The following is a 61,814-nucleotide window of genomic DNA, read 5'->3' as shown; positions in this document are numbered from 1 at the left end:
GGAAATAACAGCAGGAGTGTAGGTACCCTTAATGAGAATTCCAAGTCAGATGTACAAAAGGACCTAATTTTAGTGTAGGGAGAGAGGGTGTTTACAACCCTAAAGAGACTCCTAAGCCCCCAAGAGATTGCTCTTTGGAATATGGTCCTTCCTGCAGCCCTTAATTCTTTTTAGATTCTAGATCAGAGATGCAAAAGCAGCTGGCAGGACTTTTGAAAACCAGCATGACAAACCGTCATCCCCAACTGTAAGCCCAACTAGCCTGGAGCCAGGCAATAACAAGGTCACAGCTAAAAATCACACCTAAATTTTGTCCATTTTCCCCAACTAAGTGCATTGACAGAGTTGGCAGGAGTGCATCCCCAGCTGGCAGGAGAACTCTATGCCCTTCCTGTGAAGGATGCCATTCAGGTAACCCTTATAAGTCCTTGGAGGAGGTATTAGGCCAGTTAGGCCCTAGGGCTGCTGGGGAGGGGTAGGGGGTAGAGGCAGGTAGGACCAAATTTTCCTAGCCAAACCCATCCTCCTACCGAGCTGGCGGGTCAATAAGAAAGAGCAGAAGCAATAGCCTTTGACACCAAAAAAGGTAGCACAACTCCAAAGGTGTGAAAGGTATGAAAGGAGCAAAGAACATCCATTTTAATGAAAGGCACCTGGGGAGATGGAGAGCGGGGAGTGGGGATTGAGCAAGGGCATTATTTCTTACTTTATTCAACTCTTAAAAAGCTGAAATCATCATAACACTTTAGTCCCTACCTTCACACTACTTCACAATTCTTTCATCATTAGGAACAAGGGTCTTTCTTCCTCCACCCAAACCCTGTCCTCTCTGAGTTCCAGCAAATGCCAAGGCCCCGCAAGGGAAGCTATGTCAGCATGTGGCAGCCGGCCACTAGAGGGTGGTGTTTCTGTAATTAAGGGGATTGTGAGAGCCTACAAATTTGGATGGGAGTGGCAGTCAACAGGTTACCTGTATAGGAGAAGAGTCGAAAAGAAAGGTGGGAAAGATAAGTAGTAAGTCTTAGGGTAATGGTCCTGAATGAGTGAGGGGTAAGGAATAGGAACAAGGTAGGAGGAAAGAGTTAACCCTGATTCTCTACCAAAGGCCATAGTCATCACTCCTTAGAAAAGGAGATATTGGCCCTGAGCCCTCCCCAGATACAGAGAAGTCAACTACAAAAAGATTAATCAGTTTATTTGCATATATACATTGTCACTCCAGGGAGCCAGCTCCACTTCAGGAGTCCGCAGCTCCCCTCACCCAGCCAACACCCAAAACCTGCATAGGAGACTGGGTCCTGAATAAACAATGCCCAGGACTCATATCCCAACTCCATAGGTTATAACAATTCATTTATTTAGCAAAAACAGAGCTAGAGGACAGTGCCCATGAGACGTCCTTGCCTCTTTGTAAACATCGACAACCAGGCCACTGGAGCCCAGGTAAGTGTGCAAACATGAGGGTACCACACTGTGTGCCCAGAGGGCCAGGGACACAGCTGGCAACCAAACAAACCCGTGAAGTCCTGAGGGCCTGCCCCCCCAAGCCCTCACTGGAGCCTGGCAAGTGCCAGGGGCAGAATCAAGGCAGCTACCCCAAGCTCAAGGGCTCACATGAGATGGCAGCGGCGCTCTTGCCCATATGAATTCTCTACCCGAGCAATCTCCTGGATGACTTTGGTGAAGATGCCTTGAGTCAGCTGCAAGGGATAAGGATTCAGGGCAAAAAAAATTGTTTAGTTCACTGCCAATACCACCCAACTCTGAGGTGAATACCCCATTCCTCCACCATCCCCACCACCAAGCAGTGCCGTAACACTGCTACCGCCACCACCTTCCTAATCTTCAGGCCCAGCACCTGCTTATCTCGAGCAGATGACTCCATAAATGTCGCTCCCCAGGACTCTGCCAGCTTTTTCCCCTCAACAGCCTGGACCTCCCTAGAAGCAAATTTGGGACATGAAAATGAAGGACAGCAATGGCCCCATGTTCTCTGCAAAATCTACAGGAGCCTAGGACTGAGGCTTGAAATATGAAATGATAGTTTTTGAAATAGAAGGGTTGTTTTGTCTTACCCTTCAAGTTAGAAATTAAGAGGTAAAATGATTGGTTCAAATCAGTGGCAGAGCCACGACAAGAGCCTGGCTCATTCCTAGTCCAGCTCACTTTCCTTCGCCTTAAGCTACAGAGATTTCCATACCTGTCTGGAGAGAGATCTGCCTTGTTCCCCACCAGCACCACTGGCAGCCTGGGAGGAAACAGCAGTTACTACAGGATCCCCTCTGTTCCCCATGGACCCCAACGTCCTTCACGTCAGAGCTGGACAACTCCCCATGAAACCAGACAGGATCTATGTCCTGACTTTCTCCTTAATTTGGATCAATACGCCCCTCTGTCCTCCCTCTCCCCTAGGGTCCACACTATGTCTTTATCCCCCAGAGCCACATACCGGGTTTTCCCGTGGCCTTCATGTAGCTTTTGGTACAGACTCTCAATGACTTGGAAACTTTAAACACAAGAAATGAATCTATAACTTTATTCTGGGACAGCCCTCAGATCCTCCCAAGTCCCCCACTCACAACCTTGGTCACTTACCTATGCATAGAGGTGACAGAATACACAAGCACATAACCATGGACCCCAATGATGAATGAATAGGGCAGAATGCTGTACTCATCCTGACAAGAAATAGAAACATCAATACCTAGATCCACAGCACTCAGATAGCCAAGGTTGGTGGGCTGTATCCTGGGGACCCTCCCTGTGGCACTCCCTACTCCAGTCACTTCTGTTCAACAAGTATTAATAGAGTAGCTCCAATCAGCGCTGCACACTGAAATGCTGCTAAAATGTTTTTCTTTTAATCCTACTTTACAGATGAGCCTCAGAGGCTACCGGACTTCATCTCCCAGGACTGAACTGCCACATTTAGATACCCTACCCCAAACTGGTACCTGCCCTGCTGTGTCCACCAGGTGTAGGTGAAACTCATCTTTGCCAAGAGTCACTATCTTGCTGTAGGCTGAAAAGAAAAGAAAACTTGACTGTGAGGTGCCTTGTAGGACTAGCAATCTGTGCCCCTGTATATTGACATAGATGGGCCAGGTCTAGAGAGCTCTCCAGGAAACTGGAGAGACAATGTTAGGCTTCTTATTGTCTACATACACACCATCCTGGACTCAGTATCTTGGAAAATCCACACTCTAGCTCCACTCAGAACAGGATTGCTAGAGGAGATTAGATTTAATGTCTAATTAAATCATCCCTCTGGCACCAGGAAAATCCCAAACTATGGACTTGGATGGGGCACCCAAGCCTTCCCTACCCAATCCCTAGGGGAGAAGTCTACTCACTATTCTCCACAGTAGGATCATAGCCTTCCAGGAACTCGCCCTCCACAAATTGATGTGCTAAAGATGTCTTCCCTGTGGGAAGCAGAGGTAATTTTATCCAAATCACCCATCCATATTCACATCCTCTGTCCTTTCGGGCTGTGGCCCTGGACTAAAGGGGACTCCAAATTAGCATGCCCCATGCAATGCTTTCCCTTAGGCTACCTTCATCCTCTTTTCGCCCTGGGTCGCTGCACCTTGGCCACCGGATGCATACAGTAGCGCCGCAGGAAGCCTTTCCCGCCGCCTTTCCCCACCCCACCCCACCCCTGGGAAGATCCGGGATTCCTTAGGACCCAGGCAGTCCTGCACCGGACACCTGAGACTTGCCCCACCCAGACCGCGCCCCCGCCATCAAATCCTGACCCCACCTCCACCCCCCCAGAGAAACGCTGAGGACCACCGCGGTGATCCAGCAGTAAAGCCCACGTTAACTCTTACATGCTCCAGCTTCCTGCAGCCTTCCACACTACCACCACCCCAGCCTTTCCAACTCCAACCTTCCAATCCTCGCTCTACAAGCTGATTCTAAGGATGCCACCATTCCTCCCTGGGTCGCCTACCCGCGGCAGTGCGCCTCCTCTGGCCAAAAAGCCGCGGTGCATCCGTGCTCTCCCCAAGACCGAGACTCACCTACGGAGCGGTATCCGAGGATGACCACCTTCCTGTAGCGAACTAACGGCATGGCAGGAGCCGGCCCCGAGGGGCTTGCAGAACTTGGGGCTGAGAGAGCCCCAAGAAGAGAAAGTCGAGTGCAGGCAGATGTAGCAACCGGCACAGGAAAGCCGCTCACCCTGAAGCTGCCAGGGGCAAGATAGAGGGAAACCAAAACAAGCGCCGCGCCCGGAGCTGCCCACGTGATCACAACACAGCAAGACTAAGGCGAGGGAGCCGGGCGACCGGGGAACCACACTGCCGCGCCGCTCAGGGCTCCGCCCACCAGGCCGCTCGCCATTGGTCCACTAGACAGGATAGGGGCGGGGCCGTTGGCAGAAGCAAAGGGCGGGCCTCACGTGGAGCGGGAGAACCAGGAGCTGCGCGTGCGCACACTAGACCCGGTTCATTCATAAAGAAACAGAAAGGAACCCGGGGTCCTAGAGGTGTTTGCGCTTTTGCAACCTAGTAAAAGCAGCTGCAAAGAATCATGGATGGATAATATCCGTTGTAGCTGGGCTGGAATTTCTGGTCAAAAGATTCTAGGTCTTCCTTTTGCAAGGTCTCCGGCGTCCTTGGGTAGGGAAAAAAAGGCCAAAGTTGCAATATATTCCCTCCGATTCCCCCAGACTTCAGCCCCAGATATTTTATTGTCGGGTTTCCACAGTCTTCCAGGATTTAACTTCGGAACTGCAAATCTTATTCCTGGGAAAATTGTTAGAATTTGTGGCCAAGTCCTCTGAGGTTTAGCTGTCATCATTATCAGTGTTTTATTTATTCAACAAATATTTATTAAGCGAATACTATATGTTTTAGGCATTTCTCTATCTTTGAAGATAGAGCAAAGAACATGAGAAGATAGAGCGAAGAACATGACAAATGAGGTCTCTGAACTCACAAAGCTTAAAACCTAGTTGGGAAGAAACAAACTTAAACAAGTAAGCATTAGATAGTATTAAGTGCTATATAGAGCAATGTGATAAGAAATAACCAGTTTAGATCAGTGACACTTCCTTTCAAAAGAAGCCCCATTTAAGCTGAAGTCTGAATGACAGTAAGCAGCCAGCTAGCAAAAGATTCAGACAGAAGAATCCATCAGTGCTATGGTGCTAGGGTGGAAATAAATTTGTTAAAATCTAGAAAAGAGAGAGAGAGAGAAAGCCAGTTAGCCTAAAATGAAATCTAAGAGGATGGCAGGGGCCAGACCATGTAGAGTAGTTTGGACTAATTCTAAGTACCTAGAAAGCTGTTGATTATGTTACTAAGTAAGTTGGGTCATGACATGATCTGAATTGTGTTTCTAAAAGATCTCCCTGGCTGTAGAGAATGGATTGGGGTTTGAGAGAAACAGGAGCAAGTGGAGCAAGCAGGAAGATCAGCTAGGAGACTGTTACTTGTAGTCCAGGTGAGAGGTGAGGGTGGCTTGACTAGAGTGGTAGAGATGAATGAAGCTGAGAATTCAGCCTCAAAACTGAGGCTGAGGTTAAGCTGGCTTGCTTGCTGAAGGATTGGATACAGGAGGTGAGGGAGGATAAAGAGGAAAGAAACCTAGATTTAGAGTGCTACTTTGTGCCAGGTGCATTTCATTGTCATCTCATTTAATATTCTCCACGGCCTGAGGTGTTAATTGGCATTATTAATTCATTCACCAACAAATATTTATCACACAACCACCATGTCCCAGGCACCCTTCCAGGTGCTTAAAATAGAGCCATGAACAACAGGGACAAGGTCTTTGCTTACAAGGAGCAAGTATTTTGGGGGAGAAGACCAACAATCTACAAGCAAACAATAAATGAGTTACAGTTAAAAAGTAATAACTGCATGGGCTTCCCTGGTGGCGCAGTGGTTGAGAGTCTGCCTGCCGATGCAGGGGACACGGGTTCGTGCCCCGGTCCGGGAGGATCCCACATGCCGCAGAGCGGCTGGGCCCGTGAGCCATGGCCGCTGAGCCTGTGCGTCCGGAGCCTGTGCTCCGCAATGGGAGAGGCCACAACAGTTACAGGCCTGCGTACCGCAAAAAAAAAAAAAAAAAAGTAATAACTGCAGGGACCTCCCTGGTGGTTCAGTGGTTAAGACTCCATGCTCCCAATGCAGGGGGCCCCAGTTTGATCCCTGGTCAGGGAACTAGATCCTGCATGCCACAACTAAAAAAGACCCCGTGTGCCGCAATGAAGATCCTGCGTGCTGCAACTAAGACCCAGTGCAGCGAAAGAGAGAGGGAAAGAAAGAAAAAAGTAATAACTGCAATGAGAAAAAATAAACAAGACATTAGTGGGCTAACCCACTGAGAGTAACCTGGGGTGTTACACCTCTTTTTTTATATAATATCCTAGGAAGCTGACGAGGTAACATTTGTGCCTGAGACTTGGGTAATGGGTAGCTATTATCACTGTTCTCTTTCAGTTGTGGAAACTGAGAGTCATACAGGTAGCACACAGAAGTTGTTTCTTTTGGAAGGCCCTGATGAGGTGGGTGTGTAGGAGTTAGACTGGATTAGAGGACAGGCTTTATAAAACTATAGAACCAACTCATGCTTTAAAATGTCCACATTGGGGCTTCCCTGGTGGTGCAGTGGTTGAGAATCCGCCTGCCAATGCAGGGGCACAGGTTGGAGCCTTGGTCCGGGAAGATCCCACATGCCGTAGAGCAACTAAGCCTGGCGCCACAACTACTGAGCCTGCGCTCTAGAGCCCATGAGCCACAACTACTGAGCCCACGTGCCACAACTACTGAAGCCCGCGCGCTTAGAGCCCATGCTGCACAACAAGAGAATCCACCGCAATGAGAAGCCTGAGTACGACAACGAAGAGTAGCCCCTGCTCGTCACAACTAGAGAAAGCCCACACACAGCAATGAAGACCCAACACAGCCAAAATAAAATTATTAATTTTTAAACAATGTCCAGATCTACAAAAGTTGTTTCAAAGAGCCACCTTTTTAAAATTATTTATTTATTTATTTATTTTTGGCTGCACTGGGTCTTCATTGCTGCGCGCAGGCTTTCTCTAGTTGCGGCAAGCTGGGGCTACTCTTCCTTGGTGCGCAGGCTTCTTATTGCGGAGGTTTCTCTTGCTGCGAAGCCAGGCTCTAGGCACACGGGCTTCAGTAGTTGTGGCTCACAGGCTCAGTAGTTGTGGAACGTGGGCTCTAGAGTGCAGGCTCAGTAGTTGTGGCTCACAGGCTTATTTGCTCCGCGGCATGTGGGATCTTTCCAGACCAGGTCTCGAACCCATGTCCCCTGTATTGGCAGGTGGATTCTTAACCACTGCACCACCAGTGAAGTCCCCAAAGAGCCACTTCTTTTTTTTTTTTTTTTAATGTTGGGGGTAGGAGTTTATTTATTTATTTATTTATTTTTGCTGTGTTGGGTCTTCGTTTCCGTGTGAGGGCTTTCTCTAGTTGTGGCAATCAGGGGCTACTCTTCATTGCGGTGCGTGGGCCTCTCACTATCGCAGCCTCTCTTGTTGCGGAGCACAGGCTCCAGATGCGCAGGCTCAGTAGTTGTGACTCACGGGCCTAGTTGCTCCGCGGCATGTGGGATCCTCCCAGACCAGGGCTCAAACCCGTGTCCCCTGCATTAGCAGGCAGATTCTCAACCACTGCGCCACCAGGGAAGCCCTAAAGAGCCACTTCTTAATCTGGCCTCAGAAAGGAACCCAAATACCTTTTCTACTGGGTAAAGGAAGTTCCCTGCAGACCAGCAATTTTATGCTGGATTATTGGGCTTGAATGATGTTGGTGGTAGTTCCAGGTTAGGTTTTAAGCACTGTAGGATAAAACAAAGAACTGGATTCAATTCAATAAAAGTTTATTCATCTCCTACTTTGTACCAGGCAGTCTGACCATGTTTTGCACACTAGGGATATAAAGATAAATAATATTGATAGATGATTTTTATGCTGTTTGTCTTTCCACATTAACTCTCTACTCTTTTCTACCCAGATCTGTGTCCAGAGGTAGACCTTGCCCCTTGGATTCCAGTGGGGTTCAGCCAAAGAGGAGTACTCACAGAAGATCAAATGGAAGGAAGAGAAGGTCTGTTCCCACACTGAAGGTCACAGCACCTCTCAAAGCACTCCCCCAACCCTAACACAGACAGCTCTCAGTGTTCTGTTTCCAGTAATTCCCTCCCCTTACCCTTCAGTCCTACAGTAATAACAGCCTCTCTGATACTCACCCGGAGGTGTTATTCTATCCCTTTTGCTTCCCTACACCTTGCCCACACCTTTGTAAATAATCTCTTTATTAAATCATCCTCAAACTCTCTTGTTTTCAATCAAGAAGAAGGCAAAAGGACTAAGGCAAAGGGCTTTCTCTTGTAGTTTTTTCTGGATGAGAAGATCTCACAGAAGGTTTTCACCTATGTCTTCTTGAACAGAACTGTATCATATGGCCATCTCTACCTGCAAAAGAGCCTGGAAATTTTAGCATTTTCTTTACCACCCTCTATAGTATAGGAAGGTAAAAGAGAATAGGAACAAATGTTTACTGAGCCATTCTACAAGACCTGCATATCTTGGGACCAAGATATTTGTTTGTTAAATATGTCACCGTAAAAGGTAGGGCATAAACGGTTACTTTGTAAAGATCAGAGGTAGGGACTTCCCTGGTGGTGCAGTGGTTAAGAATCCCCCTGCCAATGCGGGGACACGGATTGGAGCCCTGGCCTGGGAAGATCCCACATGCCACAGAGCAACTAAGCCCGTGCACCACAACTACTGAGCCTGAGTTCTACAGCCCGTGAGCCACAACTACTGAGCCTGTGTGCCACAACTAATGAAGCCTGTGAGCCTAGAGGCCATGCTCCACAGCAAGAGAAGCCACCGCAATGAGAAGCCTGTGCACCGCAATGAAGAGTAGCCCCCGTTAGCCACAACTAGAGAAAGCCTGCCTGTAGCAACGAAGACCCAACGCAGCCAAAAATAAATAAATAAATAATAAATTAATTTTTAAAAATCACAGATATGCAAAGATCACCAATATAGGATAAAATAAAGGAAGCAAACTATCCTAATGTTAGGTAGATATGCTTAGAATAAAATTTCTAGTGACAGCAGCATACATTGCTCTGTCTCAAACCACTGAGACAAAGTAAAGATGAGCTGCTCCCAGAAAACCGTTTTAAGTATCTCTATGAAAAGTGAAAACATCTTTACTCTGTTCCATTGAAATGATGGGTTCCACTTTACAGCTCTTCAGAGAGTCTTGATTTTCCACAGTTTTGGTAGAGAAAGGCTTCACCTCCCTGCTGATGTATGTTATCGACTGTTGCATAACAAACTATATCAAAACTTGGTGGTTTAAAACAATAACAATGTATTATTTCTCATGATTTTGTGGATTAAATTGGCAGTTCTTCTGTCGTCTCTCCTGGACTCACTCATGGGGCTACCAGAGGCCACAGACCCTGTTGGGTAGCCCTCTCTTTCAACTAGACACAGTTGCAGCTCTCTTGAGTTCTTGTAATCCTTCCTTCCCTTGTCCCTTCAGGCCTAGGGGTGAGCACCTCTGAGGACTCCCCACTGATGCCAGACTGAATGCTTCACCACGCTTGTAGATACTTCATTACTCTGTCCACACCTTTATGAATATCCCTTTCATTATATGATCTTCAGTTTCCCATTTGAGTATGCAATCTGTTTCCTCCAAGGATTCTGGATGATACACCTCTGAATGTTATAGTAGGGAAAATTATCAGGCAAAAGATTAGAAGGCAAAATTATATCATCTCACATTACAGTATAAGTAGCTAGAAGCATGGAAGAAATTTTTCTTCAAAAAAAGAAGAGAGAGAGAGAGAGGAAGGAAGAAAGGAATTAAGGAAGAAAGAAAAGAAAAGTTGATTGATTCTGTCTGGAAGGATCAGAGATTCCACATGATAACTGAGCTGAGCCTTAAAGCTCAAGAAGGCCCTAAGCAAAAATGCAAAATGCTGGGATGGTGAGGAATAAATTAGGAGTTTGGGATTAACATATACACACTACTATATATAAAATAGATAACCAACAAGGACCTACAGTATAGCACAGGGAACTATACTCAATAACTTGTGTATTTCTTTTTATAAATTTTTTTTTGGCGGTGTTGGGTCTTTATTGTTGCCTGCGGGCTTTCTCTATTTGTGGCGAGTGGGGGCTACTCTTCCTTGTGGTGTGCGGGCTTCTCATTGTGGTGGCTTCTCTTTTGGTGGAGCACAGGCTCTAGGCGCATGGGTTTCAGTAGTTGTCTCTCGTGGGCTCTAGAGCGCAGGCTCAGTAGTTGTGGCGCATGGGCTTAGTTGCTCTGCAGCATGTGGGATCTTCCCGGACCAGAGCTCGAGCCCGTGTCTCCTGCATTGGCAGGGGGATTCTTAACCACTGAGCCACCAGGGAAGTCCCTATACTCAATATCTTGTAGTAACCTATAATGGAAAAGAATCTGAAAAAGTGAATCAGTATATATATGTATATATATATATATATATATATATATATATATATGGATGTATATATATATATATGGATGTATATACACACACAACTGAATCACTTTGCTGTGATTTCCTGAAACTAACACAACATTGTAAATCAACTATACTTCAATAAAAAATTTTTTTTAAGGCAAAATGCTCAGAGAAGAGTGAAAGCACAGTGTGTCTGGAAATACAGAGTGGACCCTGTACCTGGAGCATTCTGTGGAGGGGAGCTATGTGTGGAAATTCAGGCTGGAAATTTGACTGGGATCACATCAGGGAGGGCTATGAATGCCAGCTTTAAGAATTTGGTCTTGGGACTTCCTTGGTGGCGAAGTGCTTAAGAATCCACCTGCCAGTGCAGGGAACATAGGTTCGAGCCCTGGTCCAGGAAGATCCCACATGCCGAGGAGCGGCTAAGCCCGTGTGCCACAACTACTGAGCCCGCGTGCCACAACTACTGAAGCCCACGTGCCTAGAGCCCGTGCTCCGCAACAAGAGAAGCCACCACAGTGAGAAGCCCACGCACTGCAACGAAGAGTAGCCCCCGCTCGCCGCGACTAGAGAAAGCCCGCGCGCAGCCATGAAGACCCGAAGAAGCCAAAAATAAATAAATAAATAATTTAAAATTTAAGGGCTTCCCTGGTGGCGCAGTGGTTGAAAGTCCGCCTGCCGATTCAGGGCACACGGGTTCGTGCCCCGGTCAGGGAAGATCTCACATGCCGCGGAGCGGCTGGGCCCGTGAGCCATGGCCGCTGAGGCTGCGTGTTCGGAGCCTGTGCTCCTCAACGGGAGAGGTCACAACAGTGAGAGAACCACGTACCGCAAAAAAAAAAAAAATTAGAAAAAAAGAATTTGGTCTTTATTCTGTACCCCAGGGTTTTCAAAATATACAACTAGTGCTATGTAAGATGACTTAGGTAATACACAAAAGAAATTTTTTTTGCTATGTAATTTTTAATGTGTGGTAGGAAAAGCAAGAGCTATAATGCCCAAACGCTGACTTCACAGATATTGTTGCTTAGAAGAGGTTGAAATTGGTAGAAAGAGAAGACAGTGAAATTAGAGAAAAATATTAAACAATTATATGGGTGGAATGGGTCTATATGGACATAGTCATGAAAATAGTACAAGGTTTGGGAAGCACTGCAATAAGCAAAGGGACCTTTGATGTTTCCTTGGTGGGAGTGTTATGGGGAGGGCAGTACCATGAAGACAGCTGTGCTTTGTAAGGATCATGCTGGCGACCCTGTGGAGGAGAATGCACCGAGAGAGACTGGGGCTGGAGGCAGGAGCACTGTTAGGAAGCTGATACCCAGGAGGAGAAAGATGAGGCCCTGGACCACAGTAGCAACAGAGAGGATGGTGAGGACTCACACAAAGTGCACTCCAGATTCAAGTTAAAAAGTTGATGACCTGATTAATAGAGACAAAATTCCATTTATAGATTTGGAGGACAGGGGAAGAACGGGAATTGCTTAGTGGGGGCATGGGGAGAGTACTGAATTAATGCACTGGTTTTTTTGTGTGTTTCTTTTTTGCGGTACGTGGGCCTCTCACTGTCGTGGCCTCTCCTGTTGCAGAGCACAGGCTCCGGACACGCAGGCTCAGCGGCCATGGCTCATGGGCCCAGCCGCTCCGCGGCACGTGGGATCTTCCGGGACCGGGGCATGAACCCGTGTCCCCTGCATCGGCAGGTGGACTCTCAACCACTGCGCCACCAGGGAAGCCCAGTGCACTTATTTTTGACATGTGGATTTTGGGGCGCCTCCCAGATGTTCACATGTCGATGGGCCACTTAAGGATATGTGTCTCTAGGCACTGCCCAGAAAAATAGCCAGGATACACGTGCAGGCATGTTCCCTACATGTTCCATATGTCTGGTTCTTTCCTCACTCTTACACCTATTCTTGAATTCTGTTATCATGGAGTTTGATAAACACCAACCCATTTCAGGAAAATGAGAAATACTTAGCTCCTCTCAGGGGACCTTGCTCGATCCAGGGATCACAACCAGCAACTTCCAAAATAAGTGAATTATAACATATTAGAGCTGGAGGACCTTAGTGATCATCTGGTACAGTTATTCTAAAGGGTGAGGACACATAAGAGTCACCTGGAGGGTTTGTTAATGCACAGATTGCTGGGACCTACACCAGAAGTTTTTGATTCAGTAGGTCTGGGTAGGGCCCAAGAATCTGCATTTTGAGCAATTTCCAGGTTATACTGAGGTTGCTGGTCTGGGGACTACACTTTGAGAGCCACTGATGTAGCACAACTTCTCCAGACTGCAGGCTGAGAAACTGCAGCCTGGAGAGGTAAAGTGCATCATAGCAGCAAAACATATTGGAAAGAACATGGACTTTGCAGTCAATCAGACCTGGTTTCAAATCCTGGCTGGCTCACTATGTGATCTCAGGCAGGTACTTAACTGCTCTGAGCCTCAGTTTCTCTTCTATGAAATGGTTAGAACAATAAGATAGTAGATGTTTGTCATTCTTTCTGGCTGCCACAGAAAGATCGAGTTCCAGGGTGGATAGTGGCCGTGGGGTCAGCAGCGCCCTCCAGCATCCAGTCAGGGCATTGGTCTGCAAACTGCACTGTCTAGTGTTTAGTGGCAGTTGCCACAGTGCCCCTGTTGGCTTGGTTCTATGATTTGAGGCATTGTTTCTGTCTGTACAACCTTGGAACCCAGACCCCCAGCCCTCCTGTGACCTGCTTAAATCTTTCTGGAATCAAATACTTATTTTGCACAACTGTTGTGAGAAGTAAATGAGATAATGTATGTGATATCCCTATCACTCTGTTAAAAAATAGTTGGTACTCATTACATTGAAGCCATCATAGTAATTATCGTTATTAGTTTGAAAATGAATTCGCAGTTTGGCCAGAGAGGTATGCCCAGAGGCAGATGGTCTGGATCCCTCCCTGGACATCACTGAGAAAGATGATGCTGGGAAGAGCACTCAGTCTAGCCAACTTGGGAACTGGACTTGCTCAGGACCTCCAAAGGCTCATGTGCTAGGGAAGCCTCACAATAATTCATGAACGCCTGATTTGGGTTCCCACCACGCCAACGTGTGTATCTGTTGCTTTCCCTTTCCACTACTGAGGAAGTCTGTGCATCCTCTATCTAGGGCACTCCCTTTTCAGCGAGGTACCAATTTGTTGCCTGATGAGCAAAACATTAGGATAAAAGAAGAGGACTAACTCTGTGAAGGTATTTTGGCCAGGACACGTGGAGGCCCAGAGAACCATCCCTGCCCCACCAGTGACCACATTCGGCACTTCTCTCCCCAAGATAATTCTGGGCACATGGTAACAATTCTGACTGACTGAGTTGCCCGTTTGCCACATTCCGTTTTGGATCAATAGATTGATATTTGTTGATCAATGACTTTTTCTTTCATTTTAGATACATTAATATCAAGCCGATGAAGTTGAGAGAAATCTTTTTCTTCTTCTACCTTACTCTTCACTTCCTCTTTGTCCAATCAACCACCAAATCCTATCAATCCCACAAATACAAATATTTCCTGAAACTGTCCTTTCCATCTCCATTGCCACCTCTTTATCTCAACCAACATCATCTCTCATTATCTCATTATCCTTTTTGCTTGCTCTCCTCCCTGGGCCAACTCCCTTCTAACTCCATTCTCCACTTAGGAGCTAGAGTGATCTTTTTAAAACCCAAATTGGATCAGGCCACTCCTCTAAGCTAAAACCTAATTAATTTAATCCATTAAAATGACTGCCTGTTTCTCCAGAAAACTGTCAGAAATCCCCAGCATAGTACAATGCCTAATAGTATTTGCAGGGGCTTTAATAAATATTTGTTGAAGGGAGGGAGTCAAGTCTCTGGACCTGAGAGGAACTGCCTTGTCTCTTTGTGTGTTAATTTGACTTGTTTAAATCTCAAAGTATCTCCTTGTTTCCAACCTCTTGGAAACACCTCATTGTAGTAGCCTCTGGCATCTCTTACAAAGTGATTTTCCTCAAGGTCACACAGCTGGTGCATAGGCACCAAATAGAATATACAGCCCTATTATTCTTCACTGTGGAGCCACCGTTATGTGAGAAGCAATCACAGTTGAAAAGTGACAACCACCAGTAGCATGCTTGATCCTCCTGCACACCACCAAGTTTCCAGGCCTCAGTATAGAGTCTTTCAGAGATAAAGGAAATCCACCTTCTTACCCCACCAAAGAAGCCCCTTCATCTTTAGACAATTCTACAAGTTACTGAAAATGAGACTTTTCAAAGAATAATCCATCCTAGCCAGTTTATCAAAGGATAGAGATAAGGAGGGAAAGGAGGTTGTGTGTGAGAGAGAGACCCACACCCTCCCTCATGTGGTGGTGCTAAGGTGCTTTGGGCCAGCTGCCTCCAAGAGAAGAGGAAGGTGGGTGACTTTGACTCCAGCTTAGTTCAGGGAGAGATTCATGATATCTAGCCTCAAAGATTCTACGAGCTACTATAGACTAGCCAGGGACTAGAACAAGGAAAGGATGTGTGTGGAGGAAATGGGATTAATCCCAGCTCACATGTTGGGTGGAATCCCAGCTGCTGCAGCTGCTGAGGGCTTAACCAGCTGTTCCCTGGGCAGCTGCAATGTTCAGCCCAGACCTGGCTCTCAGGGTGGCAGCTCTGTCTCAGCTTAGGGCCATCAGCTCCAAGCAAAGTCAAGCCTCCATGGAAAGAATCGCTGGAAAGCAAAAGAGAATAGCAGAAAAAGAGTCCTTAGTTCCAGTAAATCCTGTTTGGACAGGATTGTTGGTTTGAAAGCAGACCACTGTGTTCTTAGGTTATGTGGTCTCAAGGAGGGAAGTTGAGAGACAGTTGGGGTTCAGGTTTCAGAGAGAAGCAAAGCCAGGGCTTGAGGTACCACTTTCAGTTCTGTTCCTATCTTATCCTGTCCTGCTCCAGTTTCCCTACGCTGCCCCCACCTCCATCTGTTCCCATAACACGCTCTGTGTAGGGACGGGGGCATTTCCTACTTGTGGTCAGAATTAGCGATACTCATATGCTCAGATGAGAACCAACCTACTTAGGGATAAAGATGACCCAAAAAGCCCATCCAATTGGCAATTTCCTTTTTTATTTATTTATGGCATGTGGGATCTTAGTTCCCTGACCAGGGATGGAACCCTTGCCCTCTGGCGTGGAAGCACAGAGTCCTAACCGCTGGGCCACCAGGGAAGTCCCAGCAATTTCCTTTTTTTATTTTTATTTTTATTATTATTCTTTTTTTCTTCTCGGTACGCGGGCCTCTCACTGCCGCGGCCTCTCCCGATGCGGAGCACAGGCTCCGGAGGCGCAGGCCCAGCGGCCATGGCTCACGGGCCCAGCTGCTCCGCGGCATGTGGGATCCTCCCAGACCGGGGCACGAACCCATGTCCCCTGCATCGGCAGGTGGACCCCCAACCACTGCACCACCAGGAAAGCCCAGCAATTTCCTTTTTTTAAAATGCAAGTTTGGCTTTTCCCCTCACCTGCTTCAAATCCTGCAATTGCTTTCCAACTTCCAGACAGGATTGAAAATCCTTAAAGTCGACCCCATCTCCCGCTCACTATACTGAACTTGTCGATGCTCCTCAGATTCATCTTACTGTTGCTCCCCAACTCCGGGCATTTGCACATGCTGTTCCCTCGGCTTGAACAACTCTTACCTATCGTACAGGTCTCAGCTTAAATGCCACTTCTCATCTCTTTACCACACTCAACAACCTTCTAACCACTTATGCCTGTCTCACCAGATGACCTGTAAGAGCGATGCCTGATTTTATTGTCCTATGCCCAAGGCACAACACAATATTTGACACATAGTAGGCACTCAGTAAACCCTCATTAAAGATAGCACTTTCTCATGGGAGATGTTCATCATTAACCAAGTCACATATAGAGACAATAACAGGGAGAGGAAGTTTTAAATGTGATAATTGGCCACAAAATCCCCCACAGGAAAATACCCTAACCAGCCATAGGCTGCTTCCCATAGACAGCTGCCTCAGTTACCCAGACAGGGAAGAAAGTTTCCTCCAATATAGCACAGACCACAAAAGCACAGTCAGGGATAAACATCTCCAGGCTCTAGGTCAGAAATGCTAATTTTTCAAGCAGAGTTGATTATCTTCACTAAGGACCCCATCTTAGCACTGGCCTCTTCTTATTTCAAACATTTCTGGAAGCTTATATCATTCTGCCAGAGCTGCCATAACAAAATATCACAGACTGGGTGGCTTAGACATCAAACATTTATTTTCTCATAGTTTTAGAAGCTAGAAAAATCCAAGATCAAGGTTCCAGCCAATTTGGTTTCTGGTGAGAGCTCTCTTCCTGGCCTGCAGACGGCTGCCTTCTCACTATGGCCTCACATGGCCTTTGGTTGCACATGTGAAGGGAGAAAGCAAGCTCTCTCCTATGTCTTCTTGTAAGGACACTAATCCCGTCAGATCAAGGCCCACTCTTATGACGTCATTTAACCTTAATTACTTCCTTAGAGAGCCCATCTCCGAATACAGCCACATGGGCATGAGGGCTTCAACATAAGAATTTGCGGGGAGACACATGCATTCAGTCCATAACAAAGCGCAACATTCCCCTCCTCTAATTCAAAAAGAGCTGAGAGTCTTCTCATGCTTTCTGGCTTGGTGTACCAACCTGCTATGGATGACTGCCAGAAAGTTGCACCCACGTCTGTATTTCCTTAACTGGTAGCTAGGTAGCTTTAGTTAAGGAAGCCAGTCATCCAGGCAGGAGGAAGAAGAGCCAATGAAAATGAGAGAGAAATAACTGTCAGAAAGTTAGACTTACTAGTGACCCAATGAAGGGAATGAGGAAGAGTCAAAACCAGCTTAAGGTCCCATAGGATGTGGCCCCATCCATCAAGGTATTCTTATTTCATTATGCCTGCCCCAATTTTCCTCATCTATAATACAATCTCATAGGGTTATTGTGAGGACCAAATGAGAAAGTATGTAAAGTGCTAAAACAGGGCCTGGCCTGCAGTAAGTTCTCAGGAAATTTTAGCTACATATAGTTACACTTCCCAATTTCCTACTCTAACCAGCCTGCACATCTTCATCCCAGATTCCAAGTCCTTGTTCATGTTGGTACTTCTGTCTGGAATGGCCTTTCTAGTCTCCTCCACTTACACAGGCTACAACATCCTATTCAGGCCCTACTTTCTCCACAAGGCCTTCTATGTACAAATATGACATTTAGCACCCGTTCAACTCATCTTGATTAAGTAACAATGTTGCTTTGGCAGCTAACAATATTATACCTTTAAGAAGCTATTTCTTAATTTTGGTGTGTTTTTCAGTGCCTAATACGGTGCTACACTGTAGATGTTCAGTAACTCCTGCTTTTTTTTTTTTTTTTCGTGGTACGCGGGCCTCTCACTGTTGTAGCCTCTCCCGTTGCGGAGCACAGGCTCCGGACACGCAGGCTCAGCGGCCATGGCTCACGGGCCCAGCCGCTCCGTGGCATGTGGGATCTTCCCTGACCGGGGCATGAACCCGTGTCCCCTGCATCGGCAGGCAGACTCTCAACCACTGCACCACCAGGGAAGCCCAACTCCTGCTTGAAGAAAGGAAGGGGAGAAAAATCTGGATTCTAGGCAATAAAAAGGTCACCTGAACCTTAAAGCAGTGCTTCTCCACTCCGGTTTCCCAGTATGCGGAGAGGTCTTGCCAGGATGATCACAAAATGCTCTGCAATTCTCAAAACAAGATTACTTTTAATTATACTTTAGTTCTAAAGCAAACCTAAATCTGTCACACAGCACCTTCTGAAGAACGGAGTGTTATGAAATCAAACAATTATAGGGACAACACAATCCCCAAAGGTCTGGGAACCATTGATAATGCTGCATCTGGTAGAGTGGTAAGGACAGAAGCAGACAGACAGCAGACAGCAGCAAAGGTAGTGAGAAATGGGTGCAGAGCATATAAAACTCAGTGGTGTCTATTCCACATTGGGCACATACATTGATATTGTCAACAATCCTGTCAGGGAGGGATCATTATCTCCAGATCTGCCTGACTTCCGAGCCATGCCCTTTCTTTCCCTAATCCTCCTTGCCAATTCTGTTAATGAGAAGGGGTGCTGCATTTGGAGATGTTGTGTGGCCAAGTAAATATGCCTTCCTGGCCATCGTCATAGAGATGGTACTTTGTGCTGCTTGAGGGAAGGGAATGGATTTTATTTTAGGAAGTTGGGAGGGCCTCAAGGGGACAAGAATAAAGAGGGATGGAAGTTGGGGGTGAGAGGTGAGCCTCAGGCCTGGGGAGTAATCTACAGGATGTAGTTTAAGGGAAACCAATTAGTTCTCCTTGTCCCCAGATATCTCCTGCCCAACATATTAAGGTGCTAGGAATCAGCACCGTTATGGTCTTATGGTTTAAGGCCTTATTTTCAGCAGGCCTTTAAGATATATGCATTACATGAAAAGAATAGTGAAAACAGGCCTATCAACATAGAAATACTAATCAGTTTATCAGATTAGTCATCACCCGGAGTGACATGACAGTAGGGCATCAGGATCTGATAGAATGAGACAAGAGCAGGTTTAGAAAGCAGGAAGGAAAGGTCCACAGCTTGGACTGTGTTTCTGAAATCACTCTGAAAGGGGGACGGTGGTGGTAATGGGCACCTGGTGTGGATTGAGGGAAATGGGAGGTGGAAAGATACTAAAGGTAAACTTAGCCTGCTTCCAAATGTCGGCTTTATCAAGCACTACCTGGAACCCTAAGTATGCTTTCACCTCCAGACACTGAACTCCAAGTGTCACAGGGTGAGGGAGGTGAGTGGGCAACTTGGATGCACATGGAAATCTGGAATACTACAGGCTACAACCATACCTCCAGCTTCCAGGAGCCACAGAGCTAAACCAGGCGCAAGGGATACAAAAGTGTCACTTTCCAAATGAGAGGCAGGTGGGCTCCTCGCCAGCCCCTGATACCTATGGCTAAGCCCTGGCAGCTTAACAAGTACCATCCACCATCTCTTGCATCCTGGGAGAAGGCTCCTCTGCACAAATCCAGTCCACCCTCTGCGCAGCATTTTTCCTTTGGCCAGGAAGGGAACCGATCCTGATGGCCACTAGAGGGCAGTATATAGCAGGGACCCTGTGCAGGAAGAGCATAGCCGCTACAGGGAAGGCTGGGCTGCTGGTGGTACAGCCGCCAACCCCTACCATCCCCCAGGCCCTGACACTCTCCTTCCAGTGCAGTCCAACTTCCTCGGAGCTTCCATTCCTAACTCAGGGGCACTTGCCTGCCTGGATTCCAGGTGTCCGCTGCGTTGGACCCAGAGGTTCCAGAAACACCCAGGCCAGGAAAGCAGAGCTAGAAATAATGGGATAGGGGAGAGGGGAAAGGTGGAGGAAGCCAGTAGAAACAACCAGGACAGGTGATCAGGAAGGGGGCTCAGGTTTTAATTCCTATGTGCCCTTGCTTGGAGAGCCTATGCCCCCTCTACCCCCATACATCTGGGTTCAGCCCATCAGGAGGGATTGGTTCTAGCCCTCTGTCCAGGTTCTTTCTCTTGATCAAGAGTGTGTGGGGACTATCAGTTATGAATTAGCTAGGGATTCCCAGGAGTCATCAGTTGGTCCAGTTACATCTCCCCCCCCCAAAAAAAAAATCAGCCCCATGTAGACCCCTTACACCACAATAGGATCGGTATTACAGTGATTCTTGAGGGAGGGACCAGGACTGCAGGCTAACAATTGGGGGCCAGAATTCTTTAAGTATCAGAACCCACAGTGGCCTGAGCCACCTTTGGAGCCCCTATGAACCGACAAAGGACGTTTTTTGGTTTTCTTGTTCCTTGGGTAACCCTGGTCCCTCCAGCAGTCGGTATGCAAACACGTGGGCAGAATGCTAGTCCTCTCTGGGTGGGAAAAGGAACTAGCAGCCTAGAAAAGGGCAGACTCTTCTGGTCTCTGTTGCTCTTCGATTGGGATGCCTCCTCTGAGAGGAGGAAGCAGGGTGGGACGACCTGCTGGGGAAGGAGAGGGGAATGGGAAGTAAAGTATGGTTCCCTTTCTCCGTACCCCCCTCCCCCAATCTGAAGGTAAATCACCATCTGAATAGAGATGTTTCCCAATAAGCTCCTGGAAGCCTTCCCTTTATTAGCCCACTTGTAGGAAAATGTCAGATGTCAGATTGGCTTCCATGTCAGATAACTGTTAACGCCTTGCCCCAGCCCCTCATCTTGCCAGGTGGGGCAAGCAGATTATTATATTACAATTTATAAATAGAAAATAAAATAAAATAATCGGGTGGGGCTGAGGCACTGGGGAAGAAGAGGAGAAATAGTCCTCGGCGACGAGTACCCATCATCAACCCCACCTACCTAGGACCCAACCTCTCAGTTAGAGGTTGCCCCTAAACCATCGCGTCCATTTTTCTCCCTATCCCTCCCTCCCTCCCAATCAGCATCGTCTGCTGCCCGCATCTCCAGATCTCAGCCCGCACGCTCCCGTTTAGGCGGATGCCAAGAGGTTTCTATGCCTGGAGCGCTCAGTCCAGCAGCTCCTCCGCCAAGCGATAGAGGAACCGAGAGTACCAATGCATGCCAGTTGGCTGGACGGCCCCGCCCGGAAGCAGCGCCCCCAGCGCGTGCAGCAGGCGCAGAGGAGCAAAGGCGCGGTGCGCCCACTGGTGACTCTCCAGAACCGCGTAGCACGAGGCCAGGACATCGTTGACCAGCAGCGTCCCGTGCGCTGTGAGCGGTGCGAACACGCCCACGGCTTCTTCCCGCGCCACTCGGGCCACGCGCGCAGGCCGAAGGGCGTCCCCGCCTGGCGCCAGCACCGAGTCCCCCGCGCGCAGCCGGCGCGCGAACACCGGTGCAAAGTCGCCTGGCTCGGGCGCAGGCCCTCGAGCGGCGAACACCAGGTGCCAGGGAGTGAGCAACAGCTTGCGCGGAGGCCGCTCGGTCTCCACAGCCACGAAAGAGGCCCGGCGCTGCAAGTCCCGGTCCAGGAAGAGCAGCACGGGCGTGGGCACCACCCGGCCTGCCGCGTCTGCCGCCAGCACCCAGTCACCGCGGTGCAGTTCCCGCAGCCCCTTCCGCTCGCCGCTCCGCAGGCGCACGGTGGCATTTCCCGGAAAGCAGCCGCCTGCCCTGACCGCCAGTGAGTTATCTGGAGGGGACAAGCAGAGAGAGGATTGAATGGAGACCAGTTCCAGAATGTTAGTACAGATTGTCAAAGACGTGGGTCAAGCCCAGCGCAGACCTCACCAGTCCCGGAACAACATGCAAGTTCCCACGGATCTGGTCCTAACCTGGACAGAAACGGAAGGGGGGTTTACAACACTAACGCCCGCTTGGGGTCCCCTAGAGTCGCAACAGGGCTGCGCACCCTCAGTTTCCCGGAGAGACCTCACCACCCACCCCGTACTGTACCGGCTTTGACAGACACGTGGACGTGGTTGCGGGACTCGTAATAGACCCAGTCGAAGCCGGCTTCCACTGCCAGGCGCGCCAGCAACCCATACTTATTGCGGTCGCGGTCGGACGTGGTGATATCCAGGGCACGTCCTTCGTAGTGAAGTGAGTCCTGAGCGTGGTGGCCGTCCTCGTCCCAGCCCTCGGTCACCCGTAGGCGCACTCCGGGCCACATGTTCATCACCGCAATAGCCAGCGCGTTCACCCGCTCTTTACAACGCTGGCGGGGAATAAAGGAGTCAGTCTCCTCAGTACCATTACCACCAGCATGGGGGCTAAAGCGACCTGGACGGGCGGGTTACTTCTTCTTTGTTTTCCCGACACCCCTCCAGTCCCTCCCAGACTTTGAGTGTCCTGAGGAAGTGAGAATCTGAATGGGTGTAGTCGCTAATCAATGCTCTCCAGAGCGTCGTTGGCGAACTGTGGGGTCACTGAGATTGAGAGGGAGCGCCCAAACCTAGTCCTTTCCCCCACTTTTAATTTCCGCCCCTCATCCCTAGTTGTTCTGGGACCTCAGTTCAACCTGGGAGAGGGCAAGAGTGGAGAGAGCGGGTGCAAGCTCGGTCAGGGAGGGGTTGAGCAGCCCGGCTCCGCGAGAGGAGCCCCTGTTTTGGCCTGGCCCCCGCCCCAAGCCCCGGCTGCCCTCCCTCCGCCTGATTCATCTTTTGTTTCGTTGCCTTCCCTGGCACCGGGCATCGCTTCCTTCCTTCCTTCCTCCTCCTCCTTTCAGCCCCTAGCATTAACCCTTTCGTGGTGCGAGTGCCCCCCACAGAGGTGCCCAAGCGGAGCCGTGCGGGATCTAGGCTGCTGGAAAAAGGGTTGGGGTGGCGGGGGCTGTGCGAAGTACAATGGCCATTCTCCCGGATGACTTAACCGAGCGAGAATCCCGGGCCGAGGCCGGGGACGCGCCGGGAGAAGCGGACTCAGCAGCTCCATCCACAAAGGCGCTTTTCAGCCGCCCCGGCTCAGGGAGAGGAAAGGGCAGAAAGCCGCGCCCCTCATCCCAGCTCCGGCCCGCCGGGTCCCCTCCCCCAGCGCGGCCAGCCCTCCCAGTTCCAGCTCAGGCTCCGCCAGCCCTGAGAGCCCCCCATCTCTCCGTCTCTGCTCCGGAGGCAGCGCAGAAAGGCGTGGGAGTAACACCTGAGAATAACGCGAGCAGCCCTTGCGCGGATCTGGGGGGCCCCCTGCAGGGTGGGAGTGGAGAGGAGGAAAAGCAGCAGCGGCTGGAAGCCTGCGCCGGGGGAGTGAGACCACGGTTATCTCGGCCGCTCCTGTCTGGGAGCCGGAGACCTTGGCGCGCACCACAGCACGGACCTCGCGGGAGGAGGCACAGAGAGGACAGCTTCCTTTTCTTCTCCCCGCTCTGACCTCTCCTCGGACTTGGTTTTCTCCTAACTGCCAGAGGGACGTTTCCCCCTGCCCTTCTTCCCGAGTCTTCTACACCTCCGCAGGGTTGGAGAAGAGGGGAGGGGGAAGACAGGAAAAGTGGTAACTCCTTCCAACTTTTTGTCGTTTTGTCCCCTAAGGAGGCCCTGAGGCCTTGACCTGCGGGGGCAGCAGCCCAGTGCAGAGCCAACTCAATGGAGGCCTTTTGCAGCCAGGGTGTGGGAGATAAGCAGGACCGAGGGGGGTTCCCAGGCCTGTCAGAGCCTCTCCTGGGCCTATCCCTTGTTCTGCCCCCTCTGCTGCAGGTGGAAACCAGAGGAAAGGGCCAGGATGTTCCATCCCTGGCCAGGAGGGAAGGAGTATCCCCTTCCCAATCTCTGGGTAGGAGGAATGCTTCAGGGCAAGAGCAAGAAGGAATTCTTTCTCCCCTGGACAGGTTTTCCTAACAAAATAACCTGGAAAACTATGGCAGTTAATCAGAGGAAATCCGTACCCCTCCCTCTCCCCCCACCTCCCCACTCCATACACAATTAGGTGGTGTAATGGAAAGTGTATAGGACTTAGAATCAGGAGTCCTGAATTCTAGTCCCAGGCATGCCACTAATTAGTTTCAAGATTTTGATTAAATCACTTTTCCTCCTGGGGCCCAGCTCTCATGTAAAAATGGGAGGCGGGGGTGGGGGCGTGGGGGGGGTGGAAGAATGTGACCTCCAAGTTCCTTCCAGCTCTGACATTTGAGATCACAGGACAGAGGTGGTCCTTCACACCTCACCCTAGGTTGGTTAGGTTCTGGTCTGCAGCAGATGCTTAATACATGGTAGTTGAATTCATTTTAACCCTTTAATTCCAAGGCATCCCTGAGCTACACTGAGTTTGAGGAACACAGGAACCCTTTGATTCTCAGGTGGGTCCATCTGTTCTTCCCATCAAAGATCACTTTTCACTCCAGGACAGTCGTTTAGACTCTAGAATAGCTTTACCTTGGTTCTGGGATGCCTCCCCCACGCCAAAGACAATTCTTGCCCAGACCCTCCTCAGGTAGATGGCCTGATGACCTGACCCTTGGTCACCCCTTTCCCAGCCCCTTCAGTCTCTTTGGCCCACAGAGCTTTAACACAATCAGGTCAGGAGCCAGGCTAAGGGTAGAGCTTTCTGTCTGCTGCCTAGCCAGCTCCTGGCCCCCAGCTCACCCCAGCCCTTCCTGCCTGGCTCGGTAGCTGACCCCCGGTCCACGCCTCAGCCATTTCCCGTCTCGCCTGCCGCCAACCTCCTTTCCCCGCCCTCCCTGTCTCTCCCAGCTTCACTCTCACTAGTCCCTTCTCCCCCTCCCCATGCAGCCTCTCCCTGGATCCCTCCTGATCACTCAGTACAGCCAGCAGAGGGGTGTGTGTGTGTGTGTGTGTGTGTGTGTGTGTGTGTGTGTGTTTTGGGGTGGGGGGCGGGTGAGGGGTGAGGAGTGTAGGTAGGTCCTTGAGATCAAGGTCTCTATAGATGAAGTCCAGCTCACACCATCCCCCGTCCCCTCCGCCAGCTGCCAGAGGAGAGCAATTGGCGGTGCCCTCGAGCAGGTGGGGAGAGGCACTCCCTTACCTCGGTCATCAAGCGGTCTGCACCACTGTTCTCCTCATCCTTGAAGATGATGTCGGGGTTGTAGTTAGGCACCAGGTCCCGGAAGCGCTCAGAGCCTCTTGTCACCCTCCCCTCGGCCGGCCCACTGGCGCCCAGGGTCCGCTCGGGCACGCTGGGCACAAATTGCTTGTAGAGCAGCGGCACGAGCTGCTTGCGCACGTATCGGCGCCGGCCAACCGGCCCCCGGCCCGGCCCGCAGCTCTGGGCCGGCAGCGCCAGAAGTGCCAAGCAGCACAGGGGCACCAGACTGGCCGGCAGCGCCATGGATGCAGCGGACTCGGGCCAAAAGGGAACGTTCTTGTCCTCACCAGCTCGCTCGTCAGTTGGGCATCTCCCCCTGCACCAGAGAGCGCAGCAGGCAGAGCTGCCCCCAGAGTGCCCTAGAGCTCTTGTGGCTCAGCACACCTGGCTGCTGCTAGCTCTGCCTACATACCCCCGGGGGGTCTGGAACCTGCTACTGACCGGCCATCATAGCAGGGAAGGGGGGTCGTGGGTAAGTGCCAATCCTGCCGGGCTCTGCCGTCAGGCTCCGGCTCTGCCAGAACGCCGGGGCTCCGCCTTAAGTGGCCCCTGGCCCCGCCCCCCGCCCTTCTCCCAGGACCGTCCCGCCCCCTACCACCGGGGCGGGGGCTCTAGTCGGCCACCGCTGGTCCACTTCGTTTCCACCCTGGAAACCAGGCAGGCACCTGCCTAGGAAATTCTAACAGCTGTACAGTCCTTGGCTGCCTGGATAAGCATCCCTCTACCTCTAAGCCTATGTGTGGCACCAAACCACCCTCCTCTGATACTCGAATTGGATTTTTGCTCTCCCCAAGCCTACCCTGGCAGGCCATGTACCCCGCTATCATCTAGGAGCTATGGGATCCAATTTCTGCCCAAGGCCAGCCAAGCCCTTTGGGCACACAACCAGAGCCTCCCTTCTGTGGTCCTCCCCCAACCTCCCCCACTTCCATCTCTCCTCCTTAGCAGTAACCAAGACTGGAAGGGCTGGAGACCAGAGGACCATTTTCCCTGGTAGCTTTGCAGTCTTCTGCTGGGAGCTTCCCCAGAGTCAGGAACAGAGCTTCATACCTATAGTCTGGTTTAGGACTTCAAACTTTTGTCCCCTCTCTTATCCTTGCCAAACACCCAACTTGTGGATTGGAAACTGCTGGAGGGCAGTGGGTACTTAGAGTCATAGTCTCTAACAGGCTAATGATCTCTTCCCTTTACCCTCCATCTAGTCACCTCTTTATCTTTCTCCTTCTCTGCCCCTGCTGGAGCCATTCGGGTCTCATCTCAGAGGCTTTCAGCCTGCAACAATTCACCCATTAATCTACTATCATTTAGAAATCTTTCTCTAAGAAGCCTTCCCTGATGTTCTGACACTGGACCTCTATGTTTCCTTGAGAACCAGTAATTAACTGCCATCCATTGTGGTATGGTATTAAAATTATGTCACCCCTACTACACAAAGCAGTTCTTAAGCACAAACTTAAACACAACCTTAGCTGAGCACCTGGCCTGTAGTAGGGTGCTCAGCAAGTATTTGTGGCACTACACTTTTTTTTTTTTTTTTTTGTATTCCATACTCACTCCTCACTCAGCTCCATGGCTAACATTCACAGTAACTTTGTGTACATTAGAAAAAAGCAGCCCTTCCTCAAGCCACCTGATTGCCATTTGCAAGAAAAGTCATAGTAACTATATATACAGTGACTGTGAGGTGAATGGTGCCCCTAGCAGTTGTGCAATGTACAATCTACATAACCATGAGCGGAAACTTTGCCTCTACCCCCAACATAGCAGGGGGGGCTTGCAGAGTATTCAAGGCACCGATAGCCTCAGGAAAGATGGAGTTAGGCTCTTCTCTGAGAATCATAAACCCTTGTCAGGCAGCCACTTCTTTTACTCTACATCCAATAGGCAGGTCAAGGAGGAAAGGGCTGGTGTAGGGGGGAAGGGGATATTATATAGGGGGATGTTATCCCATTCCTACACTGATGCCCACCGACCCGCAATAACCCAGGCACAGAAATAAGGCCTGGGCATAGGGAAAAGTCAGGTGACCAGCCAGCTTTAAGGAAGGCTAAGGGAGGAGGAGCTTCCCACTGCCTAATTGTATGGTCTAACACCAGACCCAAGTCCCCAAAGGTCACTGAGGATGCGGATGGAGGGGAAGGGAAAGGATGGTGGGAAGGACCCCTCTGTTTCTCTCTGTAGACTCAGGACTGGTGGGAGCAAAGCTGTTCAAATAGACACAGAGACAGGCCCTTTAAAAAAAACAAAGCAAACCCTGGGATCAACTTTATTGCTGATGATTGTGGCCTCTTCCTCCCTATGCCCCCATCTCTCCAGTGGTCCATAGCTCCTCCAGGATAGCACAGGGCTCAGGCTCTGCTGGGCCAGAGGCATGGGAGACAATCTGCCTCCCAAGTCTGCCCCCAGCTCAGTCCCTCCCCTGCCCCCACCCCACCCTATTGCACATCAAATCATGTAAACATGGCTATGGGCATGGCCCGGAACAGCAGTGAGGCAGATTGATGTGTAAACGAATTTGGGACCAGGAGCCAGACCCAGTCACCCAGCCCCACCTCACGCTGGGGCCCAAAGTTGAATCTGGAAAAGCAGGGGGGCCTGGTCCCAAACTCTGGCTCAGATGATGCAACAGTGCAGACAGCTCAGCTCCCCTCTGCCACCCACCCTCTCAGATTCCAGGTCCTGAGGTCCACCCACCCCTGGGCACCCCTCCAGGCCTGGGCAGCAGATGGCAGTGTCCAGTTTTCTCCCTCCCACCCCCAGCTGGAGGTCACTGGTGCTGGGTCTTCCTAGATGCCCGGGGGAAACCGGAGACCGGCAACGGCAGTCTGTCCAGCCCTGCGGAAGAGGCAGGGTGAGCAGTCAAAAGCGGGGTATAGGTTCAGTCCTCAGGGATAAGACAACCAAGCCACAGAATGGGTGGATGAGGTACGCTGCAAACAAAGCAGACGGCATGCCATCTCCCCTGCTTGGGATGACCACTGTTCCAGAGGGCTCCACCCCACAACCCCCCTACCAGCCTCACCCCCACTCCCTCTCACCAAAGGCCCGGATCAGCTCTGCCCGCACAGCTGCGGTGAAGGTTTTCACCAAACCGAGAGTGGTGAGGCCCGCGAAGGCTGCGTTGTAGAGGAACACGATGTAGAAATTGCCCAGCCAGTTGAAGCGTCCAAAGTCACCCAGAAGGTCCAAACGAGTGAGCCCTGAAGTACAAAGGCCAAGATGGGAGGTAGGCTCCCCAACCCTTCCCTGGCTCAGAGCCCAGCTTTCTGCTGCCTCCTGGTGGCCACATCTCAACACTGCAACTGATCGGTTAGCTTCTATTCATTAGTTATTCCTATTTCCCAAGCTCTGTCTCAGGGACCGTTCAGGGCTGTTGAAGAAAGTGTCAGCAGCTAGGCTTGCTTTAACTTCCCTTCCAGAGTTTGGCATCTTCTCCTCCCATGAGGGGTCCCCTCTGGCTCCAGGAGTCCTGAGGAGCATCCTGGGCCTGCTACTTGTTCCTGGGCCAGGAGCCTACAAGCCAAATGTCACCAAATGGTTTTTTTTTAGTACACAGAGCAGTGTGGAGGCTAAGAGCTCTGACTCTGGTCATGGCTGCTTTGGTTCATATCGGAACTCCACCCTATCTAACTGTGTGATCTGGAGCAAATTCCTTAAATATCTGTGCCTCAGTATCTTCAACTATAGAGAAAATAATGGGACTGTGAGAATTCAATGAGACAACACACATAAGCACTGTATGTGCCAGACACTACTCCAATACTTACCGAGCCCCTGACAATACCTATATAATCGTCATAAATTAAACTTCTGGAGCCCTGCCCCCTCCCACTTAAACAATATTCCCACCAGCATCCAACCTAAAGGAACTAACTGGTGGACCCACAGGCCAAGTTTCCTAATTCGCCATGGCATAAGTACAAATGGTAGAGTAGAGAGAATATGAACTTAAGAATCAAATAGAACTGATTTAAATACCAAATCATGTACAGTATATGGATGATGATGGTGGGGAGGTGGGGAACCTATGCAACTCCCCTACTACCTTGGGTGAACCAGTTACACTTTTGAACATTTTTACCAGGTAATGCTAGATCATAGCTAAAGATGGGAGAAAAATTGAGCATGTTATTTGATGCCCAGCGTGTAGAAAAAGCACTGGACACTGGACTGGGGTTCAGGAGACAGAGGTTCTAGCCTGACTTGGCCTTGCTTGTCAAGCTGTATAACTCTGGGTAAATCAGTTAGCTTTTCTGTTTCTCTTTTTTTTTTTCTTTTTTTTTTCTTTTTTTTTAATCTTAGTTTGGCCATGCAGCGCGGCAAGCCAGGATCTTATCTCCCCGACCAGGGATGGAACCCGCACACCCTGGAGTGGAAGTACGGAGTCTTAACCGCTGGACCGTAAAGTCCCTGTTTTTCATCTTTTAAACGAGAATGTTGGGACTTCCCTGGCGGTCCAGCGGTTAAGACTCCGTGCTTCCACTGCAGGGGGCGAGGGTTGATCCCTCATGCCACAGAAAAAGAAAGAACTGTTTATCAGATGATCCACCACCGCAAAAGAAGATTTGGGGGAAAGTGGTGCTTCTCCACCAAAAAAAAAAAAAAAAAAAAAAAAAGGAAGTAAGTAGGGGAGAGGGGAGGCTGTGGGATGGATGTAGCAAATGGAAAAAGTATGAGCTTTGAAGCAACACTCCTCTGAAGCTCAGCGTAGCATTTTATAGAGCCTCTGTTTCTCCATCTGTATAATGGAGATAATCCCTCCTCATAGGTTGTGGGAATTAGAGAGAGCATGAATATAAAGTGTCTGCTTAGTACCAGTAGGTACTCAAAAAAAGCCAATTCTCTTACCTTCTTTTGCTACTTACCCAGGGTTCGAGAGAAGACAGGAAGTGCTGAGCTTAGGACAAGGAGACAGACACAGTTCCCAATTATCTGGGTGGGATTAAGGAAAGGGCAGGTCAGGGTAGCAGAGCTGCCAGCACCTAGTGCCCAGGCACGCCCCCCAGGCCAGCTACCTGCGTCATGGCTGTGTCATGCCATCTGGGCCGCAGTCCCCAGAAGAGTGGAGAGCTGTAGAATCCCACGACCGAGGAAACCATCAGGTAACTGTCACTGGGTTAGGGAAGAACTGGTCTGCTCCCAAGGATTAATGCCTCATCTCAAAGGGAACAGACCTCTCTCCCCCAGCACTCCTTTCAAATCAAGTCTTTCCCTTCCTTCTGAACCCCGGGTTGGCCAAGTCTTGCCCCCTTGCCTATCACTCCCACCGTAGCTCTGCCCAGCAACCCAGAGGAGACAGGTTTGGTGAAGAGAGGCAACGGTGGGTTTCCAGAAAGATACAAGATGAGTACGACCTGAACGACGGCACCAAAGGAGCCCAGCTTGGAGAAGGAGACCTGGCCCAGGGAGGCACCCTGAGAGATGGAGCAGTGTCACTGTGCAGCACGCCCCACCATCATCAATGTCACCTGCACCCAGCCTACCCTCTGGCCTCAGCTTCTGCCCCCTCACCCGGCCTTTCTTAGGCCCTCCCCAAAAGATACGGTGGGAGGGCAGCCCAGTACCTGCATGCCCCGGGGCATGGCAGCCTCGTCAATGAGCAGCTCCAGGATGTGGATGGCCACAATCAGCACAGACAGACCCTGTGTGAGGCAAAGTCATGGACTCCCATCCCTGTCCCAGCCCACGGTTGTATCCAGCGTTGAATGTTAAGAGCAGACACTCTGGTCCAACACTTTCAGTTTCCAGTTAGCTGTGTGGGACCTCCTGAAGGCTGATGCTAGCAATAGAGCACCTTTGAGGGTATTATAAGATGCACCCTCTCCAGATGGAAGGATTGCAAAAAGGCCAAATAGAAAAATATACCTCTTCCTCCAAACAAATAAGACTTATTCCCAAGTCCAGGATGTAGCAAATGGGGGGATGGACTGGATTTCTACCCTTATTTTCACCCCAGAGCAAACCTGCATAACTGCTTAGGCCCTGCGTGGGCTTGGGCAAACTCCTTAACTTCTCAGTCTCGTCATCTACAAAATGGGGACTGATGTGCTCAGCACAAGGCGGGACACGAAGTAGACACTCAATGAGAGGCAACTACTATTATTGATGATAACCAGGTCCTTGCGTCTCCTCCCTGCTCCCTGAGAAGGTCTAAGGTACTCAAGAGCCTACTACCTCCCACCCACACCAAGGCTGGTATCCGTACCGTCAGTACCAGCAAGCACAGCATGGCCAGTGGGTAGCCCAGGTTCCGCTGCCAGGCTGAAGCCTTCCGCCGCTTCTCTGTGCAGGGATGGGAAGCAGTTAGCAAGGGCCTAGAATGAGGCTCTATTCTCCTTGGGGAAAGCAGGCATCCCAGTGCCTACCAAGCCACATACCCAGCAGGACCCTCTGTGTCTGCAGAGCTAGGACCTGTCTGTGCAGCAGTTCCATGTCCAAGGGCAGCCAGCAGGAAGTGGGATCTGAGGGCAGAGAAGATGGTGCTGTCCCCGAGTCCTGCACAGGCCCTGCCCAAGCCACGCTCACCATCCCAACTGGGAAGAGCTGCGTCTCACTGCAAATCCTGCGGGTCAAAGCTGCCTCCTCAAAGGCTGAGCAGTGCAGCTGCTCCTCCAGGTCCTCCAGCAGCTGTGGGCGGGGGAAAGGGAGGGATGGGCTGTCAGAGGCTCCCTGAGCCCAAAGGCCCCAGGAGAACCCTGCTCATCTCAGGTCTCCTTTGTCCTACTCCTTCCCCTACCCTCATTCACCACCCTGTGGCCAGGAACTTTATGCAGTCCCCTCCCAACTGCCTTGTGTTCTGCTTTGTATGTCTGGTGACCAGCTCCAGGTAATGAGGGTCAAGGATACAGGAGCCAGCGAAGGCTGTGGCCCTCTGCAAGGTGTGCACTGCACAACTGTAGGATTGCTTCACTGTTTGGCTCCAGCTTTGCAGGAAGCACCCCCCCTGCAGGATCAAAGGACAAGGAGCACTACGTACCCGGGGCTTGACCAGCAGCTTCCCAGTGACCGAGAACATGCGGGCGAGACCTAGCGGAGTACACACTGTGGGGACAGGAGCCAGTCACCTGCCAGACCCTTCTCTCTACCGCTTCCCCGACCCACCCTTCCATTCCGTCTTCCACCCTGGTTGCTCTGGCCTGAGGACCTTACCCATTCCCTCCCAGGTCCTGAACACTCACCCAGGAGTAGCAGGACCCCGAGGAAGGAGATGCAGGAGTAGAGGTAGGGGAGGTAGTACTCCCAGAAGTCTAAGGGTAAAAAAAAGTACGTCAGCCCATCTCTCTCCTCCTGCTTACTGGGGGATGACGGGCCTCAGAGTCTAGGCAAAGGCACCAGACAAAAGCCTATAGGGGCTAGGAGAGTAACGTAAATGAGGAAAGCTGGCCAGCAGAAGAGGGAGTGGCAGAGACTCTAGCAAACTGGAGATCCTAAGCCCTATCTAAAGGGCACAACCACTATTTGGCCCAAGTCACTGGGGCCGAGTGTGGCCAGATCCTCAACCTTGTCAAGCAAAGCCAGAAACCTGGATGTTAATGTGAAATCTCCCCGTTTCAATGGACTCACATTTTTTTACATCATTGCATGGGCCCAATGGAACACTTCTACAGGTTGGATTTGGCCTGAAATCCATCAGTTTGAAACTTCAGTCTAAGGGAGAAGGGTCCCAAATTTCTCCACTTTAGAGGGATACAGTTGGTCCAGGCAAGGGAACATCAGCCAGCTGAAGAGTCACCCAGCCTGGAGGGTGGGGAGGAAGCTGGCCTTCTCACCACAGAGGGACTCCGTGCTGGCCTTATTGTTGTCCACAATGGCTGACGCCACCCACACCATTCCCAGCACCAGCAGAGTGAGGAGCATCAGCATCACCACTGTCTCGTAGACCCGGGCCAGGACACCCTACAGGAGGAGGCAGTAGGTGGGGGGGGGGGTGGGCAGTGTGGGGAAGGAAGGAGACGGCAGAGATGGCAGCTTGGCTGGGGAACCAGAGAGGACCGGATTCAGGAGGCAGTGGAGGGCGTTTCCCTCTTACTTTGCTAAGTCACTCTGTCCTCCTACCCCACAGTCCGGGATCATTCCCTCTACTGGATATCCTTCATTTACAGTCCCCCTCCCCAGATCCCTTCTGCATCCTTGTCTTGCCCTGGGAGGCTGACCCCGAGGTCTGTGTCACATAAGCTCTTTGCCCTCTGGTTTCCTGTTCACCTTGCCCAGTGGGAAGGGCTGGCAGGAGAGTGGAAGGTAGGAAGAGAAAGAGTCCAGGGTATTTTTTTGTGTTTCCTCCCACCTTGGGCACCTTTGACACTAGCTCCTCTCCTGGGTGGCCACGCCTCCCCAGCTTCCACTATCAGTGGGTTCCAGAGACTATTTCTTCCTTTGGCTCCCACAGGCTTGGGGGGGGGATGACTTCCTGTCGTCACTAGTGCCTCAAGCACCTTAGTGCTGATTAAACCTCTGCAAATAGTCTCTTCATTAAAATCTCTTCAGTTGAACCATCTCAGTGGAATTCTGTCTCCTGTCTGCACAGATTGATTGATACATTCCCCCACTCACCTTTCTGGAGCCAGCGAAGCCCTCAGACTCCGTGAAGAAATATGCAAAGGGCATGAGGAAGATGAGGGACAAGTTGGAGAAGAGGAAAACGAGGTTCCAGAGGCCTAGAGCAAAAAAGGAGAAGCAGAGATGGTCATTAAGGGGGGACCCCAACCCACTGGGGACTGACCCTGTGGCAGGGAAGGCGGGCGGGATGGGGTGCTCTATGACTGATTAGCCCAGGCTGTGTCTGCCCTACCCTATCTGCTCCCCATCCCCACCCTCAGCTGCAACCAGGATCGACGTACCGTGGATGAGGGAGCCGTTGAGCCACTGGATGTAGTAGTTCCGAGGCAGTGAGAGCAGCACCTCGTTGCTGATGATGGAGAAGGGCAGGAGCAGGACAGCACCCAGGGCGACTGCCAGGGTGAAGGTGCACAGCCCGAGACTGGGCGGAGAAGGGGGAGTGCCTCTGATTAGCTCAGGCACTCACTTCCCTGGGCCCAAGAAGCCCCATTCGTCCCCACAGGCACTTGTGACTTCTCCTAGAACCAGCTGTAGCCGTGACAGACCTAGGGAAAGAGCTGTCTAGCTGGGGCTCTACCCACTGCCTCCCCACCCTAGCCCTTCCCTCCAGGAAAGACTTGGCATGTGCGATGGGAACACCTCAGGCATTTATGGGAAACTGGTCGCCTGCCATGTCACTTGCCCAGACTGTCCCCAGGAACGTGGTCTTCCCGCACTTGCCTATAGGGTGTGCCGGGCATGATGCCAAGCTAAGGGGCCTGACTTCTCTGCTCATCTCAGGGAAGTGGATTTCTGAGCTTGCCTTCTTCAGCCTGGACAGAGCAGTGTCACTCTGTATGGCTGTGCCCTATGGGAAGGTACTAAGGCCAAGGGGGGACAAGGGGAGCTGAAACCCAGCTTCATAGCCAAGGCCTGTGCCCTGGGCTGCATCAGCTGAAAAGAAGGGACAATTATCTAGCTGGTCCCTGGGAGGTGAGAGCGGGGGTTGCCTTTTAATCTGTTGCCTGTTGAATCAGAGGGGTCATCTCTATATTTTTCTCTTTAGGTGCTGGTGAATAACAACAGCCTAGAGTAAGGGCCATCCTCTCAGAACTAAGCATGCCCTGCCTTTGGGAGTTCCACCTTCCCCATCCCCTACCATTTCCATCAGTCTGTATCCCCACCCCACTCCCTCTCCAGTGGCTGCTGGGAGGTGAAGCCAAGCTGGAGCCACTTCTGGTGACTTAGGCCCGCAGAAGAGGCTGCTTGAAGCTCCCGGCCTAACCAGGGAGACAGGAACAGCAGCTTTTCCGAGCATCCTCGGGATAGCGTAAAGCCAGAAGAAGCCAGAAATGGGGCGGAAGCAGAAAGTCTCTCTTCTGACACCTTACTCTCCCCCAGCTCCGGGGGGCCTCTCTAGATCCCAGCTTCTAAAGGCTACTCGTGCCAGGTGCTGAGGCAACGACACTTACGCAATCTTGTTGACTGTAGCATCTTCATCATCCGCTACAAAAGACAGAGGCGTGGGGAAGAGGCAGGCCATCAGTGTGCAGCTCTGGGAGCCATCTGTGTTGCACTGTACTCCCCTGCTCCCTCCTGTCTCCTGAAAGAAGGGCCTGGGCCCACTGAGGCAGCGCTGGGCAGGAGGCCCCGGGAGAGCTCACACTCTGAACCCTACAACCTATTCTCTGGCCAGGGTGGCAGCTTAAAAATCAATGGTCCCAGGTGGAGAGAGTATGGACCAGAAATTCCCCCACTTCCCTCCTTCCCCAGCTCTCCTCTATCATAGGTTCCTCTTTGTAAGCCGCAAATACAACGAATGACTGGTCTGTGAGGTTGGTTACATCAGTGGCTAGGTATAGCAAAGGGAAATGGCAGGGGCACGGGGGGGAGGGAGAATCATGGAGAAAGTCCTCAGGGAAATCACACTGAGGACTAGCTGCCTTCTTGGCTGAGGGCGCATAAAGCCGTCTGGAGGGGAGGAAAGGTTCAGGCCAGGACAGGAAGATCTGGACAGGCTGGAGCTAGGAACTGGGGTAAGTGTGTCCCTCCCCTTAACCACACAATGCCTACAGAAAGCTTTAATCTGAACTCTCTACCAAGAGAAAGGTCACCATCACCAGGTGCTGGGGCCCCAGTGGTCAGGGAGGTCTCTGGTCCTGGGCATAGGAGCAGTAGGAGAGGAGATGACAGAGCTTGTGCCCATGGTAACATTCACCCTGCAGTTGCCTGCTTTAGGTTCACAGAGAGCTTTCACATTAGCCATCATATCTGGTCTACACAATGACAGTGGACTGGGTAGAGACTGTTAGGCTCATTTTGTAGAGGATGAAACTAAGGGTCACAAGAGTTCCATTACTTGCCCTATGGCTCTGTTAGTTGAGGGACCTCCATCTAGACTTTCCACTCTACCACCTTGTCTCTGCCTGTGGAGGGAGGGAGGCAGAAGAGGCAGAGGCTCCGGAACAGCCACCTCTCCTTTCCCAGCAGGCACCATAGGCCTCTTCCCTTGAGGCTGGTGCCATGGCAACGGGAACACTGGCAGAGGGCAGGCAGAAGGGAGGGAAGTCACAGGTACCTGTGGTGAACTCAGCAGGCTTCTTGAAGAGGGTCAGGGCGATGTGGCAGAGGATGTAGAGTGTCGCAAACAGAAGTGTTGAGATCTGTGGCAGAGTGTGAGCGAGATGAGAAGCTCTAAGCCCCACACATTTCACAGCCCCAATGGCCTCTCTCTTAATTCCACAGGCACATTTTCCCAAAACTAGGCTCCATACTTCCAGGGGTTCCATCTTTCTCCCCAGTACTTCCTTCTAGTCAAGGCCTCAGGGGCCTACAAGAAGCATCAGACAGGGGCTGTCCCATGCACTTGGGAAAATAGCACCATGCCCAGCTCTACAAGGGTTTTTTCCTAGGAAAAAAATAGTTCCAACTGAACCCTGGTTGGTAAATTGTCAGAGAAGACTCCTAGAGATGCACATATCCACACACCTGAAACAGGCCACAGAACCAGAGGGAATTTACTCCTAGCACATTATTGGAAAAGGAAGCAGGTCTGAGGGGAAGAAGGGGATGTCTGCACTGTCCTGGTGCTCCACCCCCCTCTTCCTCCACTCCCACCTTGATCCAAGCTCTATGAGAAAATAAGTAGGAATCATGTTCCTAGACCAACTCAGAGCTTCTACTCTGTTTATTCAGGGGCCCTGAAAGATCAGGTCTGCTCTGGGCCAAACTAGAGCCTCTTTGATGCCCTGTCCTTAACAGTAGGCTTTAATTGGGGCCCCACATCTATAAAGTTTCTAGAGCTGGCATCAGCCCCTTTAAAAGCTATCAATCCCTGGTCCCTACCTAAGGTGATTTGCAACTGCAGGATAGGCCTCAAAGGGTCTGTCCCATGCCCCTGGGTGACTATTCCTCCAATGGACAGTTATGGCAGGACTTGGCCAGGTTATTCTACACATGCATGCATCCCTACTCTACCGCAAGTAAGCTGCTATTGCCCAGGGAAGGAACCACTGAACAGCTTGGCTCCACAACCAGGGCCAGAGAATCTTGAGATGTTATCGTGTTTGAAGTAGGCAGGATCAGGGACTTCCCTGGTGGCGCAGTGGTTAAGAATCCGCCTGCCAATGCAGGAGACACGAGTTTGAGCCCTGCTCCAGGAAGATCCCACGTGCCACGGAGCACCTAAGCCCGTGCACCACAACTACTGAGCCTGCGTTCTAGAGTCTGCAAGCCACAACTACTGAGCCCACGTGCCACAGCTACTGAAGCCCGCGCATATAAAGCCCATGCTCCGAAACAAGAGAAGCCACTGCAATGAGAAGCCCGTGCACCGCAACAAAGAGTAGCCCCCACTCGCTGCAACTAGAGAAAGCCCTCACGCAGCAACGAAGACCCACCGGAGCCAAAAATAAATAAATTTAAAAAAAAAAAGAAGGCAGAATCAGTCTCATAGGTGTTCCAGTCCCCAAGAGGAGCTGACCCTACAGGGAATCTGCATACAGCTCTCTATGCAAAGAGAGAAGCCACAGACCCCAGGAGAACCAAGGGTCCAGGACAAAACTGTAGCTTTTAATATCAGGGAAGTAGGGTAGAATGAGCCACTCAGGTTGTAACTGCAAGATTTTTACTGTCTAGTGCTCTGCCCTGGACTTGCTTAATAAGCAGGAAGGTGGGAGGGCTCAAAAGGTCAGACTGGAGTTCCACGCAGTTCCATGCAGTTCCAGCAGAGGCTAGGTCATTTTCTAGAGCAGGGGATTGGAGCCAGGTGGGGGAGGTACTAGAAGCCTTCAGGCTGCCCTTGGCCAGCACTGATGTCCTCAGCTAATGGGACTAAAGGATGGGGGAGACATCCAGGAGGCTGCTTCTCTGTCCAAGGTCTCATCCCTCCCTGTTCTCTAGGAATGTGGGTCTCTGGCTCTAAACTGTCTCAAGGCCTGGGTGTGCCCACGATAGGCCCAACCCTGTCATGTGGAACTATCCACTAAGAAACACACAAGGAGCGCTTCCTGAAAGCAGATCTGGAGTTCTACACACGGACAGATATACTCCCTACTTTTCAGTCCTCACAGATAAGGGCAGACCTAGCTATGCCATGGCTTACTTTAGCTCTCCTCCAATCTGAGGCTGCCCAGGGCAGACTAGGGCCAAGTCTGAGAAAAATGAAGGATGACCCCATCAGTGGGTTCTCCACTCACTAACTTCTATTCTTCTAAACCCTTCCCTTTCCCTTTAGTATTTGGGGGTGAGGGCTACCCAGGGAGCTCCAAGGGAGGAGACAGAGGAGAAAGGAGAGAGATGAGGGTTCAGAGCAGGTCTGAGAAAGATGAGATCCCCTAAACTCCACTGGGTGCCCCTGGCCCAGAAGTGAGGAGTCCCTTGCTGTGTGGCAGTTTCAGCTGTTACTTTAGGTGGCAGTGAGGCAGTAAGGAAAGCAGCCAGGTGCCCTCTGTAGCACTGGGGGAAACCACTAACAGGAAATCCTTGAATGGCTGGGAAGCTAGGAAACTCGGCTTGCAGGATTTCTAACAAACACCAATAAGGGGGAGGAAAAGAAAGGGAAACTTTAGTTGTTCTCCATCTCTACACAGTAGAATCCACCTCAGCAAGAGTACCTTCTTCTAAAGTGGGAAACCCACCAAAGTCCACTGTTCGTCTCCCCTTCATCAAACATTATTTGGGTTTGAGGGGTAAGTGCAAATAAGCCTCCCCCCAGCCAAACCCATCCCTCTCCAACCATCTGACTAAAACCGGCAGGCTCACCAGACTCCCAGACACACGAAGACCTGCACTCCGAACACGGGCAGGGGTGGGGGACAGGAAGGGGGGGAGGGGCGTGTCGAGTGGGAGGAACGGAAACTGATCGGCTTTGTTTATCGCGCAGCTACCCAGCTGACCCGATCTAGGGATTCGCCAGCCCGAGCACTGGTCGGACCAGGGCCCTTCGTCGTTAGCCCCTGGACCAAGCAGCGTCTGCCGGCACTCTGAGCCCAGGTGGTCTCACTCCGACCCGGACTCTCCCTCTCCCGCGACTCCCGTTCCCCACTTGGTCCTACCCTTCCTGCCCGGGTCCCGCACTCACAATGCACTCGCGGACCCTCTCGTGGAATAGCTGCTCTCGCACGGATAGCACTTCGTAGTCAGCTGCTTCCATACTCTTCTCAGCATGACTGGGGCGGGGGTGTCTCCGGGCCCGGGGAGGACCAGCGGGGATGAAACCGCCGCTGCCAAGCACCCGGACCCAGCGAAGGAGCCTTTTCTTGCAGCCTGTGACGGAGACTCGGGGTAATCTGGGGCTCAGATTCTGTCGTCTGGACGCCCTTCCCTTAAAGGGGCAGGCACCCGCGGGCCTCGTTTTAAAGGGCCCCGGCCCCCCGCTGCTCCCTCCCCTTTAAGGTCAGGCTTCCGTAGAGTTTCAACGCAGACACCCGCCGATAGGCACGCTAAGAGGAAGCGCAAGTCCAGGTTCTATTTTACTAGAGGCAGAGTGACAACACAACGGATGGGCGGGATCATTCCACGGAGCGGAACTCATTGGCTCCTACGGAGCTGCCGCTCTTCGCTAGAGGAACGCTGATAGGCTCGCCCCGTGAAAAGAGGCGGGATCTTTGGGGCTTACCGGTGCTCGTTGTAAAACTAAGCAACTGTCTTTTTCACCTCCCGAAGTTGATAAGCAACGAGTGTGACCTTGGTTAAATAAGCCATTTGGATCAGGCCATCCAGGTGGAATGTGAGAGTACCATAGGGTTCTGAAAGGTACCGCTGCTCAGTAACAAAAGGCCCGTAGTAGCATTTTCTTTTTTTTAATTTATTTTTTTATACAGCAGGTTCTTATTATCTATTTTATACGTATTAGTGTATATATCTCAATCCCAATCTCCCAATTCATACCACCACCACCATCCCCTCCCGCTTTCCCCCCTTGGTGTCCATACGTTTGTTCTCTACATCTGTGTCTTTATTTCTGACCTGAAAACCGGTTCATCTGTACCATTTTTCTAGGTTCCACATATATGCGTTAATATAGGATATTTGTTTTTCTCTTTCTGACTTACTTCACTCTGTATGATCTAGATCCATCCACGTCTCTACAAATGACCCAATTTCGTTCCTTTTTATGGCTGAGTAATATTCCATTGCATAGTAGCATTTTCTGAAAGTGTTTATTGTGGGGTGAGGAACTCCAAGGAGTTTTCACTCAGTCACTTTTGTGGGAGCCCTAGTGTGTGCTAGGACAAATACCAAAGAAAAGTGGATAAGAAACTACAGAAATATCCATCTGAAACTTTGTGAGGAAATGCCCACAGGGGATCATGGGCTGAGTCAAACATTAGCTGACCACCTACTATGTGCCACTCACTTTATAGATTTTATCTCATGTTACCCAGGGAAAGGTATTATGATTAGCATTTTAGAGATTAGAAAATGGTGAGAGGTTGTCACAAGGGATGAAAGTTACCTTCCTATGACCTTGATACATGTACTGTTTGGGAAGTCCCACCTTCATGGAGTTAAACCCTTCCTCTAAAATGGAGGGAGCAGTACAGGGAAACTTAAAAGAAGGGCTGAGTTTTGCAAAGCCCCCCACTGAAGAATAAGAGTGCAATTCTAAAGGACTAAACTGTGTCCTGTTACTATCTGAGCAAGAGTCAGGGGCCAGAATGAACAAATCAATTCTGTACTCTTGAAACAGGGCATGTACTTTTATCTCTATTCTGTTTCCCCAGTGATTTGAAGTAGAACCTTGGGAAATAAAAAGCATATACTTGTATATACATACATATTTGTATTTGTGTGTATGTTATATATAATATACTACACATGTGTGTGTATGTATGTATGTGTATATATATATATATATATATATATATATATATATATATATATATGTCTTTGGTAGTAGCAAGATAATGAGAAGATGTGAATAGCTGATTTCCCTTTTAGCAACCAAGCTTGGAGAGAAGAAAATCCAATGGGGAGAGTGGGCAGAGGTAGAAAGAGAAGATAGCTGGCTGGGTCCTTGGCTCTATTGCAGGGAAGGAAAGGAGAGCACAGGGAGGTGGCTTGGGCCTATTGCATGACCCTGGTGCTTAAATCTTACCTTTATCTCAAGCCAAAGTACTTTAACGATCTTGTTAAAACACAAATAAGATCTGTCCCTGCTCAAAATCCCTCAAAAGCAATCCATTTGCACTTAGAAATTCACCTGCCTTAAAGTAAGAATACCAAGCCCTGGGAATTCCCCAGCGGTCCAAGTGGTTAGAACTCGACACTTTCACTGCCGAGGGCCCAGATTCAATCCCTGGTCTGGAAACTAAGATTCCACAAGCCTCCAGGCGCTGCCAAAAAAAAAAAAAAAAGTTCCTCGGGGGTTACCAAATGGTGGCCTCTGGGCTGCATTAGACATGCTGTGTTTTGTTTGGCTCACAGAATCGTTAATAAATTTGAACAAATATGCCCTTGTCAGCCCAGCTGTGCATTTGATTTTGTGACCTGTGAGCTAGCACTGCTTCAACTTGGCATCATCTTCATCCTGACCTTTGGTCAGTTCCTGGTGGACCCTGCGAAGCTCTTTCCTTCCCCAGGGCTCTGCACTTGCTGTTTCCTCTGCCTGGAAGAGCTCTCCCCTTCCCCTGCTTCTTCCCTATTCACTTTTGGTTGGCTCTGGTCTCCTTCAGGTTTGAGCTTAAATGTTACCCCACTGCCTTATCTAAAGCAACCTATTTTTGTAATTTCATTTATCACAAGTTGCCATAATTTAATTTGTTTGCATTTGTTTGTTTCCCCCGTATAGGCTCCTAAAGGGAAATAATCATATTTGTTTTGAATGTGGTTACTTCCTTAGCTCTTAGCCCCCTGCCTAATTCATGTAGGTGCTCAAATATTGGTAAATGTAGTGAGAAAGATGGCAGGCATTGCTAATTATCAGAAGAGCTGGGTTCTGGTTCTAGCACTGTCATCCTGCGCTATGCTTGATCTCATTTGCAAAACTAGAACACCCTTAAGATTACTTCCAAATCTATGAATCTAATGCTCACGGTCCTTTACAGTTTACAAGGTGCTGTGACATCACCCAAGTCACAGACTATTACATCTGATTCTTTCAACAGTTGGCTAACATAAACTCTGCTTAGAGACTTATCATCATCCAGAATGTACAACTGAAGTGAACTTTAAGAGGCAAAATATCAATAAGCAAATAAACTGGAAACCTCATAGTATAAGACAAACTTGAGCTCAGAACTGAGAGAAAGAATCTAGAAGACTTCCCTTGAGAAAGTAGTTTTGAACCCAGCAGCAATCTGATTTATTTGCCCACAGGTCCTTGAGTCCTTGTTTACAAATCCATTGGAAGCACAATAACTTTTTTCCATTGCCTGTGTTTAGAATTGGTGAAAGCTTTTGTTTACTAAATTACCACTCAGAACACTATGCAAAAAGACACTACACATTCTCTTTTTAAACTTACCAAATCTCGTAAAGTTGCAGGATACAAAATTAATGCACAGAAATCCCTTGCATTCCTATACACTAACAACGAAAGATCAGAAAGAGAAATTAAGGAAACAATCCCATTCACCATTGCAACAAAAAGAATAAAATACCTAGGAATAAACCTACCTAAGGAGGTAAAAGACCTGTACTCAGAAAACTATAAGACCCTGATGAAAGAAATCAAAGATGACACAAACAGATGGAGAGATATATCATGTTCTTGGATTGGAAGAATCAATATTGTGAAAATGACTATACTACCCAAAACAATCTACAAATTCAATGCAATCCCTATCAAATGGCATTTTTTACAAAACTAGAACAAAAAAATCTTAAAATTTGTATAGAGACACAAAAGACCCCGAATAGCCAAAGCAGTCTTGAGGGAAAAAAATGGAGCTGGAGGAATCAGACTCCCTGACTTCAGACTATACTACAAAGCTACAGTAAACAAGACAATATGGTACTGGCACATAAACAGAAATATAGATCAATGGAACAGGATAGAAAGCCCAGAGATAAACCCACACACCTATGGTCAACTAATCTATGACAAAGGAGGCAAGGATATATGATGGAGAAAAGACAGTGTCTTCAATAAGTGGTGCTGGGAAAACTGGACAGCTACATGTAAAAGAATGAAATTAGAACACTCCCTAACACCATACACAAAAATAAACTCAAAATGGATTAAAGACCTAAATGCAAGACTGGACACTATAAAACTCTTAGAGGAAAACATAGGAAGAACACTCTTTGACATAAATCACAGCAAGATCTTTTTTGACCCACCTCCTAGAGTAATGGAAATAAAAACAAAAATACACAAATGGGACCTAATGAAACTTCAAAGCTTTTGCACAGCAAAGGAAACTATAAACAAGATGAAAAGACAACCCGCAGAATAGGAGAAAATATTTGCCAACGAATCAACGGACAAAGGATTAATCTCCAAAATATATAAACAGCTCATGCAGCTCAATATTTAAAAAACAAATAACCCAATCAAAAAATGGGCAGAAGACCTAAATAGACATTTCTCCAAAGAAGACATACAGATGGCCAAGAGGCACATGAAAGGCTGCTCAACATCACTAATTATTAGAGAAATGCAAATCAAAACTACAATGAGGTATCACCTCACACCAGTTAGAATGGGCATCATCAGAAAATCTACAAATAACAAATGCTGGAGAGGGTGTGGAGAAAAGGGAACCCTCTTGCACTGTTGTTGGGAATGTAAATTGATACAGCCACTATGGAGAACAGTATAGAGGTTCCTTAAAAAACTAAAAATAGAATCACCATATAATCCAGCAATCCCACTACTGGGCATATACCCAGAGAAAACCATAATTCAAAAAGACACATGCACCCCAATGTTCACTGCAGCACTATTTACAATAGCCAGGTCATGGAAGCAACCTAAATGCCCATCAACAGATGAATGGATAAAGAAGATGTAGTACATATATATACAATGAAATATTACTCAGCCATAAAAAGGAACAAAATTGGGTCATTTGTAGAGATGTGGATGGACCTAGAGACTGTCATACAGAGTACAGTAAGTCAGAAATAGAAAAACAAATATTGCATATTAACACATATATGTGGAAATTAGAAAAATGGTACAGATGAACCAGTTTGCAAGGCAGAAATAGAGACACAGATGTAGAGAACAAACATATGGACACTAAGGGGAGATGGTGGTGGTGGTGGTGGTGGTGGTGGGATGAATTGAGAGACTGGGACTGACATGTATACACTAATATGTATAAAATAGATAACTAATAACCTGCTGTATAAAAAATAAATTAAATTAAATTTAAAAAGACAATCTGGTTAACAAAATAGATTGAAATCAATCTGAATAAGTAAATAATAATAATAATAATAATAATAATAATAATAAACTTACCAAATCTCCCTTTGTCCAAATCCTATCTACTTCCAAGCCTCAACCCAAATATCTTTTCTTCCATCTTTTCTTGAAGGGATTTCCCCCTTTTCTAAACTCCCGAAGCAATGTCCAGTTGTATAGTTCAGTGACCAGTTAGACATATATGCACTGTCTCGAACCATTCATTACCTTGAGATGTTATTTAAATCTTTTGTGTTGTTTAACTTTACCTCCATTTATGTGTTTTCTCCTTTCCTCTCCCCTTAGAGAGTTGGAAACCTGTATTTGGCTTCTAATTCACCCCTTTCATTCCAACACCAGTTCTTAACCCAGTGCAGTTCTCCCAGTGAACACTTGAAACAATGTTTGTGGATTTGACCTGTTCAGGAGATAAATTACCTATTCTTAGTAGGGAAGGGGCCATCTTGACTGTGGAGAGTAAATTTCAATGTCCTCAAGCAACACAGGGAAGGGAACTAATCCAGACTGAGCCTCCTCTAAGTGCTAAGCATTAACAGATACTTTACAAAGATTAGTTTATTTGGTGTCACGAGAATCCTACAAAATAGACTTTATTTTTTTTAATAGATGAGGAAACAGTTCAAAGAGATTAAGTATCTTGTACAAGGACCTACAATAGTAAGTTGTGTAACTGGGATTTGAACTTGGTCTCCCTGACTCCAAAGCCTCCTTTTTTCCCAATATTCTGCAGTTGCCTCTTAGTAGATATACACCCCTAGTTCTGTATTCCCTTCATTACTCTACTGCTTAGATACTTAGTGTAATAGAAGGCTAAACTTGAACTTCAGTATCCTCAAGAACCCTGGTACCTTCCATTTGTATCTAGAGGGCTCACTGTTCTGCTCCTTCCTGTGGAGCTACCTTTGAGCTTCCAAATGATGAAGACTTATTGCTGAACAGCACTTTGGGAGGAGCAGACAGAAGGCCCAGGGCCACCCATCCCAGAGGTGACTGGGATGGGAGAGGGACAGAAAGGGGCATTAGGAAAAGTTGCTCTTTTCTTTAAATGAATACTTCAAAAACTTTTCATTCAGATTATAGGTTATTTTAATTTTCTCTTTGCTTACCTACAAGTCCTAATTTTCCCACAGAAAACACAATAAATACGGAAAAATTCCTGCTCACTCTAAGAATACCATGGACTGAATATGTCCCCCCAAAATTTATATGTTAAAACTCTAACCCTCAATGTGATGTATTAGGAGGTGAGGCCTTTGGGAGGTAATCAGGTTTAGATGAGGTCAAGAGATACAGCCCTCATGATGGGATTATCTTTTTTCTTTTTGGGGGGGGCACTGCTGCAGGATCTCCCACCAGGGCTTGAACCCATGCCCCCTGCATTGGGAGTGTGGAGTCTTAAACACTGGAACCATGAGGGAAGTCCTGGGATTATCATCTTTATAAGAAGAGGAAGGGAGTAAAGATTTTCTTCTTCTCTACATGAGGATGCAGCAAGAAGACCGCCAGCCATCTGCAAGCCAGGAAGAGGGCTCTCACTTGACACTGAATCTGCTAGCACCTTGATCTTGGATTTACCAGTCTCCAAATCTTTGAGAAATAAATGTTTGTTGTTTACACTATCTGATCTCTGGTATTTTGTTATAGCAGTCCAAACTAAGACAGGCTATAAACCTTCTCCCTTATCTCTGATGGAAATTGGACTAACTCCTAGAAATAGACCAGCAACTTTGGAATTGCCCTCTTGTCTAGGTTGCCAGGGAAGCCAGAAAACCAGAGGTTCCCATTAGGCAAGGCCTCTCTGGGTCTGAGAACTTTTGTTGTTTTTGTTGTTGGCAGGGGTGAGGGAAAGGGTTTAAGAAACATGTTTTGAGAGATTCTGTTCCTTTGTTCCTACCTATCTCTGACTTCTCCAAAAATACTTGAGAGAATAGTCATAATTAAAGATTGGCTTGAGACACCAGAAAAATTTGTGAAATCTTAGACTCTGGGAATCTTAGAAGGATACTAGAAATCTTCAGTTCCGCCTGTTTGTCCTTCATGACATGGATGGCGCTGTGGTCCATAGTTGGGCCTAGCTAATTATTACAAAGTGAGCTGCAGTGTTCTTCCTCATCCTTTACTGTGCTCTCTGGGTTTTAAGGAATGAGTCTGCTGCCATTTCTGGACAGCAACTCTTCATGGGTTTCTCTTGTAATCTAAACATCCTCATTTCTCTGAGTTGCTTTACCCAGTACCCCTTGCCATTCTACTTACCCCTTGGAGGAAACTCGCTTGTCTGTCCACATCCTTCTTGAGGTGCCCAGAACTGGGTAACAATTTGCATAGTAGGGTGACCAGTGAAGAGGATAGTGGGAACGCTCACTTGCCTAGCTTTACACAGTGTTGTATAGAAGGAATGTCTAAGGTGACATCAGCCTGTTCTGGCAGCTGGGTCACACCTTCACTCATGGCACACATGCACTTGATCAATGTGAGCCAGTAGAAGTTCCTGCATGCTAGTATCATGAGACATTAGAGCTGAGACCTTAAAGCTGGGCCAGAGAGAGGCTGAAGGACTTTTTTTTTTTTTTTAATGTTTATTTGGCTGCCCTGGGGCTAAGTTGCATCATGTGGGATCTTTGTTGAAGCATGTGGGGTCTTTTAGTTGCGGCATGCAAACTCTTATTTGTGGCATGTGGGATCTACTTCTCTGACCAGGGATCAAACCCAGGCCCCCTGCATTGGGGGCATGCTGTCTTAGCCACTGGACCACCAGGGAAGTCCCTGAAGGATATTATTTATGAAGAACCTTTAGAACAGAACAGCAGCTTTCCCCTTCTACCTCCATTTGATATCACTGTCCACCCTATAGTGTCTTCCTGAGGCATCTTAGATCTTTGGGCCTGGGGAAAAAAGGAAGGTAGCATAGGGACAGTCACCTCTAGCTTTCAGAGTTAAAAGTATGAATCTGCTTTTGCTCAAAATTAATTCTTAGACTATGAAAATATATAATGGAGAATCTGACCTAGTCTTACCTAGCCTTCAAGGCCTTGAATAGGAGACACTTGGGATTTCATCATCAAAGGAAGAGAGTATGAGTTAACTGGGCAAAAGTGGTGGGATGAGTTATGGTTGTAAAAGGTATTATAGGCAGAGAGAAGAGAAGAGCGTTCGAAGGCCCCAGGAATGAGGTGATGGGCTTGATTCCATCACCGCTGGACACAGTAACATATAGCAGGCTGTCAGTTGGGAGATGGGTTGGTCAGTTGAGGGATGGGTGGGTGGGGTAGGGTATTTATTTTGGCAGAGAGGAAGAAGCTGCCCCTGAAACACAGTGATATCAGTATCTACATGATGGTGTTCACGTCATCAGGTGGTTATTAATTTTGTATCCGTATTGAGTTCAGTTTGATCTGGCAACATGCTCCTCCATTATTACATGTTGACCCCAAGGCCATATTTTTAAACTCATTCCACCCTGGGAAGCACCCTAGAGGCAGGAGCTGAAGTCAAGAGCTCCAACAGTGTGGGGATTCCTGTGGCTGACAGATTCACAGTGACCTAGCAGGAAGCTCAGCTGCCTCCAGGAATGGACAGAACAAAAAGTGACAAGCCCTTGAATGCCAGGAATGCCAGGTCAGTCACTTCCTGTTTGTGGTGTATCTTTTAGGCTCAGCTCCAAAGTGACAGGGAGAGCAGAGTTCACAAATCTGAGCTTGACTTTTCTGGGCAGAGAACTCCTTGTCAGTGGTGCCATCTGCAGGGCATTAAGGAATTTGCCAGGAACTTGATGGGACTGGGAGGGGAAAATGGCATATCTCTCCTCCCTCCCTCAAACTCTTAATCTGAGCACGTCCCTAAATCATAGCCCTGGTCCTCCATAGGGCTAAAAGACCCCTATTTCTCGTGACTTTTTGGCAGGCAATATTTAAGGAACCTGGTCCTACAAGGTAGGACCAGGGCTGTGGTGTCACTTTCCTTCTTCCCTACCAACTGAATCTGTCCTCTGTAAAAAATGAAGAAGTGGGCTCCTCCCATTTTCAGGTCACCTCAGTGAGGTTGAGAGTGCTGGGTTGTGAAGGCACTTAAGCATTATATTATGGTGTTAAAATTTTGTAAAATGTGGACTTCCCTAGTGGCGCAGTGGTTAAGAATCTGCCTGCCAATGCAGGTGACATGGGTTCGAGCCCTGGTCTGGGAAGAGCCCACATGCCACGGAGCAGCTAAGCCTGTGCACCACACCTACTGAGCCTGTGCTCTAGAGCCTGAAAGCCACAACTACTGAACCCGCATGCCACAACTACTGAAGCTCACGCGCCTAGAGCCTGTGCTCCGCACCAAGAGAAGCCACCGCAATGAGAAGCCTGCGCACCACAACGAAGAGCAGCCCCTGCTCGACACAACTAGAGAAAGCCCACACGTAGCAATGAAGACCCAATGCAACCAAAAATAAATAAATAATTATAAATTAATTTAAAAAATTTTTTAAATGTGGGTGAGTGTAAATTGAAGCTGTTGATGTTGTTAAGGTTAATAGTCATTATTATCAGTATCATCACCCTCGCCATCTCTAAGTAAAGCCTTCTTGGGCTTTATTTATTTCTATTTCTCTTCTAAATAAATGGTTCATTCTTCCTTGGCAGTGGCTCTGGTGTCCTGCTGAGCAGAGCTGTCAGGTCCTGGGGTACCCTGCCCCTCACTTCCCAAGCTTGGACACACAACTCTAAACTTACAAGTCCTTCCAGACTTGATTGCCCTATTTGCCACCCCTCAACTCCCCACACACCTGGAGAAAGACAAGATGGAACTCTAGAGTGCAAAAGGGGAAATAGGCCCGGAAGGTTCAGAGAGCCCCACTAGTGACAGAACAAGGAATCAAGTGTCTCAGTCAATCTGTTTCCAAGGCCTCTCTACCCTGAGGCTCAATTTCTCAGAGGGTGCTAAAAGACACTTGGGCCTGGAAAGAAAGTGAATGTGTTTTACAAACCCCTAGAGCTTGCTGTTTATATTAAAAAGAGCAATAAAGAATCTGGCTTAAGAGTGAAATAAATTATCATTAGTTATTTTTACTTCCATTAAAGCACTCTGTGAGCCCTAAACCTTACCAGGCACTGTGATTGCTGCTGGGGCAGAGATGTAGATAATAAGACTCCCAATCCCCCCACCAAAGGAATGCTTGATGGCATTTCCTGGTTGCCTCAGCATTTCAGTATAGCCATTTCCCACCTCCATGTCCCACACTTAGTATCTCATAGTACCAAAGGCTTTGACTACTAGTACCTGCTAGTTATCATCTTGACCTATAAGATTGGGAACAGAGGGGACAGAGGGAAATACTGAATTTGAGCAGCAAGTCAGATCTACAACCAAATAACTGGGTATAAAGGGGACTGGATAGTTTAGGAGTGTAGATAGGAGGTGTCTGTTCTAAAAAGCAACCAAAGACACTGAAATTGGGAGTCTGAATTGTAGAAAATGGAAAATCCCTTCCCTCTAAACTATACGTTTCCTCTCTTTTAAAAAATGAAATATTTCAAGCATACAGGAAAAAAGGCTAATATAATTGGTACTCTATTTGATAGAAACATTAACCCTTAGGGTTTTGTATATAACTCCCACGGATCCTTGCCTATCATTGTATAGTTTCCTCCCACATTGAATAGGACTGACGTGTAACGAATAGGATATTGTAGAAATGAGTGTGACTTTCGAGGTTAGGTCATAAGACTTTGTGGTATTCAATTTACCTTCTCTTAGCTCACTCTGGGGGAAGACTGCTCCCATGTCGTGAGGACACTCAAGCAGCCTTATGGAGAGGTCCACGTGGTGAAGAACTAAGGCCACCTGCCAACAACCAGCACCAACTTGCCAGGCATGTGAGTGAACCACCTTGGAAATGAAACCTCCAGCTCCAATCAAGCATTCAGATAACTGCACCCTCAGTCAACATCTATACTGAAACCTTATGAGAAATCCTGAGTCACAACCATCCAGCTAAGGTGCTCCTGAATTCCTGACCCTCAGAAACTGCATGAGGTTTTATATATAAAAATATAGGTTTTTTTTTCATACACATACATTAAGCCACAAAGTTTTTGGGCAATAGATAACGGCATTGCAAACACCTATGTACCTACCACCCATCAGTCGTAACGCTTTATTTACTACAGATCTTTTCTTAAAAATACAAACACCCCTCCCCCCAAACAAAAACAAAAAATAAAACATTATAGTTGAAACCCTGGCTTCTTCTCTATCCTGCCCCTGCCTTGCGCCTCAGAACTCCTAAAAAAAAGCACCATGGCACACTGGATACCTAGTGTGTGCTTTTCCTGAAAAACTCTTCTATTTTCATTTCCCAGGCTCCAGCCTAGTTATCTTTCCCTCTTATATTGCAGAAAAGAACAGTGACTTTCCAAAGGTTCTTTAGTCATCTCTCAAGATGGTCTTTCTCCGAGAGAGTTCAACAGTAACTCAAAATCCTATCTGCATTTGGTCACTAATTCCATTAGGGTTCCCCTCAGTGCTTTAAAGCCCTGGGATCTGCCTTCCCCTGGGACCTGTGGTATCTGGCTATATGGGTGTTGCTGTGCCACCCAACTGAGCTTTCTCTCTGAAATGTCTATAGACTGATTTTTTCGATTGAGGACAGCTATTTTTTAAGTCTATAGGATTTATGGACTAGGGAAAAAACTGATAAAATTTTGGTCTTCTCTACTCTTAAACCAAAACATCAATGTCTTCAGACCTTAATAATCCCTGTGCTTCCTGAATTTGAAAGGTACATCTTCTTGGAGGCAAATGAGATGCAGAGGATTTAACCTATCTCTATAGTCAACTTTAGATGTAGCCAAACTATATACCGGAAAGAATGTAAACTACACCAAGTGCTATAAATTGTAAACTTTTATCCTAACCTTTGCAAATGTTGCCATTTCATCCCTTGTAAAGCAGCCACTCAGCCGCTTTCCCACACATGCACATAGCTTACTCCCCATTTTTTTTTCTATACTAGGATTTTTGATCACTAGCATTCTGATCCTGCAACTTTTCTTCTCCCATCCTCCCTACAGGTGGGAAACAGCTTTTACATCTTCCTGCTCAAATATTCTCCAGCCTGATGTTTACCTGTTCAAGGGTCACTAAGATTTTTTTGTTCCACTGATAGGTAAGCAGGCCTCTTTAAACAGCAGTATTTGTAGCATATTAAAAACGACTTCCCATACCTAACTTGTAATTACCCAATAACTTCAAGATCTAGATTAGCAAAATCACTCTCATCTGAATTTACATTTTCTCAAGCCCCCTGACCTGGATTTCAACACTGGTTGATCTAAGAGTGGATGTATGTGTAACTGATTCACTTTGCTATACACCTGAAACAACATTGTAAATAAACTATACTCCAATAAAAATTTAAAAAAATTAGGTTGTACATCTGAAAACAAAAAATCTTGGTTAAGGTGAAGTTAACAGATCAGTTTCAGAATCCAGCTCTTCCGTTTTTCCAGACCAATGTGCTCCTTCCCCCCCCCCCCATAGAGCTTTCTAGAGTGAAATCCTTGATATTACCACCCTGTTGCAGAGACTTTCAGGTGTAGGAGTGGTAGCACATCTTGAATTGGAGAAACCAATTTAGAAGCACAGAACTCTTTCTTAAAGCCTTTACTTTTCAGACATGACAAAAATCTTACAGGTACACATGGAAAAGCAATACATGATCACAGTTGAAAGTGAAGACAATCTAGTCAGAAAGCTTTTACTCCTGTCAGCTAATGTTGAAGCTGAAGTTCTGCATATGACATGCTGCAGGGCTGAAAGGAATGGAATTAGTATTCTTCTCCTTCTTCCTCTCCCTCTCCTTCAACAGAATCCACACCAACCTCCTCATAATCCTTCTCAAGGGCAGCCATGTCCTCACGGGCCTCAGAAAACTCTCCTTCCTCCATGCCCTCACCCACGTACCAGTGAACAAAGGCACGCTTGGCATACATCAGGTCAAACTTGTGGTCCAGGCGAGCCCAGGCCTCAGCGATGGCTGTGGTGTTGCTCAGCATGCACACAGCTCGCTGTACTTTGGCCAGGTCTCCACCAGGTACCACAGTGGGAGGCTGGTAATTAATGCCAACTTTGAAGCCAGTGGGGCACCAGTCCACAAACTGGATGCTGCGCTTGGTCTTGATGGTGGCAATGGCAGCATTGACATCTTTGGGAACCACGTCGCCACGGTACAACAGGCAGCAAGCCATGTATTTACCATGGCGAGGGTCGCATTTCACCATCTGGTTGGCTGGCTCAAAGCAAGCATTGGTGATCTCTGCTACAGAAAGCTGTTCATGGTAGGCTTTCTCAGCAGAGATGACAGGGGCATATGTGGCCAGAGGGAAGTGGATGCGGGGATAGGGCACCAGGTTGGTCTGGAATTCTGTCAGATCAACATTCAGGGCTCCATCAAATCGCAGGGAAGCGGTGATGGAGGACACAATCTGGCTAATAAGGCGGTTAAGATTCGTGTAAGTTGGGCGCTCAATATCAAGGTTTCTACGACAGATGTCATAGATGGCCTCATTGTCTACCATGAAGGCACAATCAGAGTGCTCCAGGGTGGTGTGGGTGGTGAGGATGGAGTTGTAGGGCTCAACTACAGCTGTGGAAACCTGAGGGGCTGGGTAAATGGAGAACTCCAGCTTGGACTTCTTGCCATAATCGACAGAGAGACGTTCCATCAGCAGGGAGGTGAACCCGGAACCAGTTCCCCCACCAAAGCTGTGGAAAACCAAGAAGCCCTGAAGACCTGTGCACTGGTCAGCCTGTTACAAAAGAGGAATAGAAAAAACATAGTTATTGCTCTTTGTGATACCATCATAGTAATCATAATAAATATTTTCACTTTTCATATTAACTCCAAAGATTTAGGTTGTATTCTGACAAGAAACACTTTTTAAAAAATGGAGACCTTCCTTAAATTACTCAGCATTTATTAAAAATATCTCCATTAATATTTATAAAATGACATCAATAGTTCATATTTTAATTGAACTTAAAAAAAAACTTTAAAGGAATAATTAACCTCACTATTACATTTCAATTCTGTATGAAAAAAAGAGCATATTCCAAATATCTCCCTTAGGTTCATTAATTTACTTTATTCTTGAGAATAAACATACCAGTTTCCGAATTCGGTCCAAGACGAGGTCAATGATCTCCTTGCCAATGGTGTAGTGACCTCGGGCATAGTTATTGGCAGCATCTTCCTTGCCTGTGATGAGCTGCTCAGGGTGGAAGAGCTGGCGGTAGGTGCCAGTGCGAACTTCATCTGGAAAAGGAAAACGAAGCAGCCACCCATCACTAACAACCTGCACAAGTCTGCTCGACCCCAGGGCATCAATGGAACCCCCAGGATACACCTCCTGTTCCGGACCCCCAGGCTCTCATTAGGATTACTGAGGTCAACTCACCAATGACCGTGGGTTCCAGGTCTACAAACACTGCCCTGGGCACATGTTTGCCAGCGCCTGTCTCACTGAAGAAGGTGTTGAAGGAGTCATCTCCTCCCCCAATAGTCTTGTCACTTGGCATCTGGCCATCAGGCTGGATGCCGTGTTCCAGGCAGTAGAGCTCCCAGCAGGCATTGCCGATCTGGACACCAGCCTGGCCAACGTGGATGGAGATGCACTCACGCTGTGAGAGGGAGGAAAAAAAAAAAAACATAAAAACCCAATTAGTGGGGCTTTCCTCGTGGCGCAGTGGTTGAGAGTCCGCCTGCGATGCAGGGGACATGGGTTCGTGCCCCGGTCCGGGAAGATCCCACACATGCCGCGGAGTGGCTGGGCCCGTGAGCCATGGCCGCTGAGCCTGCGCGTCCGGAGCCTGTGCTCCACAACGGGAGAGGCCACAACAGTGAGAGGCCAGCATACCACAAAACAACAACAACAACAACAAAAACCAATTAGTGGTGACTGTGAAGCAGAACAAAATGTTTATGGAAACTTAATCTTACAAACTTCCTTTCAAAACGAATTACAGTGTAATGCTTTTTTTCTTAATCTAGGGGAGAAGGGCTATACTTTTGATCTCCATTAGTTTTAATTAATTTCCTTTTCCCCTCTAAATTGGGAAGGCCTCTTTCCAGACCAAGAAAAGACCTTAGTCATTGCTTCCTCCTTTGGAGGATCAAGATAGGGAGGAGGTCATCCATCTAGCGCTCAGGCCCCAGAATTCCATTTTAGAGTAGGTGGCCAGATTTCTGGGCAGCTCCCAACACAGGAACCACGTGGCCAGAACAGTGCAGAGGAAATGTCTGGCTGCAGGGACGAAGGGTGGGGCTCTGCGGCAAAGGATGAATGAGCAATTCCGGGTGCGCGCGCCCGCGCCCTCCCCCCACGCCGCGGTTCGTGGAGCCGCGCAGCTGCAGAGGCTCTCAACAGCCACGTCTGCAGAGGCGCAGCCATGCCCAACCATCCTCCGCTTCCCGTAGGCACCGAGTTCAGTCCAGCACCTCCACATGTGTCACGACGCAGCAGGGGATTATCGGCGGCCCAGATCTGGACCAAGATCCGATTTCCGTTCCCTCAAAACCCCTCACCGCTACCACCTGCTCCCACACGCATTCCTAACACAGCAGAGAGCAGGGAGGGACAGATGGCCTCTACAGGCTGTTGGGAGCTAGCTGCCCTAATACACTGGCGTAGCGCAGTACACCGATAAGGAGTCCTTCTCCACATTCATCTTACTGTTTTTATTTTTTAAAAGGAAGAACTCGGGGTAACAGGAGATACGCCCTCCAGCCATAGACCTGCAGCGCCGCAGCGCGCGTGCGCACTGCAGTGGCGGGCTCCCGTCCACTCCCTGGCGGGAAGGTAACGGCCGCGCATGCGCTTTTGTATCCAGCTCCTTCCCGCCTCCGCTTTTCGTGCTGAGGAGGAAGTGAGGGCGGGGAGAGCCGCGCGCGCGCTCGCCAAAGGCTGGGGGGAAGAGGGGGATGGGAACGCGCGGGAAAAGAATGCAGCCTTGAGGGCACCACGCCCAGGAGTTAAGGGCTAAATGAGAGCCCCAACCACGGTGAAGGAGAGAGTGTCCCACCATCCCCTTCCAGAGTCCCAGAAAAAAAGGCGGTGGGCTCCCTCCGTTCCCTCTTCCCGGGCCCCAGCGGTTCTCCACAAACGAGATTTATCTACTCTCATCCTCGGCCCTCGCCTCGCTCTTCGCCCTCCAAATGAACAGCGGTGGCGCCAGCCCTCTCTAGCTAGAGGCCCTCCGCGCTCCCCCAGTCTCGCTTTTCCCCGTTTTCCCGAGCGAGGCCGGCAGTACACTTACCATGGTGGCTACGGGTCAGCAGGCGCAGGCAACAGGAGTAGACACCGGGTCCCGGTTACCGTCCTCGACAAGCTAAGAGTCGAGGTAAGTAACGCACTGAGGCGGGGGTGGTGCGGGAGCCACTTAAGTAACGGTCCGGGGAGGGGCTGGCGGGCACAGGCGGTGCCATAGCCGCAGGCCCCTCCCCCGGCCCGGCGTACCCACTCGGCGCCCGGCTCGGCCGCCGCAAAGGCGGGCTCCTGGCCCCGAGCCCTTCCCCGCGCCGGGCGTGCGGGGCGGGGTCCGCCGCGCCTGCGGGCCGCGAGCTCCGGTGCTGCAGTCTTTGGCGCATGACCGCCAGGGCCTGGGCGGGGGCGGGGGCGGGGGATGGGGCGCAGGTTCGGAAGAAACCAACATGGGAAAGGGGGCTCGATTGCTTTAATTTGGACGAATCCTAAGATTGAAGAAGTCCACACAGTTTTAAAGATGAAGCACCATGAAATGGAGAAACTTCTGGTCCAGATAGCTCAGCTGATTATTTTCACGTTGTCACCATTTGTCAATGAGTTTTGTTTTTCTCTTCCCAGTTCCTTTAAAGGCAGTACAGAAAGCATTTACCTGATAATGTGGAGGAGCAAGGTTTAAAAAAAATAGTTCTGTTTGGTTTACTTGTTATTTAAACTAAAGCTACCAAACAGTATTTCAGTCATTCAAAGAGTAAGCACCTAAGCACTGAATGTCTAAGCTGTTAAAAGGGTAAGGTAGGCCCCATTTTTAGACCTAAGCCAACCAACTTTATGAAACAGCTCTAGGGTCTTTTAGAAAGAGGGATTTAAAGACACACTTCAAATTTGGTAGCTGAATTGAAGAAGTAAGGACAGAAACTTGGGGAGGGAGGAAACTTTGATTCTGAAAGGTATTTAGGAAGTAGGGATTCCTTGTGCTATTTAGAGTTTTGTAAAACTTTTTAAAATTGAAGCATAATTGACAAACAATGTTACATTACTTTCAAGTGTACAACATAGTGATTTTACATTTATATGCATTGTTACCCTCAAAAATAAAGCAACCAGTTATTTTACCAGCAAGGTGGGTTTATTCAGGAATAGCAGAGAATCACAATTTGGGACAAGCAAGCAATGGGGAATCATAGGCAAATCCAGAGAACAAAGGAGAGTGACTTGCTTTTATTAGATTTTAGGAGGAAATTTTGGGGGGACCGTTTGAAGAGAAGTTCTCTGGAGAAGAATGAGAGTTCAAGATTGTGGCAGTTTCTCTCTGGCTGCAAGTGGTGGTTAGAGTGTTGTTGCTGAAGCTGGGAGGGATCTTCCTTCCTTCTTTTAAAAGCAGGAGGTGAAATTCCTATGTGAAAATGTCCTCCCTTGTACCAGAAGAAAAGTAACGTTCTTATCTTCCTTCTTCCTGCTGATTATGCAGACTGCAACTGGTGCTACCTGTATTGAGAGTCCCGCCTTAGGGCTTCCTGACTCCATTTAAAATGAAGTTTCCTTTATTTATGTTCACATTTACCCCTTTTGATCAAGACCTTTCCTTAAAAGGGGCTTCCCTGGTGGCGCAGTGGTTAAGAATCCGCCTGCCAATGCAGGGGACATGGGTTCAAGCCCTGGTCCAGGAAGATCCCACATGCTGCAGAGTGACTAAACCCGTGTGCCACAACTACTGAGCCTGCGCTCTGGAGACTGTGATCCACAACTACTGAAGCCTGCGCGCCTAGAGCCCGTGCTCCGCAACAAGAAAAGCCACCGCAAAGAAAAACCCGTGCACCACAATGAAGAGTAGCCCCCGCTTGCTGCAACTAGAGAAAGCCTGCGCACAGCAAGGAAGACCTAATGCAGCCAAAATTAAATAAAATAAAAATTAAAAATTAATAAATTTTAAAAAACCCAACTCTATATCTTACCAAGGTCTTAAGCATTGGAGATCATCTTGAAGTGTTGAGCTAAGTTGGGTAAGTCATTTCTACAAAGATTTAACAGGCAACAGGCACAAAGCTTAAAAATGATTATGTGAAGCATAATTTAAATTAATATAAGTTCAGTTTGTATGATGGTTCTAAGCCAGGAGCCCACACCTGAAGGTAATCAGCTAAATAGGTCAAAAGACCAGGCAAGGGCCATCAGGTGGAAGTTGTAACCAATGGGCTTGTTCCCTGATTTTGTGTAACTGAGTTTCTGTTTTTCCAGAGGCACTTAGCTATACGCAACAGGTGGTATTTGCTGTCATACAAATGCCTCCTTGCTCAGCAAGTTGATAATCAAAGGCCATGCAGTTATCCAAAATTACTTTAGTCAACAAGTCAAGTGGTCATTGTTGGGTTGCTATTTCTTTGGCTGTGGAATCAGCTAGCACTCCTGATGTTCAGGAGAGATCTCTGATCATGCATTTCATTGGCACTTATTCTGACCCAAAGGAGAAAGGTTCTCCCTATGGAGGCATACTTGGAGTCATGTATGCCTCCTTGAAGTTCTTGTTTAAGGTGGCCATGGAGGCTTAATGGGGTGGAACAATGGGAAGCTTCAAAAATCTTACTTTGTAGCTGTCATCAAGGAACAACAGGTGAAATTAGCAGTAGCACTTGGGAAAAGTGAAAAAAAATTCATTACAGTATGGACTAAAGGTTCACTATTGTTGTGAACAGATCAAGGTTTCTGGTGGCAAACCCAACAATTAGATAAGTTTTCCCCTTTTGTAATGGACTGCGAAATACAGATAAGAGCATTTCTTCCCAAGAAAAAGAGGGAAAGGATAAGGTAGGAAGTAACAGTGGGAAATGGTATACAGGCCTGGTCTGGTCATCTTGGGAAAGCTGTCTCCTTCAGCTGTCATCTGCTTCAGTTCCTGGTCAGTTTGATTCAGAGGTCTCCAGTGCTTGTACAGGCCTGGATGTCAGTTGGAGCCTTCTTTAGCTGTGAAATGTGTACCCAAAGCTTGGGTCTCAAGTTTGGCCATTCACCTGTGTAGTGAGGAGGACCTATTATAGTCCCTTCCAAGGAGATTTAAGGGCAATTGTTGTTTTTATTGATTTGAAATCAGAAGGGCGAGAGAAATTGGAAACGTTAGTTTGGAGATTTGTAGTCAGATATATGATGAAACTAGAAGAGTTTAGGATCCAGTCCAGCTCAGGTGTATAACCTTAAAGATAATTAGCAGGACAAGAATCTAGTATCTACAAAGGTGCAAACAATTTCTCTCTTCATAATTATCCTCCTTTTTGTCAAAGATAATCATAGCAAAACTAATTTTGTTGTATTAAATTTGGCCTGATTATTTACATAAACACAGCGAGAATAGTGATTGATCATATAAGCTCTTTTTAAGCTTATCTTGTTGGAAGCTTGAAAGCAAGATACTAGGCCAATTTTTACAAGTAGTTCCTTAAAACTGTCTGATTATTTCTGAGTCTATGTATATCTCTCTTGAGTATGATAAGCTAGTCAAAGCCTTGGTAAAATAGCCAATATTTCCAATTGTTTTCTGTTACAAGGAGAGTAGAATCTTATTGAACTTATGCAAATACATATATTGTGATTAACAATAAGAATAATATGAGTCTCTGAATTCTGAAGGGATCAGGAAGGGAAAAAAAAGATATATATTTGATCTTTGCTTACAAAGATATCTTTTACCAAATTGCTGTAAGTCATAGATGCTTAAGAGAAAAAGTTTCCTTAAATCTGGAAAAATAAAACATTAGAGAAACAGCATAAGAAGTCAAAATTTATAATCATCCTCATAGGTTCATTTAGTCTCCTGTAATTAATTCTTGTTGATCTTGATCTTGGGTTAGCAACTTTATGAATCAATCAGTTTGCCATTAAAGTCTTAGAAATTTTTATCCAGTTCAGTGTTATGATCTTAAAGTTATCAGAAACCTGCATTCCAGGGACTTCCCTGGCGGTCCAGTGGTTAAGACTCTGCACTTCCACTTCAGGGGGCACGGGTTTGATCCCTGGGTGGGGGAACTATGCACGGCCATAAAACAAAACAAAACAAAACAAGAAACCCTGCATTCTAGAGTACTTGTCAAGGTCTTTTCCATGAATCTCTTTGAAGATGAAATTCCTTCAGGTTGTGGGAACATTTTTGCAAAGCATCAGAGTAAAGCAATTGGTATCTATAAATGATAAAAGACTTAAAAATAGCAAAAGTTAAAGATCTAAGAGTTCATTATAATGCAGTTGGCAAGAGAATTTGGTTATTTCTGTGACATACAACATTTAAAGATAATAGCTGAAATTACAAATTATAATGTTATACCAGGACATATCAGATTCTTAGGAATGTCATATGAAACATATACCTATACAGATATAATGTAAAGAAGGCTTAGTATTATTTCTTTTTTTAAAAAAATTTATTTATTTAATTTATTTATTTTTGGCTGAGTTGGATCTTCGCTGCTGCACGCGGGCTTTCTCTAGTTGCGGTGAACAGGGGCTACTCTTCGTTGTGGTGCATGGGCTTTGTTGTTCCATGGCATGTGGGATCTTCCTGGACCAGGGATCAAACCCGTGTCCCCTGCATCGGCACGCGGACTCTCAACCACTGCGCCACCAGGGAAGCCTGCACTGGCTTATTTAAATCGAAACTTTTTGGTGAGATAGCCAGGAGGCGAAATGTAAGGAGTATAAAAGAACTAAGTTCTCAACTAATATGGTGAAAAGTAAATAGGTAATGTCTAAAATTGATAAATCAAGACATAGCTGCATAGACACTTTATTTAGAAATAAGTAGGTTAATTCCAAGGGAAATGGTTAGATGAATTGCGGGTAATTGCCTCTGGTGAACAGGTCTAGAGTAGAGGAGGAATGATACAGGAAAACCATTGTTTTAAAATAACAGTACTAGATTTGTGGTTTTTGTAAATTGTTTATTGAAATATAATATATATGTAACAACCTACATACAGAAAAGGGTACAACTCATAAAAGTACAGCTTGATAAATTAACCTAAAGTGAACAAACCTGTGTAAATTAGCGACCAGATCAAGAATGTTTCATTTTTAAACCATGTACATATATTCTTTGACAGATATTTAAAATTAATAATACTAAAGAGTTAAGATATCCGGAGAGATAAAAATGCTTTTGATAATACTGCTTTTGAAAATACTACTAAAATCTGGAGCAGTGCTGTTCAATATGGTAACCTCTAACTACATGTGGCTATTGAACACCTGAAATGTGACTAGTCTGACTGAGGAACTGAACATTTTATTTTTGTAAATTTTAATTTATTTAATTTTTTTCAGTGCTTTTTCAATTTTTATTTTATATTGGAATGTAGTTGATCTACAGTGTTGTGTTAGTTTCAGGTGTACAGCAAAGTGATTCAGTTATACATATACATATGTATTCTTTTTCAGATTCTCTTCCCATATAGGTTATTACAGAGTATTGAGTAGAGTTCCCTGTGCTATACAGTGGGTCCTTGTTGATTATCTATTTTATATACAGTAGTGTGTATATGTTAATCCCAGCCTCTTAATTTATCCCTCCCTCCCACCTTTCCCCTTTGGTAACCATAAGTTTGTTTTCTATGTCTGTGAGTCTGTTTCTGTTTTGTAAGTAAGTTCATTTGTGTCATTTTTTAAGCTTCCACGTGTAAGTGATATCATATGATATTTGTCTTTCTCTGTCTGACTTACTTCACTTAGTATGATAATCTCTAGGTCCATCCATGTTGCTGCAAATGGCATTATTTCATTCTTTTTTATGGCTGAGTAATATTCCATTGTATATATGTACCATATCTTCTTTATCCATCCATCTGTTGATGGACATTTAAGTTGCTTCCATGTCTTGGCTATTGTAAATAGTGCTGCAATGAACATTGGCGTGCATGTATCTTTCTGAATTATGGTTTTCCCTGGATATATGCCCAGCGGTGGGATTGCTAGATCATATGACAGCTCTATTTTTAGTTTTTTAAGGAACCTCCATACTGTTCTCCATAGTGGCTGTACCAATTTACATTCCCACCAACAGTGTAGGAAGTTTCCCTTTTCTCCACACCCTTTCCAGCATTTATTATTGTTTGTAGACTTTTTGATGATGGCTGTTCTGACAGGTGTGAGGTGATGCCTCATTGTAGTTTTGTTTTTGGGGT

At 47.9% G+C, this 61,814-nt stretch overlaps 4 protein-coding genes across 6 annotated transcripts; all 4 read right to left on the bottom strand.

Annotated features, from left to right (window-relative positions):
- Window positions 1–1,205: 1,205 nt before the first annotated feature.
- Window positions 1,206–4,264, bottom strand: RHEBL1 (RHEB like 1). 2 transcript variants are annotated; one of them, XM_060113487.1, is made up of 8 exons: window positions 4,026–4,264; window positions 3,354–3,425; window positions 2,955–3,022; window positions 2,596–2,678; window positions 2,450–2,506; window positions 2,201–2,248; window positions 1,859–1,940; window positions 1,206–1,700 (listed from the first exon to the last, which is right to left on the bottom strand). In XM_060113487.1, the coding sequence occupies exons 1-8, from the start codon at window positions 4,075–4,077 to the stop codon at window positions 1,611–1,613; spliced, it is 552 nt and encodes a 183-aa protein (XP_059969470.1). In that variant the 5' UTR covers window positions 4,078–4,264; the 3' UTR covers window positions 1,206–1,610. The 2 variants fall into 2 exon arrangements, with proteins under 2 accessions (XP_059969470.1, XP_059969472.1); XM_060113489.1 differs by lacking the exon at window positions 2,450–2,506.
- Window positions 4,265–21,029: 16,765 nt separating this feature from the next.
- Window positions 21,030–25,239, bottom strand: DHH (desert hedgehog signaling molecule). Its single transcript, XM_060114189.1, has 3 exons — window positions 24,937–25,239; window positions 21,919–22,180; window positions 21,030–21,655 (listed from the first exon to the last, which is right to left on the bottom strand). The coding sequence occupies exons 1-3, from the start codon at window positions 25,237–25,239 to the stop codon at window positions 21,030–21,032; spliced, it is 1,191 nt and encodes a 396-aa protein (XP_059970172.1).
- A 2,016-nt stretch (window positions 25,240–27,255) lies between these two features.
- On the bottom strand, window positions 27,256–39,414 carry LMBR1L (limb development membrane protein 1 like). Of its 2 annotated transcripts, none has more exons than XM_060113049.1 (17): window positions 39,113–39,414; window positions 36,110–36,194; window positions 35,004–35,037; window positions 33,834–33,973; window positions 33,547–33,650; window positions 32,766–32,892; window positions 32,175–32,243; window positions 31,973–32,037; window positions 31,551–31,623; window positions 31,374–31,457; window positions 31,202–31,278; window positions 30,561–30,638; window positions 30,337–30,410; window positions 30,012–30,102; window positions 29,862–29,928; window positions 28,035–28,196; window positions 27,256–27,821 (listed from the first exon to the last, which is right to left on the bottom strand). In XM_060113049.1, exons 1-17 carry the CDS (start codon window positions 39,182–39,184, stop codon window positions 27,610–27,612), a joined length of 1,614 nt encoding a protein of 537 aa, XP_059969032.1. In that variant the 5' UTR covers window positions 39,185–39,414; the 3' UTR covers window positions 27,256–27,609. The 2 variants fall into 2 exon arrangements, with proteins under 2 accessions (XP_059969032.1, XP_059969031.1); XM_060113048.1 differs by having other exon boundaries at window positions 27,676–27,831; window positions 39,113–39,283.
- Window positions 39,415–52,039: 12,625 nt separating this feature from the next.
- LOC132498498 (tubulin alpha-1B chain) lies at window positions 52,040–55,816 on the bottom strand. Its single transcript, XM_060112221.1, has 4 exons — window positions 55,706–55,816; window positions 53,848–54,070; window positions 53,557–53,705; window positions 52,040–53,199 (listed from the first exon to the last, which is right to left on the bottom strand). Exons 1-4 carry the CDS (start codon window positions 55,706–55,708, stop codon window positions 52,219–52,221), a joined length of 1,356 nt encoding a protein of 451 aa, XP_059968204.1. The 5' UTR covers window positions 55,709–55,816; the 3' UTR covers window positions 52,040–52,218.
- Window positions 55,817–61,814: the final 5,998 nt, after the last annotated feature.

The sequence above is a fragment of the Mesoplodon densirostris genome, chromosome 11 (genome assembly GCF_025265405.1).
Source record: "Mesoplodon densirostris isolate mMesDen1 chromosome 11, mMesDen1 primary haplotype, whole genome shotgun sequence".
Classification (NCBI taxonomy): domain Eukaryota; kingdom Metazoa; phylum Chordata; class Mammalia; order Artiodactyla; family Ziphiidae; genus Mesoplodon; species Mesoplodon densirostris.
The sequence above is the reverse complement of the archived record's forward strand: the minus strand, read 5'-3'. Positions and strand labels throughout refer to the sequence as shown.

Bases quoted from the DNA above. Each gene is read 5' to 3' on its own strand.
- RHEBL1 (XM_060113487.1), bottom strand. From the start codon at position 4,077: ATGCCGTTAGTTCGCTACAGGAAGGTGGTCATCCTCGGATACCGCTCC. The intron at 3,426-4,025 runs GTGAGTCTCGGT...TGCTTCCCACAG, and splicing joins CCTCGGATACCGCTCCGTAG to GGAAGACATCTTTAGCACAT. The intron at 3,023-3,353 runs GTGAGTAGACTT...TTTTCTTTTCAG, and splicing joins TGATCCTACTGTGGAGAATA to CCTACAGCAAGATAGTGACT.
- DHH (XM_060114189.1), bottom strand. From the start codon at position 25,239: ATGGCGCTGCCGGCCAGTCTGGTGCCCCTGTGCTGCTTGGCACTTCTG. The intron at 22,181-24,936 runs GTAAGGGAGTGC...ATTCCCCGCCAG, and splicing joins CAGACCGCTTGATGACCGAG to CGTTGTAAAGAGCGGGTGAA. The intron at 21,656-21,918 runs GTACAGTACGGG...TGTCCCCTCCAG, and splicing joins CCACGTGTCTGTCAAAGCCG to ATAACTCACTGGCGGTCAGG.
- LMBR1L (XM_060113049.1), bottom strand. From the start codon at position 39,184: ATGGAAGCAGCTGACTACGAAGTGCTATCCGTGCGAGAGCAGCTATTC. The intron at 36,195-39,112 runs GTGAGTGCGGGA...ACTCTGCCACAG, and splicing joins AGAGGGTCCGCGAGTGCATT to ATCTCAACACTTCTGTTTGC. The intron at 35,038-36,109 runs GTACCTGTGACT...TGTCTTTTGTAG, and splicing joins GCCTGCTGAGTTCACCACAG to CGGATGATGAAGATGCTACA.
- LOC132498498 (XM_060112221.1), bottom strand. The intron at 53,706-53,847 runs GTGAGTTGACCT...TTCCTTTTCCAG, and splicing joins CCTGGAACCCACGGTCATTG to ATGAAGTTCGCACTGGCACC. The intron at 53,200-53,556 runs GTATGTTTATTC...CTTTTGTAACAG, and splicing joins TGGACCGAATTCGGAAACTG to GCTGACCAGTGCACAGGTCT.